The sequence below is a fragment of the Callospermophilus lateralis genome, chromosome 20 (genome assembly GCF_048772815.1).
Source record: "Callospermophilus lateralis isolate mCalLat2 chromosome 20, mCalLat2.hap1, whole genome shotgun sequence".
Classification (NCBI taxonomy): Eukaryota; Metazoa; Chordata; class Mammalia; order Rodentia; family Sciuridae; genus Callospermophilus; species Callospermophilus lateralis.
In genome coordinates this window covers 10375652-10447740 of record NC_135324.1, presented here as the reverse complement: position 1 = coordinate 10447740, position 72089 = coordinate 10375652, and positions in this window count along the sequence as shown.

The window sequence follows — 72089 nt, the reverse complement described above, 5'->3', positions numbered from 1 at the left end:
AATCTCCTAAGGCAGTTCATTTGGCAGAAAAGTTAATGGATAAAACCTTTAAGAGAAAGTTGATTATTAACTTCACAATTCTTTATCCAGAACTCTTAGGGCCAGATGTATTTTGGAGCTTAGAAACATTTGCATTTTAGAAAGGAAATAAATTTACTTACACCATTATACCCAGAGGCAACTGGAGTTGTAAAATATATGAATTTTCACATTAAATGGGATAGGATCTAAAATCATTTTTAATATTTATGCATTTAATAAAAATTGTACAGTGAAGTATAATACACAGGCTAGACATTGATAAATATGGGCTTATTTTTAAGAAAACCTTTCAGGAAAATTTTAAACGTATATAGATTTGAAAATGTCAGTCAAATACTTCTACTTTATACATTGAGTAAATGCTGCTTAATTCTACTTATTTGAAAAAGATATTACTAAAATTGACTTTGCTGGACATTTGATGATGAACTAGAGACAGGATTCTCAAGTCATAAACTACCACAATACCTGACATCTCCACCCATTTATTTTTGGTGCTGGGGATTGAATCCTCCCCCCGGGTTCAGTGCTTTACCACTGAGCCATGTCCCCACCTTTTATTTATTTATTTATTTTATTTTGAGACCCGGTCTTGCCAAGTTGCTTAGGGCCTCTATAAGTTGCTGAAGCTGGCCTTGAATTTGTGATCCTCCTGCCTCAGCCTCTTGAGTAACTGGCATTATAGGAATACACCGCACAGCTCTAAAAGTCTTTTCCCAGTGTTATCAGTTTCATCGTAAGCTTTCTCCAGGAAGTATTGTTAATTGAGTGAATTGCCTTGTTATCTTCTTTTTTTTAAAAATTTTTTTTAAAGTATTTTTTTTAAAGAGATAGAGAGAGAGAGAATATTAATATTTATTTTTTAGTTTTCGGAGGACACAACATCTTTGTTTGTATGTGGTGCTGAGGATCGAACCCGGGCCGCACGCATGCCAGGCAAGCGCTCTACGGCTTGAACCACATCCCCAGCCCCTTGTTATCTTCTTATTCAGTGATAAATACAAGTGTTTCAAGACCAGTTATCCATGATTCTTTTGGCAAGCCAGATAATTTGGTTCCTTCTTCTTATCAGAGACATGAAGTCCCTCTGAGTCTTCACATGCAAGTTATTTTTCAAAATCTGTACCAAATGTTTGTTACTGTTGACTTATCAACATTGTTCCAACTTTAACAACTGTGTAAATGATAAGGCTGTATGGAAATTTTGAATTTCTTAGTTCAAGCAAGCATAGAATTAAAATTTAAAGGACATATACTTGCCCCTCATGTAGCATAGAATTTACTTGGTGATGGGGCTATGTTATGTGTCACATTTTGGGGAACTAAGCATCAACAATTTCATTTTTTTATTTATTTTGAAGAAGTTTGGAAAAGAGGATATAAAACACATTCAGAAACAATAATATTTTACAATTTTCTTCCAGTCTGATTTATGCCATCAACACAAAGTATTATTGAATATCTCAGAAAAAATTACTGATTATTTTCTGTTATTTTTTTCTATCTGTGAATAGCTTTAATGAGATATGCTTCATACAACAATTTAAACTCTTCAGTGGTTTTAGGACATGCAGAAAGTTGTATAACAATCATTACTAATTTGTGAACATTTTCATTACCCCTCATTCCTTGATCAAATGGAATATACCCTTAAAGTATCATTTCCCATTCCCTCTACCCCATCCACTGACAACCACTGATATTTCTGGTTCTGTATATTTTCCTATTTTGGGTATTTCCTATATATGGAATCATTCAAAGTGTGGCTTTTGTGATTGGCTTCTTTCTGGGAGTGTCATGTTTCAGGGTTCATCTGTGTGGTATCTTGAATGCTGTCTTTTTGGTTATTGCCATTTTCCCCTCACAGCTGTGTGTGACTTTGGACTCAACAAGCATAGACAGCCTGTTTCTTAGAACCCTGAAGGACCTCTTGGTGCTCTTGGTTGGTACTGCTTGTCTGATACAGTGCCAATTCAGAGCTCTTTTATTGGCTCCGGGATTTGGTTCAGGACTACAGTTTCCATAGATGTGATCCTGGCCAGTGTATCAGGGTGACTTGCATAATCCACAGAACCCTCTGCACCGTGGATTTTTTAGGTGTCTTTCACTCTTCCACATGTGATTTTTCTGCCATTGACATTCTAAATATTCACTTTTCCTGTGTCTGTCCAGATCTTCAAAGTATATTCTGACATGTTTCAAGACCAAAAAACCTAGTCAATGGCATGTGTCCACTCTCTGATGAGCAAAAATCTGGTCCAACACACTGTCAAGATCTTCATATTTTTTCCTCACATTTTTTGTTGGTGCATTTCAGTTGTACATATTGATGGGATTTGTTATTACATATTTGCACACACACAATATAATAATATAATTTGGCCAATTTCACAGTTTTGCTTTACTGTTTTTCCTGTTGTTACTTGTGCCTGGTCATTATTACCACTGTGAAATTCCCACACCTCTCTTTTTTAAAAGTCATGTGAATTCTTCTGTGTCCTTCATTGGTAGGTGTCTTACCTACAGACCTTGATCAGGTTTTTGCAGTGACGACACTTTGTGTGCTATTGGGCACGATGATGTCTGTCCTTCTTGCTGCTCTCCCTTGGCATATATTTTGTCCTTTGTCATATTGTCATGGTGTAAATAACCCCACAGTTAACCAGCATAGTGGAGAGGTATTAATGATGGGCAGGATCATTGCTGTTGACATCTCACTTCAGTTCAAGTTGGGTTTTGCCACAAGTGATTTCAGTGCTACATTTCGAGGGAAAGAAATCTTTCTGTTTTTAAAACTTCCTTTCAGTTTATAGAAGCATTCAGGTTTTAAGGGGGTTAAAGGCCTGTGTTTCCTGAGTTATTTGTTCCTTGCTTATGTTCTCAAAGCCCTTTGCCTGTATTTTTATCATAGCTCTTGACAGGTGGTCTTGAAACTTAATATTTATATCTTTTTTTTTGTAGGAGATTGTGAGGAATCATATCTTAATCCACTTTTTTTTGTATCGATGCCTACTAAATAGGATGCTGTCAGCAAATGTTTGTTGTGTTAATGAATAGAAACGTTCTGCAGTGATTTGGATGTCTAGGAGGGAGGGAATTGTGTAGACTAGAGCCTACATGGAAAAACTGAGTATCAGAATCAGGTTACATGCTCACACCAGTGTTTTCCAATGGCTACGCTATTGACATTTGGAGTCAGATGATTCTTTGATGGGGAGGCTCTTGTGTATATCTTAGGATGTTCAGCTGCATCTCTGACTCTACCCCCTTGGGTGTTAGTAACATCCTTCTTTCACTGCTCCCTCCTCTCCCCATAAAACTTATCTTTAAACATTGCCAAGTGTTCCCTGGAACACAACATCACTACCAGGTGAGACCTGCTTTGCACACAGTCACAGACTTGGGAGTTGCATAGCCTGTATTAAAGATTCCATTTATGAGCAGGAAAGTCAATATTTAAAAGCCTCTGATACCTCTTTTATAAAATGGAGATGATAATAGTATATATCAAAGATGATTGTGAAGATTATATGAGAACACAAAAAACTCTTGGAAGACTTATGTTTATGTGTGTCTCTCTCTCTCTGTCTTGGTCTGATGTATGCTGCCGTGTCTGCCTCTATCCCTATGCCTCTGTTCTTTGCTTGTGCCTCTGTGTCTGTTATGTCTAAGACTCTGTTATGGTTTAGAGATGTGGTGTCCCTCAAAAAAACTCGTGTGAAAAAATGCAAGAAAGTTTAGAGGTGATGTGATTGGTTTATGAGAGCCTTAACCTGATTGGTGAATTAATCCTCTGGTAGGGATTAACTGGGTGGTGATTGGAGGTAGGTTGGGGGGGTGGCTGGAGGAGATGCCTTCCTGGGGGCGTACTTTGGGGTCTCTCTCTGTTTCCTGGTGCCACGTTCTTGGCTGATTTCCTTCACCACACACTTCCACCATGATGTTCTGCCTCCCCTTGGGCCCAGAGAAATACAGTTGGTCATCTATAGGGGGAGAACTCTGAAACTGTGAACCCCCAATAAACTTTTCCTCCCCTAAAATTGTTCTTGTCAGATTTTTGGTCACAGTGATGAAAAAACTGCCTAAAACAGTCTCTTTCTCTGCCTTTCTCTTGATCTATCTCTGTTTTCTTTCTATGCTTTCCTAGTGCTCATCTCTCCCTTTTCTCTCTGTCTACCTAGCTGTCTGCCTTCCTCTTTTTCTGTACTCCTTTCTGTCTCTTCCTCTCTTTTAGCTCCTCTCAGAACCCCTCTTTCTCACTTGTCCCTTCTATCTCTGCCCCCTCTTTACACTTCTTCCTTTATGTCCCCTTTCTCTATTTATCGTTCTCCTGCCCTCTGTCTTGGGTAGAGACAGTAGGCATTGTCCTCTGAGGCTGGCAGAGCCAGACCAGACAGCTTTGCCCCTAGAGGTTAAAGGCGAAGGAAGTTTGGTTCAAGGGCTGACTAGCAGAAATACCTCTATGTACCTGATCTGATAAGAATTGGAGAGAGATTTAAGGCTCCTGATATGAGGATAATAGTGAGTCAGGAGACTTTGGGGAGTTGGAAGAAACCAGGCTTATGGGAATGAATCAGGATGTGGTTGCAGCGATTTAGATATGAGGTAATGAATGTTGGAGCTATGGTTTGAATGTCCCCCTCTAAGCTCATGTTGACATTGAACAGTGCCATTGTGACAGTGTAAGAAGGGGGCCTGTGAAGGGAAGTTAGGCCAGGAGCGCTCCTCTGTCATGAATGTTAATTGTCATGGGAGAAGGTTTTCCTGTTTAGCCCTCTTTTCTCTCCACATACCTTGCATGCACACTTGCTCTTCCATGATATTGTGACGTAGCATGAAAGCCCTTCACAAGATGCCTTGGACTTCCCAGCCTCCAGAACCATGAACCACATAAACTTGTATTGTTTATAAATTACCCAGACTGTGTTACTGTGTTATAGTGGCAGAAAATGGATTAAGACAGTTGGAATAAAAATGGACCAGTCATAATGCCCAATCCAAGAAATACCTGAAAGAAGTAATGGCGGACACGATTGAGCTGAAAGTGGGAGTTTTTGAATCAGAGCAGAGTTGAATTTTTGATTCTGCTAAATAATAATTTTGAGACATTGGGCAGCCAATTCAGTAATACTGAGCCTGGGTTTGTTCCCAAAATGATGACGGTAAGGCCCTCTTGAGGGACTGTCATGAAGATTTGAGACATTGTATAGAGTTTAGCAGGAAATATAAGGCACTCAATAAAAGTCAGCTACATTATATAGGGCCAAAGAAGGAGGGAGGTCAGAGCTGAGATGTCTTGGACCATGGAAGAACAGTGCAGGTGATGAGTAGGAGCAATGGGATTTTGTATGGAGGGAGGGTTTCTGTGAGCAGCCTAATTTAAATCTGATTGTAGGGATAAGTAAATTTTCTCAAGCAAGGGAGGCTTCCAGCAAACCAGCCTCACATTTTACAGCACTGCTGGGCATCCATGCAGGCCATTTATAGTTTTTATGAGCCTAGATTGATTCGGAACACTTTGGTTTTCACTTGAATACAAAAATCCACCCCCCTCAGAAGCACTGTGAAATACGACTGCAGAAATCCCTGATATTGTTTATACTGCCGCGCGGATGTGGAACATGACGAATGAGAGTAATAGCTAGTAACCGATATTAGATCACGATGACAAGGAAATTCATTGTTGGGAACTTTCCTATAAAGAACGGATGGTACTATCAATCCATTCTCACAGTCAGAAAGTTACTTTTTGAGAAATTATCCTTTCCACTTCTCCTTTGCCTTTTCATGGTGCCTCGGGTTTGATTTAATGCCTTTCTCTGACACCTGTTTTCGCCCAAAATGCCTTTCACTTTTCTAATGTCATTGATGATCATTAATTGGAGTGCTGGGACTCGGTGTAGTTTTTTTAGGCATTGTGATAAAATTTGCGTGTGTGTGTGTGTGTGTGTGTGTGTGTGTTTAAACAGGCCCGAATGTCACAGTGGTTTTTAGCAGTGGACCTTTGCTAGTAAAATATAATGGTTTAAAAAATTTGCTCCATTAGCTCTGACCTTCCCTGTCATTTATTTTTAGGGCTCTACGTGAGATTGGGATAAGTGTGATCTGATGGACCCTTATTCTGTCTATACTACACCCCCTCCCTTTATTTCTGGTAAAGGTGGTCCTTAGTTCTCCTGTGGGAGGTCAACGCTATTCTAATTAATATTTCCATTGTCCTGTTAATCTCGACCACCCCCACCCCCTGAAAGGGCATGCCTTTGTTTTGGTCAGAACATTTCTTCCTGATCACAGTGATTGACATTTTTATTCACTCATTTAAGATTGTTCACAGGGAATCAACTCTGTTAGGCACAGAGTTGATTTTTTTTTTATTGTGGATGATACAACAGAGAACAAAAGGATCTCTGTGCTTCTAGAATTTACTTTCTAGTTGGAGGAGACATGCAGCAAGCCAGTAAACAGAAATGCCAGATAACATTAGTACTGCTAAAAAAAGAAACAGAAAAGTGTGGAAGAGGATTGAGAGTGAAGGGGATAGTGGGCTGATTTCCAAAGGTGAGTTCATGGAACATCTCCAGGATGAAGTGACATTTGGTCTGAATGACGTGAAGGAATAATCGAAAAGATATTCCTAGGGAAAAGCATTCTGAGCGGGGCAGCTGCAAGCCTGAAGGCTCTGAGGTTGTAGCAAGGATGGTTATGTGATGAGAATAGCAAGGGCCAGGGCAGAGGGATGGGAAATGAGAACAGAGGGGTAGTCAGAGGCCGGGAAACACAGGGGCTTATAGACTACAGCAAGCTTTGAATGCTTTGGATGTATGGTGGGAAGACACTGTTGGGTTCAAATATGGCTGAGGAGGTTATTAGAAAGTTCCCTAAACTGTAAAATGTGGATGCTAGGAGAAAAAAGGGTGATTATAAGCTTTGAGGGTGATGTGAGATGGTGCTGCTCTAGTCATCTTCCTGGTCACATGAAAAAGTCAGTTACATCACTGAGACAAAGAACCCAGTGAAGAAAGGGAAGTAGGAAATAGAAAGGAAAAAAGCTCTACTAATGTAAGACCCTTGATCCAGCCATTCCTGAAGCATTTCTGATTATTTGAATGAATGTGTTCAATTTTTGACTTAATTTGTGTTGAATATAATTTGAGTGAAGCCCTTTGTTACCTAGACAGTCCTGAGGAATTATTGTTTTGGTGGTAGCTGTTAATAATACTCCATATTTATTTATTATTCTACTAGTTATGATGGGAAAATCACCTTATTACATGATCTCATTTGAATCCCATAGTAATTCCATGAGTTAAGCAGACAGCAACAATATCAGGCTTAGGAAAGAAGAAAGAGACCAAGGACATTGCGCCAAGTGATCAGGGTGCTCAACATTAGATAGATAATAATTGGCAGAGCCAGGATTTGAGAGAGATTCTATGTGACTATAAAATACATACTTTTCCTGTTATTTTTTGACAGTTTAGCAGTTACTGTGATGGTTTTAACATATGTCTTCAAATTCTTTTCTATTTTCAAGAGGTGGAGCTTAAGTCTGCTCTCCTTAAATGTGGGCTAGACTTAGTAACTTGTTTCTAATAAGTAGAAAAAAAAAAAAACCCAAGAGAGTTCAGAATCTAGGTGATAAGAGGCACTGTGATTTGGGTTCTCTCCTAGATCATGCATTCTGAGGGGAGGCTGCTGTCATGTCATGAGGGTACTCAGCCAGCCCTCTGGAGGTCCCTGCTGTGAAGAACTGAGGCCTCCAGCCAACACTCACGGGAATGAGAAGCCGATCCTCCAGCCCTGGTCAAGCAACCTTCAGTTACCTGAAGCCCCATCTGACATCTTAACTGCAGCAGCACCAGAGGCCCTGACTCAGAACCACTCAGCTAATCCACCCTGGATTCCTGAGCCTCAGAAATTGTGAGGTAATACATGTTTGCTTTAAACTATTATGTTTTGATGAAATTGATTATGAATCAATAGAAAACTAAGGTAGTCATCTTCTCAGATTTCTCCTGAGCCCTCATTCCTTTGCTGGTAAGATCAGTTTCAAGACTCATTATTGTATTTTTCAAGAGCTTTGTCCTCTCCCCTTCAGTTACCTGTTGGTGTGATTTCTAACAAAAGATAATGTCGAAGGCTTGGAAACACATGCATGTGCACACACAACACACACACACACACACACACACACACGTGATTTCATGGAAGATGCTGTTTCATAATTGATCTTTGCTTTTCTAAAGAGAAATGCCATGACTATGATGATACACTTGGATGCCAGTAAAATAGACCCAACAGTTGAGTTTTTAAAATTGAAACTCCAAGGAAATGAGCAAATAGTCATGTCTTGGGTGTGGTGAAGTGTTTTATGGAAATGTTATTAGATTCAAAGATTAGAAGAAAAACAGCTTGTAATTTCAGTAAATGTGTGACAATCAGTTAATCAAACTAGTATAAATAATATAAAGAAATAAGAAATGATTTAAATATTTAACACAAGTAGGTGGTATAATGGTATATCATGGAATACCTTGATGGGTTATTTTTTTTAAAAAAATTTCTTAGTTGTATGTAAACACAATGCTTTTATTTTTATGTGGATGGAACCCAGTGCCTTACATGTGCTAGGCAAGTGCTCTACCACTGAGCTACACCCCCAGCCCCACCTTGATGGGTGATTATGTCATTATGTCATTGTTAAAATTTCTGTGAAAACTTTAAAATTTGTGTGAAAATAGTAGCCACACTATGGAACTAGCCTAGATGTCTACCAAGGGATGAATGGATAAAGAAACTATGGTATATATACACAATGGAGTTTTATTCAGCCACAAAAAGAGTGAAATCATATAATTTTCGGGAAAATGGATGGAACTGGAGATCATCATGTTAAGCAATGTAAGCCAAACTCAGAAAGTCAAGGGTCCTGTATTTTCTCTGGTATGTGGAAGCTAGAGAGGAAAAAGGAGAAGAAAGATGGCAGGGGTAGGGTGGATCTCAGGAAAATCAAAGGGAGACCAGTGGAGGAAAGGGACCAGGAGGAGGGAGGAGTAAAGAGAAAGGGGACAGAGTGGGAATGATATTGGCTGAATGTACAAATATGTAACAACAAATCCCATCATTGTGTAGAATTGCAATCCATCAGTAAAATATGTAAAATTATGTGACAAAAGTGTAGCCACATGAGAAAATGTGTAAAAATCATGTCATAAGAATAAGCTGAAAATAAAATTATGACTATATTAAGATTGTATTTAGGTAACTATAATACACAGATATGAATATGGATAGAAAAGTACAGCTATACGATATGATTTATTTTAGTAGTAGAATTCCGGGTCTCTCTGGGTCTCTGTACTTACATGTCACTCTTTCAATTTTATAATGTTGTGTCCAAACTGAACTTAGTTTTTCAGATGTTCCTCATTTGTCATCTGTGTTAATCTTGAATCTATAGTTTTATTAATGCAATGTGAGTTTTGAATTCCTTAGTTACAAATTGCAGCTATACTATAAATCATCTCCTTCAGGCATAATTTCCTTAGGTTAGATTCCTGAGAGTTAATAGCTGAGTTAATGGGGTCTGAGAATCTCATAAATGTGAAATATATTGCTTTGGTGAAAGTGTTGGGCCCAGTATTTTTAGAATTTCTTGAGTTTTACAAATTTGATTTATACTCAAGATTATAGCCACAATCACAGAGCTTCAGTGCTATTATTATTTTTTCTTTATAATTTTTATTTGTTGTAATTAGTTATACATGACAGCAGAATACATTTATGCACTTTGATATATCATACGTAAATGGGGTATAATTTCTCATTTTTCTGATTGTACATGTTATATGATCACATGAGTCATTCAGTCATATATGTATATAAGGTAATAATGTGTTTCATTCTATTATCTTTTCTATCCCTATATCCCCTCTCCTCCCTTCATTCCCCTCTGCCTAATCTGAAGAAACTCTATTCTTCCAGAGTGCCACCTCCCTTATTGTGAATTAGCATCTACATATCAGAGAAAATATTCAGCCTTTGGTTTTTTGGGATTGGCTTACTTAGCATGATATTCTCCAGCTCCATCCATTTACCAGCAAATGCCATAATTTCATTCTTTTAAAAAACAGTATATTCCATTGATATATATTCCATATTCTCTTTATCCATTCATCTATTGAAGGACACCTAGGTTGGTTCCATAGTTTAGCTATTGTGAATCACTTTAGAATGCTGATTTTAAGTCCTTTGGATATAAACCTCGGAATGGGATAGCTGAGTCAAATGCTTGTTCCATTACAAATTTTCTGAGGAATCTCTATACTGCCTCCCATAATGGTTGCACCAATTTGCAGTCCCACTAGCAATGTATGAGTGGGTGTTTTTCCTCACATCCTCGCCAACATTTATTGTTGTTTATGTTCTTGATGATTGCCATTCTGACTGGAGTGAGATGAAATTTTAGTTTTGATTTGCATTTCTCTAATTATTAGAGATGTTGGACATTTTTTCATATATTTGTTGATTAATTGTATTTCTTCTATGAAGTGTTTGTTCAGTTTCTTGGGTCATTTATTGATTGGGTTATTTGTTTTTTTGGTGTTAAGTTTTTTGAGTTCTTTATATATCCTGGAGATTTATGTTTTATCTGAGGTGTATGTGGTAAAGATTTTTTCTCCCAATCTGTTGGCTCTCTCTTCACATTATTGATTATTTCTTTTTTTGAGGAGAAGCTTTTTAGTTTGGCTCCGCCCCACTTACCGATTCTTGATTTATACTTCTTGAGCTTTAGGGGTCTTGTTAAGGAAGTTAGATCCTAGGCTTATATGGTGAAGATTTGGGCCTACTTTTTCTTCTATTAGGCACAGGGTCTCTGATCTAATTCCTAGGTCCTTGATCTACTTTGAATTGAGTTTTGTGCAGGGCGAGAAAGAGAGAGGTTTAATTTCATTTTGTTACATGTGGTTTTCTAGTTTTCCCAGCAACATTTGTTGAATATGACTATCTTTAATCTAGTGAATATTTTTGGCACCTTTGTCTGGTATGAGATAACTGTATTTGTGTGGATCTGATCAGTGTCCTCTATTCTGTACCATCTATTCTGTACATGTCTACATGTCTGTTTTGGTGCCAATACCATGCTGTTTTTGTTACTATTGCTCTGTAGTATATCTTAAAGTCTGATATTGTGACACCACCTGCTTCACTCTTCTTGCTTGCTAAGGATTGCTTTGGCTATTCTTGGTCTCTCATTTTTCCACATGAATTTCATGATTGCTTTTTCTAGTTCTATGAAGAATGTCACTGGGATTTTAATAGGAATCACACTAACTCTGTATAATGCTTTTGGTAGTATGGCCATTTTGACAATATTAATTCTGCCCATCCAGGAGCACGGGAGGCCTTTTCATCTTCTAAGGTCTTCTTCAATTTCTTTCTTTAGTGTTCTGTAGTTTTCATTGTAGAGATCTTTCACCTCTTTTGTTATATTGATTTCCAAGTATTTTGCTTTCTTTTTGAGGCTATTATGAATGGGGTAGGTTTCCTAATTTCTCTTTCAGTGGATTCATTGCTGATGTATAGGAACATGCCTGATTTATGGGTGTTGATTTTATATCCTACTACTTTGCAGAATTCATTTATTAGTCTTAGAAGTTTTCTGGTGGAACGTTTTGGATCTTCTAAATATAGAATTATGTCATTGGCAAATGGTAATAGTTTGAGTTCTTTTTTGTTTCCCTTTAATTTCTTTCTTCCATCTAATTGTTCTGGCTAGACTTTCAAGGATGATGTTGAATAGAAGTGGTGAAAGAGGGCCTCCTTGTCTTGTCTCCTGTGCTATTATTCCTGTGAAGGTTTTTACTTTAAATTGATCCATATGTTTATATTTGCGTCATCTCTCCTAACTTCAGACATCTCTGGTAAGTTGTGAAAAGCTTTTCTAGTGAATCCAGATGTAGCCCTGGAATTGGCATTGTCTCGGGGCCCTAAGGAAACACATCTTCTATTGTCCTTTCTAAACAAAGCCAGGCAATCAGATCTTACCAGTGAAATGTGAATGGGTTGAGATACATAAACTATCTTGTTATCTTCACTCTCAGGATGATCTGATATTAACTGACTTATCAGATGTAAATGCACGTTATTGGTGGAAAGTAAAAAATCTGTCTTTTTTTTTTATGTGAGGCTATAGGTTGGCTTTATAGCAAGTTCTCAAAGATCTCCCCCTTTTATTTCCTTGTTCTTTGAGTGAAGATGGTTACCTGTGTATATAAGGTTTCCTTCGGGTTAAGACTAATTTCTAAATTAAGACTAATTTCTCTGGGAATCAGGTTAGGTTATTTTTTTTCTGGTTCTTAACATTTTCCCAATGAAGGAATGATATTTCTGCACTCTTTACTATGTGACTTTGGTACCTCCATAGAGAAGGAGGAATATATCCCCACCCTTCCGTTAACATTGAGTTTGGCCATATGTCTTACTACCATAAGTAGGACATAAGAGGATGTGACAGCAAACAGAGTTCTAAAGGTTGTGTTGTTGCTTTGGCCTTTTGCATTAGAAGAACGTATTCCAGGTGGCTGGTTGAATGAGAAATAACTGACGTGTGGAATTGACCAGAGTCTAATCTGCAGCTTGGAGCCACCACACCCAGCCTGTCCCAGCCATTCTCAGTAGGCAGACACTATTTATGGACGTAGAAGTAAATGCTTATTTTTGTGAGTTACAGGATTTAGAGTACATTTAGCTACATGGCAGCAAAAACTGGCAGATATCTTCAGTAAATACAGTTGTCTGGCAAATGCAATTTCTGTGCAGGATTCTTAGGGAAAGGCAAAAGAAATAGCCCTCAAACTGCAAATTTCAGAGGCAAAGAGTTAGAAAAAGACATATTAACAAAGACAACAAAGACAAATGCCCTTGATAAAGGAGAAACCAATAATAAATTCTTATGTGATAAATAAATGTTTGTAAAAAGAAAAAAAAATCAAGCGTAATATAAGATCATTCTTATGAATGCTCCCGGCTCTGGACTTGACATGAAGATAATCTGTGCCAGTGTTGGCTTTTCACTGGCTTCAATATCCAGGGAAGTACTTTATTTGAGAGAGAGAAAGAGAGTACTGTTGCTGATAGGCCCAGTGGCTAAGTGTTCCTCCGAAAATTTATCTGAACTGATGTTCTCAAATATATCATTTAAAAAAAACAGTTGTTCTAGGGAGGTTCGAAGACTTGAAAGTTCATATTTGTAAGTTTTGCACAGTCTCTAATCTTGCATTTTGTAGACTTTATTTCCTCTCAAGACTGTACTATTATTTATACATATCTTTAAATTGACTCATTTCTTACTTATGTTTCATACATTTAAAAGTAAATTTATTTTATGCTCATGGAAATGGAAACCCAGCATCACTGAGTGTGGCTGGGGCAGCTCACTGCTCATGATTAGATTATTTCTCTCTCTCTTTCCATGGTACAGAACTGTTTCCTAGGGAGTTCCTCAGTAAGGGACCACATTACCCTTTCCTATCTAGATGTGGTCCAAAGAATAGAACTCAGCACTGAGTGTGGTGTCAGTTTGGGGCCCTGAACTTGTAAGAAGCTTGTGTTTCTTATGCATAATTTCACTCCTTTGCCAGCTGGAAGTCAATTCCAAGTCCCTGAAGGACAATAGAGCCACCGAAGGAAGTGGCCTTGTTCCCTTATCCACAAGGTGGATTAACACAGGCCACAGACTGGAAATGCCCTCCCCAGATGGTACAGAGAACAAAATGTGAACTTCACTTGTGTTCAAGCTGTATACACTGCCAAACTCATTTATTACAGCAGTCAGCATCAAAATATTTAAATGAGTGAAAGTGAAAAAAAAAAAACCCTCATTTTTATGCCACCTTTGCAGCCTATAAACCTCTTGTACCCCCTCTGGAAATCCTGTAGGACAGGTGAATGGGTAGGTGGGTTGAAGCAATCATGCTTTTCTTTCACAGTGATTTTGTGGTGAGCATTTTGTAAAACCATCTCTACCAGCAAATGCAGGCAGACAACCAAAAGGCCTGTGGACTGCCTCATGAGCCCTTCCTCCAGTTTTCTGTTTGCTGGAGCAGGATTTGTGGCACTGCCAATATCCTGTGGGGACCTTTCCCTAGTAGCTCTGTCGTTGAAGAGGCCTCTCCAGGACTTTTAGGGTTATGTGTAAAAGTTCGTTACACATTTTTGGAAACATTGTAGTGCTTGGATGGCTGATAAATGTCATGTTAATAATATTTCTTACTCCTAGACTCTTGCTGATCTGTTTTAGGCATCCCCTAATAGCTCATGTGTATTAATGCAGAAATGTTCAGAGGTGAAATGATTAGATTATGAGGCTGGAACCTAATTAGTGAATTAACTCATTTGATGGATTAATAATTTGAATGGATTACTGGGTGGTAACTGTGGGTAGGTGTGGTGTGGCTGGAGGAACTAGGGCCATGCCTTTGGGGTTTATAGTTTATCCCACATCTCCAGTGTTCTGTCTGCTTCCTGGCTGCCAGGAACTGAGCATCTTTCTTACACTGTACCTTCCACAATAATGTTCTGTCTGACATTGGAACAGATAAGGCTGGCCAACCATGGACTGAGACCTGTGAAACTGTGAGCCAAAATGAACTTTTCCTCCTCTAAATTGTTCTCGTCAGGTATTTCTGTCACAAGAGATGAAAAGCTCGCTAACATGCAGTCCATTGGAGTTTTCTTTTTTAATTTTTGTAAGCTGCTGTTGAGATGTCGCTGACCCTGAAATGCTACCCAATCATGTCAGCATTCATTCCGATCCTCAAGAGAGGAACAGTCAAAGCACGTTCCATTATTAATGTAAGGGAATGACTGACAGGTTAAGTGGGACACGTACCTCCTCAGTGCGCTTTCAAAGTGGCAAGTTATTTAATTGAATGTGTCCATCTCTCTGTCATCCTAAAGAGCTCATTTTTTTTTTTTTTTTATTGCCAAGCTGTGGTCACTGTCGATGATGAACCAGTACAACCCAAGGGAGGCTCCAGAAGGAGTTTCCCAGATTCACCTGCTGTTCCCTTTGTGTTGCTCTCACTACTTTCAGAAAGGTACCTGAGGAGAAGAGTTAAGGGTTGAGCATTTCTTTGTTAGGGATGTATGGTGTATTAGTTAGGGTCAGTAACCCTAAAAGTCCTTTTCATTGCTCTTAATTGGGGGTCACATTTGCTCTTGCACTTCCTCTTGAAATGCTCTAGGACCTTGAAGTCCTTTTTACTAAACAGGTGAATGGGTAAATGGGTTGAGGCAATCATGTGTGGGAGTTTTCTTTCATTGTGATTCTGTGGTGAGCATTTTGTAAAACCATCTCTGCCAGCAAATGCAGGCAGATGACCAAAAAGCCTTTAGACTGCCTCATGAGCCCTTCCTTCAGTTTCCTATTTGCTGGAGCAGGATTTGTGGCACTGCCTGTGTCCTGTGGGGACCTTTCCCCAGTGGCTTTGTCATTGAAGAGGCCTCTTCAATTTTCCATTCTCATTACAAAGTTGCTGATCGACCCCGCTGGAGAGAGACCATTATGATATAGGAAGTTTTTATTTTATGAGCAATGACCAATGCTTTTCTGTAGGTGTAGACTAAGAGGGTATTTCTAACATGAATGTGCTGAGCCCAGGGATTGATGTGAGCCCCTTGCAATGTGCTCTTCCATACAGATGGCACTGTGCTGTGGATACCATCCTGGAAAAAAAAGTTGTAGAACTCATAAAAGTGTTCTTTGTCTCTTGAAAACTGTTTTACTTTTTCACATTCTTGACTTGCAGTGTACAACACCGACCATATAAAGTCAGGAAGCCAAAACCATCGCTGAGGTTTTCTTTGTACATAAGACCCAGCATCTGCTTTTATTACTGGAGTTAGTTATTGGTGGATTTTGTGGAATTGGCTATTGAGTACCTGATGGGGAGAATCTCATGGGAGCCAGCTTTCCCAGTGGGCTTTCTTAATGTTAGAATTCTTCAAAATTCAAGAGTCTGAGAGCGCCTGAGGGGGTGAAAGTCATTTGAGTGGGTTGTATCTAAGCTAGTTGATATTTGCTGAGGCTTCAGTGCTGCCTGGTCTCAAATGTTGCCTTTGTCCTGAGATGCACAAAGAAAGGAATGTATATATGTTTTCTTCCTGTTTGCCGTCTGTGTTTCTGGAATGGTGCATCCACATAATTCCCTCTTGGTTCAGTCACTTCATTCTCATATCTTTCAGCATGACTGATCCTTCTACTCGGCAGCATAATGGTTAAGATGTGTGCACTAGAGCTGCTCAGCCAGAGGGGCCCCAGGATTAGCTGACTGCTTACTCCTGTGATTGGGGTGGGTTTTGTTTTGTTTTTCTTTCTCTTCCTCCCTTCCTTCGTCTTCTGTTACTCCTCCTCTTGCTCCTCCTCCTCCTCCTCTTCCTGCTTCTCTTTCTGTTCTTCCTCCTCCTGTTCCTCTTGCTTCTCCTTCTCCTCCTGCTCTTGCTCTTCCTCCTTCTTCCTGTTCCTCCTCCTGCCCTTCTTCCTCCTTCTTTTCCTCCTACTGCTCCTCCTTCTCTTCCTCCTCTTCGTTTTTTTTCCCCATATTCTCTAGCCTTGGTTTCCTTACCTATTTAATGGACAATAAATACCTACCTCACAAGTTGGTTGTCCAAATTAAATGAGTCAAACATATACAGCATTTAGTATATTGGGCAGTGACTGGATGTAGATGTTATAGTTAATCAGGTCGTTGCCTCATCCACTTAAGCTTTATTGATGGAGACTTGTCTAGGTTGGAATTTTACCTCTCTTTTATGGCCTCAAGAATTTACAAAGCATTCAGTGTAGAAAATCCCTAGAATTTTCCTTCTCAATGATTCTGTGGTGAATTTTCTGCTGCTATAACAGAATACCTGAGACTGGATAGCTTACAATGTACAGAAATTTATTTCTTATCATTCTAGAGGGTGGGAAGTTTAAGGTTGAGGGGTCTGAAATCTCAAGTGCCTTTTTACTGTGTGATGCATGATGGAAGGTGGTAGGGCAGAAGAGCCTATGAGAGAGAGAGACAGAGAGAGAGAGAGAGAGAGAGAGAGAGAGAGAGAGAGAGAGAGAGAGAGAGAGAGAATATGAACATGCCCATGCACACGCGCGTGCGTGCACACACACACACACACACACGAGAAGACTGGACCTGCTTTCCTAAAGAGCCCACTCTCCCAATACTGAGCTGTTCCTCAATAACATCCCCTGGGCATTAAGAATTTTGGGGGGATTGAAACCATGATGATGATGATGATGATACAGATAATTATCAAACCAATAATGAATGTCCATTACTGAATGATATTGTGTCAGGCTTCATACTTTGTGTATCATTTGATCCCTATATGTTTGGACAAATTAGGCATTATGATTATCCCCATGTTACAGATAAGAATACCCAGGCCAGGAGCTAGGGTTATGGCTCAGTGGTAGAGCACTTGCCTTGCACGTGCGAGACCCTGGGTTTGATCCTCAGCACCACATAAAAATAAATAAGTGAAGTAAAGGTGTGGTGTCCAACTACAACTATAAAATAAATATTAAAAAAAAGGAACACCCGGGTCATAGTGCTTATGTAACTTGTCTCAGTCTCTACAAATAGTAGCATAGCTAGGATTTAAACCCTTATCTGACCTCGCAACTGCTTTCTCTTAATTGCTGTGGATACCATCCTGGAAAAAAAAGTTGTAGAACTCATAAAAGTGTTCTTTGTCTCTTGAAAACTCTTTTACTTTTTCACATTCTTGACTTGCAGTGTACAACACCGACCATATAAAGTCAGGAAGCCAAAACCATCTCTGAAATGCCAAATTGAGGGGATAAGACCAAGGGAATTGATTATACAGTACTGGCAATATTTTAGTCAGCTTTTTCGCTGCTGTGGCCAAAAGACCTGACAAGAACAATTTTAAGGAGATAAAGTTTATTTGGGGTTCTTGGTTTTAGAGTGTCTGTCCACAGATGGCCAACTCCATTGTTCTATGCCCAAGATGAGGCAGAACATCATGGTGGAAGAGTGAGGTGGAAGAAAGTAGCTGAGGACCTGGGACGAGGAAGTAGAGAGAGACTAAGCTCAGCTCACAAAATATAAACCCCAAAGACATGCCCCCAATCACCCACCTTCTTCATCCACACCCTACCTGCCTACAGTTACAACCCAGTTAATCCATTCAACTGGATTAATGCATTGGTTAGGTTAAGGTTCTCATAAGCCAATCATTTTACCTCTAAACTTTCTTGCATTGTCTCAAACATGAGGTTTGGGTGAGGAGACCTCATATTTAAACTATAACAGGAAAGAGATGAAGAGTAGAAGCTGAAACAGCATGGGAGGAGGAACTGCCAAAAGCAGCTACCACCCTAGGTTATGTTACAGAAGAGTAATGTTACAGAAGTCCAGGTACTAGGTGAGGCAGTATGGGCTGCTGCAGTGCTCTTACCTAGACTCTGGGACTCATCACGTGAGTACTCAGCCCACTTGGGGTTTTGCAGAGTGGGGATCTCATGGGGTGGATGCCCTGAATGCTAATAAACATAGAAGCTGTCACTGTTGGAGCAAGGCCGAGATGAGCTGATGAGTCGGTTCCTCTTGTGTCTCCCACTGCATGGCCTACCTGGAGGCAGGTTAACAAGGAAAGCAAACACAGCAGATTCTTAGTCTTAGCACTGTGCATCGAAATGTAGCAGGGAGGCCTGGGCTGTGAGGGATGAGAAAATAACAAGCACAGTTACTGTTTCCGTGGCTGGGGTGGAGGTCCAATCTGATGCTTTGGAGGTGTACGTGGACAGCTCCCTGAGAAGAGATTGAACCTGGTTAGGGAAACTGAAGACATGTACCCTTTCCTCTCAGAAAGTGCCGAGCATTCAGATAACACTTTTTGTAACGATCGGTATGATTTTAGGGCTGGAAGCTAGGTGCAGTCTTTTAACAGTTCTTCTGTGTGATCTTAAGACACATCAGCTTTCAGGGTCACTTCCAGGAGTCATTAGCTCTATTGAGTTTTTTTTTTTTTTTCCCCCTTTAGCTACAAATCATCCTAGTCAAAGTGTAAGAAAATCTGTGGCTGGTCCGGAACCGTGTCTAATTTCCTGGGAGACTTTCCTTCTCCTTGAATTACCCATTTATTCTTGTGAGAAAATGCTTTAGGGTGGAGGAAGAGCCTGGTATCCGGTACCGGAGAGGAGAGAGCCTGCAATTTGAAATGCTGAGTGGCAATTTCGCCTTAGCTAGGGCTGTCACAGGGCTGATGAATGGTCCCCTCTAGCATGCTAGTGATGTTAAAATCTCCCTCAGGTCCCAGCCCAGGAGTTCTTAACCCATATGCATCCGGAGACAGTAGGTGGCACTGTGGTGTTAGAAGATTAAAGGAGGGTGAGAGAAAATGCTATGGACAAGAAAATTTATGGAAAAGGCAGGCAATGGGGGGGAGGCAGGTGGCTTAGAGAGGAAGGGCAAGATGAATATGCATTCTCATTCAATGCCTTTCCAATTCAGGTGAGCATTTTCCCTTTCAGATCTGGGCATGCATAGGAAAATCCAATTACAGATGCAAGCTACATTGGGCTCTTTCAAATCAAATTGCAGACGTGCATTAGAAGCATCCGGCTGAAGGCTGTGCTGGGTGTACCTCCAGCAGTAGAAATTTGGTTTCTCCATTCCTCTCATACCTCTTTTTTCATCTCTCATTTCTTCTTTCCCTCCTCACTACCCCACTACCATCTCATTTTAATTTTGCAATTTCTCCCTTTCTAATATCCAGGTTTAGTTCAATGCAGTCATTTTGTATCTAGTTCTGTTTTCTGAGAAACTGGAGTATCTTGAGGGAAAAGAGAACAAAAATATCATTCTTTTAATGAGAGCTGTACTGCCACTAACTAAGCACTTACTAGGTACTAAGAGCCAAACTAGGTACTTTAGTTTATTCACTTGCACAACCAATTTTTCTTGAGCCCTTACTATGTTCTGTGGAGTTGATGAGCCATGGGTAATGGGGGAATAAAAACTTGAGAAAGCTTCTGTTGTAAGTGAAGAGAGAGCCTACAGCATGGGAGAAAAATCTTTACCAGCTGCTCCTCTGACAAGGGATTAATGTCCAGAATATATAAAGAACTCAAAAAAGATTAACACAAAACAAAAACAAAATAAAAAACAAACCCCAAGAAACACAAATGGACAATAAATACATGAAAAAAAGATGTTTAGCATCTCTAGCAATTAGGGAATGCAGATTTCATCTCACTCCAGCCATAATGGTAGTTATCAAGAATATAAATAATGAGAAATGCTGGGAGGATGTGAAGAAAAAGGTACACTTATACATTGTTGTTTGAACTGAAAATTAGTAAAACCATTCTGGAAAGCAGTATGGAGGTTCCTCAAAAAACTAGGTGTGGAATCACCATATGACCCACCTATCCCACTCCTCAGTATTTACCCAAAAGGACTAAAATCAGCATATTATAACAATACAGTCACGTCAAGGTTTCTAGCAGGACTATTCACAATAGCCAAATTATGGATGCTGCCCAGCTACCCATCAATAGATGAATGGATCAAGAAAACATGGTGTATGTGTACAATGGAGTTTTACTCAGCCATAAAGAAGAATGACATTAGGGCATTTGCTGGTAAATGGATGGAATTGGAGAACATCATGCTTAGTGAAATAAGCCAGACTCAGAAAGTCAAGGGTCAAAAGTTTTCTCTCCCATGTGGAAGTTAGAGGAAAATAAAGGAAAGAAGGCAGTTGGGGAAGGGGTAGGTTATTGTAAAGATATTATCATAAAGATAGAAAATCAGTAGAGTAGAAGGAGGAGAATGAGACAGAGGAGGAAGGAAGGAAAAAGGGAAGATACAAGGAATGAATTTGGCAAAATCATGACATATGCATATATAAAGATACCAAGGGGAATTCACCTTTAATGTAGATGTAGTAAGTACCAATCAAAAATAAATAAAGGAGTGAAAGGCAGATGGGGAGGGAGGAGGAGCAGGAAAGGAGGGTGATGGGAATTGAGATCAAATTCCTTGCACGTATGACTTTGTCAAAATGGATCCAAATACTAAGTATAATTATAATGCTCTAATAAAAAGAAAGAAAGAAAGCCTCTGTTGCTTTGTGTCTTCTCTCCTGCTTTCCTCTGAACTGTGTGCTTGAGCCACAGATTTTACATGGCTCATACATTTTGATTCTACTACCTGCTTGTGGAAATTGGCCATTTTAATCAATTTCTCAAGTGTTCTGTGTTTCTCATGTGAGAAAATGGGGGAAACCATTGCTGTTTGGAAGGGTAGTCTTAGAAACTAAATGAGATACTGGTATCTCGAAGTTTAAACTTCAGCCATTGTCCTCACCATCTTCTAGTTATTCAAAAAGTCACTCCCTGTGGAAAAGGGGAAGTGGTATCTTGTCTACCTCCCTTGCCCACGGAAATTACCTCTGAGGTACATACCAGCTAAAGAGGGGCTATTCCCTTTTACTAGGGGTTGTCAGGGGAGACTTCATGGGAGAGGCCACAACGGAGCTGTCTTTCCTCTGAGGAAATTTGGAGGTGACCTTCAGAACCCAAGAGAGTCAACTACTGTACAAAAATCATAAAACCTGTTTTTCTTATCAATTTCCTATGTGTCCATTTTGCAGAACATTTCAGTGGGGTCATATAATCCCTAAAATCAAGCCAGGTTATTATGGGGGTCCTAAACCCAGGTTCAGGACCCCTGATCTGAGATCCATTGTAGACTTAATATTCTTTGTCAAAACACCATTAAGACAATTTAAGAGAGTTTAGCAGGTGTGGTTAGGGCCCCATTCAGATCCCTTCGCCTTAGTGGGGCACCCCCTCTTGTCCTCTACCCCCTCTCCCAGCTGTGGTCAACCCTTCTTTCCTGAAGATTGGTCATAGCTCATAACAGTGCCAGATCAGGAGACTCTCCTGCCCGCCCCCAAACACAGGGGTGGCCCTGAGTGATGACCCATGCAGGGTATACCAGTCCACAGCCCTGGATTCTAGGTGGTCCAAGTCCTTGACTCAAGTTTTGCTTCTCAGCTTCTCCTATCATCAGGTTGAGACCTGTCTTGAATGTACAGGTCTTCCTCTGCCCTCCCCCACCTCCCTGTCATCCCGACAGGTTTCTGCTGAGAGCACTTCTTCAGTCAAATCACTTGTGCAGGAATCCCCATCTCCGTTTCTGATGGCGGGGACCCAGCCCTGGGTAGAGAGGAACTTGAGCTAGCTCTACCAGGGTGGTAAGCCAGGCTGCAGAGCCCAAGCACAGTGGACTGACTCCCCCTAGTAAAAGTGAACGGCTCCCTCTTCAGCAAAGGAAGGCACCAAGGTCAAGCTTCTCCCTTCCATTCATCTCTACTACCTCCTTCCTTTTTTTTTCTTCACTGTTCCTATTGTTCTGTGATACTTTGGTTACTTCTAGACATTTGGCACAGATTTTGGGAGGAGATTACCAATGACAAGCCATATAAGGGGTCACCTTGGGGCCCACTGATTTCACCCCAGTGCTTTCCTCTTGAGCTGTAGAATGACTCCCATGTTGAAATGATCCCTTAACAAGGCTACTGGAGATTGGTGATTAATGTATTAGGGCTGGGAAGCTCTTGTACGAGCAAACAGTTTCTTTCAACAGAGAACAGACTAAGGCAGATAAGAGAGAAAGTGCAGAGTCATGTTTTGGTGTTTAATTTGGCAGCCTGTAGCTCATTTTAATTACTCTGAAATAATTATCTCTGGCATACAGCTGGGTTTGTCTTCCTGTGACTTGTGAGTCATTCTTCCACATATGAATAAATTAAGCAGGTTGAAAGGAAGGACTGGAGCCAAATGACATGTCAAAGAGGTTTAATGGTAAAGGTTCAGAAAATGGTAAACTTTGGACCTGAAAAAGAAGATTGATTTGGGACATCATGTCTTTGTGTCTGAGGCAAACTGTACTCGCTATTGAAATCAGAGTGAATGAACCTCAAGGCTATTTTAGGATAAGAGCTGTCAGAGCTAAATGGGGGGGGGAATGCTTTTTGGGGACTAATGGAAAAGTGACAGCCATCAAGGGTGACCCCTATAGCATAGTGGTCAAAAGCATAGGTTTTGGGGGCAGACAGACATGCATTACAATCTGTATTCAGGCACTTACCTTTACATTCCTTAGAGCCAATCAATTTATGTTTGAAATATCATTTTCCTGTATGTATTATAAAGTTAGAAAATGTGTCTTTGGTGTCATGTTACCTTCCTTCCATGTGTGTGCCAGATTGTCCTCCTGCTGCTAAGGGCTGAAGGAGAAGATGGCATGTGGGCCACCTGTGCTGTCCTTTGCCTGTGGCAGACATTACTAATCAACCACAGCTTTTTCTATAATAGCTTGATTATGGCATCAGAGCTCTTATTAAAGAATGCTTCTAGCACTGACCCCCTAATCTGCTTTCTAACTGAAAGTTATCTGAAAGCAGATAACTACCCCTCGTTCCTTTGTTGCTTTAGCTTTTTTTTTTTTTTTCTACCATGACCAGAAGACCTGAAAAGAACAATTTTTGAGGAAGAAAAGTTTATTTGGGGCTCATGGTTTCAGAGGTTCAGTTCATAGCCAGCTGGCTCCATTGCTCTGGGCCCAAGATGATTCAGAACTTCATGGCAGAAAGATATGGAGGAGCAAAGCAGCTCAGGACATGGCACCAGAAAGGAGAGAGAGAGAGAGAGAGAGAGAGAGAGAGAGAGAGAGAGAGAGAGAGAGAGAACGAACTCTGCTCACCAGGGACAAAATATAAATCCCACTGATTCACCTCCTGCAGCCAGCCACACCATCCCTGCCTATAGTGACCAACCACGTGGTCAATCCATATATGAGGATTAATGCACTGATCAGGTTAAAACTCTCATAACCCAATTATTTTACCTCTAAACTTTCTTGCATTGACTGACATGAGCTTTTGGGGGATACCTCACACCTAAACCATAACACCATTTATAAACCTTCCTCTTCTTTGATGTTTGATATTATCACTTGTAAAATGAGATGCTGGAAAGTGAGGATCAATACAGATATTTCAAATCTAATGTTCCTGTGTTTTAAGGGACAGAGAAATGGATCATCGAGCATTGGGTTATTTTGACTCCCACTCTGTTTATCTAATGCTCTGCAGATAACCAAGAACTGTTTGTAAAGTCGGGAAGCTTGTGGGAAGGATGAGAGCAAGGCCAGGAAACAGTGGGGATCCAGACTCTCATCTCTACTCCGTCACCCACAGTGGTTCTGCTCTGGTTCTCTTGCTACCCACTCAGTCTCACCTACCATTCCCCATGTGGTCCCAGGTGGTCCCTCTCCAAGAATCAGGTCACAAGCTCCTGCCCTTGTAGGCTGAAGTGATGGCTAAAAGATCCTATGAGAGGAAGGAGCTGCCTCCATTTCAGTTATTTCATATGTGGATCCTCCCCCAATGGCCTCCATGTCTAGCCTGAAAATCTTCCATTTAGAACTAGCCTGACTCTGGCTTTTCAATGAAGCTCTCATTGTTCTTAAAGATGTATTTAACCTTTATATTACATAGTTAATATACTCTCCTGGCAGCAAATTAGAAAATATGAATAAACCCACAGACAAAATTCACAGTAAAATCTTTTCATATGTTATCTGACCAACTTTTTCTGTGTATGTGTGAAGATTTATTTAAGTCATTATTTTATGAGCACTTTCTAATGCACATTTTTATGTGCTTATGAATATGCTCTACCTTATTGTTTAAAATGCTATCATTTTTGAATTGATTTTTTATTAGTTCTTTTTAGATATACATGACAGTAGAATCGATTTTGATATAATTATAGAAGGATGGAATATATCTTATTTTAATCAGGACCCTATTCCTTTGTATGTACATGACGGTGAGATTCATTGAAGTGTATTCATATATGCATGTAGGAAAGTTGCGTCCAATTCATTCCACTATCTTTCCTTTTCCTAGGCCCTTCCCTTCCCTTCATTCCTTTTTTTCTAATCCACTGAACTTCTATTCCTCCCTGACCCCCTTATTGTGGGTTAGCATTCACATATCAGAGAAAATATTTGATCTTTGGTTTTTTGAGGATTGGCTTATTTCACTTGGCATGATAATCTCCTGATGCATCCATTTACTGGTAAATGTCATAATGTAATTCTTCTTTGTGGCTGAGTAGTATTCCATTATATATATATATATATATATATATATATATATATATATATATCACAATTGCTTTACCCATTTATCTGTTGAAGGGTACCTAGGTTGGTTCCATAGCATAGCTTTAAAATGCTGTCATTTTGATTTGATTTGTTCTACAGCTTGGGCTCTTGATTTGTTCAGTTCAACTTAACATTTATTGAACATTTACTCTGTGCTTAGTCTCAGTGGTCCTATGGAGCCCTGAGCCTGGTAGGGACAAACAGACATGAAATAACTAGTTATGATCTACCTTTTAGTAGAAATAGATACACAGTTTTTCAGGGATACAAGTTGCTGTGTGCCAAGTGGAGACTAAGAGTCTTTCAGGGGGAGAATGACATTCAGAACCTGTGGGGGACTCCCGCAGTGAAGGAACATGGCCAGCTTGAGGTTAGGTGTGTAGAAGGACTACAATGGTCTGATGGTTTTTTTCACATGTCAGTTGGACTGGGTCATGGAGTTTCCAGATTAAACACTATTTCTGGTGTGTCCATGAGGGTGTTTCTGGATGAGTTTAGCATTTTAGTGCATGGACTCAGCAGGGTAGATAGCTCGCCCCAGTGTAAGCAGGCATCATCCAATCTGTTGAAGACCTGAAGAGAACATAAATGGGGGAAGGAGGTATGCAGTCCTTTCATTTTTCTGCCTCACTGATTTGGTACCTAGTCATCTTCTCCTTCCCTTAAACTGGTATTTATACCATCAGTTCCCCCAGTTCTCAGGCCTTCAATCTTGGACCAAGTTATAACACTGTATTTCCTGGGTTTCTGACTTGCTTATGGCAGGAATTCCCGTCTTTAATAATTGCACAAGTCAATTCCTCATGGTAAGTATCTATCTATCTATCTATCTATCTATCTATCTATTTTATCCCCTGTCCCCAGTTCTATTTCTCTGGAGAACTCTGACTAATACAAGGGCAAAAGAAAAGCAGGGAATGTACACATTTTTTTTTTTTTTTTTGGTGATATGTTCTCTGTCATGGAGTAGGCAAGTAATTAGTTGCTATTTGATGAGTGAACCAATTTGTCCAACACTGTCTCCTCTCCCCTTTCTGAACTTGGTCCTCGGAATTGCAGCTAGAATAGGGGTTTCATTTACCCAGCCAGGTTTGGTGTGGCTGATACCCACTGTGTTCCTCTTGGAGCCTTTTGGACATACATGTGGGTCAGACTTCCACTGGCAGCTTTTGCTGCTATTTTCCCGTGGTTAGAGCACATTCTGCCCAGTGTCCAAGAATTAATGCACCCTGGGAACAGCCATTATCCAGTGATTTATAGGACTCAGTTTGTAAATATCCTGGTTCCTTTATTCCTGTGGTGATAGATAACGTGGAGGTATCCTGAATCCCAGAATTTTTCTGGGGATGTTAAGCTCCACTTACCCACAATAGTAATTTGCCTTTTATTGGCTACTTTTGTTCTCATCTTATTCTTCACTCCCCAACTGGTGTTTTCTTGGATTTGATTCCCAGTGAACTTTTTGCTCTTCTTAAGTGACCGCTCTGTGCAACCCTGTGGGATAAGCCAAAGACATGGGTCTTTCTGTAATCTAGAGTTACAACAACCTGAACCAGAGCAAAGTTCACAGATATGAACTCTCTTTTTGGTGCCTATATCCTAACTAATGAAACAGAATGTGCTAAACCAATGTGCACCCCTAGATGGGAACTGGTTTGTTTGTATCATAAAGGAACGTAGATATCATCAAAAGACATTTGCTTCAATCCAAAGCAATAGTAAATCCTCTTTTGGCTTCATTACTGCACCTGTTAATAAACTTCCTTCTATTAAAGAAAAACGATTTCCAGTAATGAAAATTTTAGTTGTAACGGTCTCTTGACTGGTTGAAAAGAGGAACTTGTATTTGATTTCCACAAAGAATGCAAATTCTAGGGATGGATGCAAATAGTTCAGCTACAAGATAAAAAAAGAATGTCTTAATGAAATTTGCTTTTGAGGCAGAGTGTATTTCTGTTTGTTTTTGCAGCATAGCAAATTCTAATATTGAGGACTTGTGTGAACAGAATTCAGAAGTGAAGGGCATTCCGTTTAGTCTAGGAAGGGGTGTGATTGAAGTTTGTAAAATAGTGTGCCAGTGTGTTTACCTAAATTATCTAATTTAATCCTCTCTGGTACTCCCCTGAGATAAATAGCATTATTTCAGGTTGGCAGATGGTAAATGGAATTATAGCTAGTAAGTGTTGAAGCTGGCAATGAAACCCTTGTAAACCAGTGCTTGTGATAATCCACCTCATTGAAGAAATTCCACTGATACCTTAAGAATAGGGTCTTAGGGACTGGGGTTGTGGCTCAGTGGTGGAACACTTGCCTAGTACATGTGAGGCACTGAGTTCGATCCTTAGCACCACATAAAAATAAATAAATAAAATGAATGTACTCTGTCCTTCTACAACCAAAAATATTTTTAAACAACAACAACAAAAATGGGGTTTTAGATAGATAATCCTCATTTTTCAAATGTGGCACCCTTGATATAGAGAAGAAACCATAGTGGACAAACCAGTGTCTTTTATCCCCATTAATTTAATGTATTTAGGAGAAACTAAAACGCATGCTTTGTTAGACCCTGAGGATGCTGTTGTAAAAAGATCAGACATGCTCACAGGCTTGATGGAGTTCACTTTCTGTAATAAGGCACAAGCGCATCAGTAGTGGTACCCAGTGGGATTTCAGCAAAGCCGTGACCGGAGAGTAGCATGTGGGTTGGGCATTTAGGGGCCACAGGCTATTAAAGCGCAATCCTGACTGGTAAAACTTTGAGGGGAAGCATCCCAGGTAGAGGGAGCAGTGTGTCCTCCACAGATTCCAAACTAGGAACAGAGGCAAGTGTGGCCACAGCAGCACGCACAGGGGGAAGAGTCAGGCAGGAGATGTGGTGGGGTGGGACACAGGAGGTGGCCTAATCTGATGCATGTTTTAAAAGTTAAAACTTTTTAAGGGGTTAGTACACTCTATTAAGTGTAGGCAGTGAATATTGTAGGCTCATCTCTCAATTGTGCTGTAGTGTGAAAATGGCTATAGAGGATACTAAATGGGAGACTGTGTTCCAACAAAACTTTATTTAAGAAAAGACCACAACAGTTGGCTAATTCAGGTTTTAATAGGTTGCTTTGACTCCTGTGTAAAATTGTAGAGGGAAAAGGATTGAAGCCCGAGACCAGCAAGAAAGCTGTTGAGTGATTCTGGTAAAAGGTGATGGTAGTTTGGTGGTAATAGATGAGGTAGGCAGAGAAGGGTGGATCTGGGAGGCATTTTGGAGGAAGAGTGGAAGGCTTGCTGAAGGATTAGGTATGAGAGTTGAAGGAAAAAAGGTACAAGGATGACCCTTGATTTTGGATGACAGAGTGTTTGGTTCTCCTTCTTGAGATGGTGAATTCTGAGGCAGAGGCAGCAGGTTCTTTACTCCCAGGTCAAGTCCAGGTTGCTTTTAGCATTTGGAGTTAGGGTTTTGGTAAAATGGGAAGTCTTCGAGGAATTCCAACTTTTATGTGAATAGACTTTGAACAGGACTGTATAGAAAATGTTTTTGGATTTATTTCACGGGAAGTAGAAATATGGGTGCTTACCACTGTATGCTCTGATTCAGATTTGTGTAGGTATGGGTAACTGTTAGCCCTGACCAACTGGAGACCACTGGAGTGAAGGGATCTCAGAAATTTAGTGGTGTGTGTCCCACAGGGAGGCAGCACACTGTTCTGTTTAAAATAAATGCACCTTGTATGTTACAAAATTGAATTGCTGAATATATTCTTAAACATTATTAGAGATCATGTAGTTCAGATTTATACACAGTGAATTTGGGATTGACCTTTGACTTTCTTTGTCCAATGTAAATGTAATTACAACACCTCAAAGGAAATTAGAAGGAAATGATTTCCTTTTCTCTTTCCCTGATTTGCGTGTGTGTGTGTGTGGATGTGTATGTATATACACTAAGCTGGCAAAAATGATTTGTGTGCAGAGACCCTAGGAAAATGTGCATCCCTGAGTTATATGATCTAGGAGATAATGTGTGGTGGGGATCTTTTTATCCATATTTTAGAAACAAAAACTTTGGGGTAAATAAACAAGCAAACCAGCTAACCAACCAACCAATTAATACTTTGGTGAAAAGTATACATGCTTTAATAATGCCTGGGATATCAAGACCCAGATAGCTAAAGATAGAGCAATTCAGTATCATGGTAAAATCTTGTGAATTTATCGTAAAATTCTTTTGAGTAGCAAGTACTCTCCCACTAGCTTATGAAGCCACTAAGATATTTAGGAAGATGTTATAGCATCAAATAAGGTATGTCTTTCTCCTCAAACCATTCCCATAGCACTCATAACATTTGAGATATTCTGAGTTCTGAAGGTAGCCTAAGCTATGCAGAGACCTTTTAAAATCTTTTTTTGAGTGTATTATAAATAGCTATGTTGGGGCTGGGGATGTGGCTCAAGCAGTAGTGCACTCGCCTGGCATGCGTGCGGCCTGGGTTCGATCTTCAGCACCACATACAAACAAAGATGTTGTGTCCACCAATAACTAAAATAAATATTTAAAAATTCTCTCTCTCTCTCTCTCTAAAAAAATAGCTATATTTGTATATATATAAAAAACTATATATACATAATTTTGGGCGGGCACTGGGGGTTGAACTCAGGGGCACTCAACTACTCAGCCCTATTTTGCATTTTATTTAGAGATAGGGTCTCACTGAGTTGCTTAGCACCTTGCTTTTTGCTGAGGCTGGCTTTGAACTCACGATCCTCCTGCCTCACCTTCCAGAGCCACTGGGATTATAGGTGTGTGTCACTATACCCGGCTTATAGTTATATATTATAGTATGGTTCATTTTGACACAATCATACGTGCATGGAATAATTTGCTCCATTGTAGTTCCCAGAGCTGCTTCTTTCTTTCATCCCTCCCCCTATTCCCCTTCTTCTACTCAACTCATCTTCCTTCTATTTATTTATTATGCTTTTAAAATTTATTAATATTTTACAGTTACACATAATATTGGGATTCATTTTGACATAATTAAACAGGTGTGGAATTTAGTTTTTCCAGTCCTCAGAACTTCTCCTCCCCTACCTCTTTCCTGCTGTTCCCTTTTGTCTGTTTTACTTGTCTTACATTTATTTGTAGTTTTTTAAATTAGCATATTATAGATGTACATAGAGGTGAAATTCAGTGTGGTATATTCATATAGGTACATAGGATAGTTTGGTCAGTTTCATTTCAGTGCTTCTCCCTTTTCCTGGCCCTCTCCTTCCCCCGCAACCCTTTCCCTCTCTTCTACCAGTCTCCTTGCTATTTGACAGATCTTTCTTGAGGCTGAATCTTAGAAGACTGCATGACACCCCATTTCCCAGGGAAATCAAGGAATAAGTGCTCTGGTCTATGTCTGATTCAGAAAGAGAGGCCTCCATGAGGATTTTCTAAAAAAACTTTCCCAGTGTTCTCTCCTGTGCTCTGTTTTCCCCAAGCACAATAATTCACAAAGAAAAGGGACGGTGAGAAGTTTAAGTACAAGCTTATGTAAGGGCCTTGTCCATGCAATTTTTCTCTTTTTCTAAAAAGAAAAAATGTGTAATTGGTCCATGATGGGTCTTGCAGCACTTCCTGCTGCATACTGCAAACATTAAAATTTCTAGATTTTACATTCCTGTACATTCCAGATACCTGGGATTGACCCAAGGATGCTTAACCGCTGAGCTACATCCCCAGCCCATTTTATTTTTTAATTTTGAGACAGGGTCTCTCTACGTTGCTGAGGGCCTTGCTAAGTTGCTAAGTCTGGCTTTGAACTTGTGATCCTCCTTCCTCAGCCTCCCAAATCCTTGCAATAACAGGTGTGTACCATCACACCCAGCAAGTTCATATGCTTTTGTTTTTTATAACACTAAACTGCTTTGCTGGGTCAGTTAATAAGCCTAAATCTTACAAGCATGTCTACTTCATAGATCTATTCTGATATGATTAACTGGAAATGGAAAACAGCAACAACAACAATAACAACAAAACAAAGTGCAGATTTTCTGCAGCAAGTTATTGCAGAATGGAAACAGGAAAGCATGTGAAAGCTGAACTATGAAACCTTCATCTATTTATTATCAAGCTGCTTTATGATTAATAATGCTGTTTTGCTACACGTCTAAATGAGGTTCAGTGAGTTACATGTTCATAATCATCAGATGGTTTTAAAGCTGCCAACTTAAAAAAAATCACTGGCACCAGCTCTGAGTACCATTTTCTTAGCAATATTCTCATCTTTTGGCTTATATGAGTAGGCTCAACGTTTTATGTATTTTGTGACTCTTATAATTATTAAATTGCTCTCATACTTTCTTTTAGACTTGGATAAATTTTTAGCTCATTTTGGATCTGGTCACTTGTGTTAATCCATATGGTTGTGTTCTGTTCTCATTCTACATTCAGACTGAAGATCTCCCTGGGATTTGGAGGCTGAACTTTTTTTTTTCTTGGACCATCAAGGGAGGTACTAAGCTGAAGTAGGGTTCCTAGTTGGTTAAGCCAAATCCAGTTGTGTAAACATATATGTGTATGTACATTTTTGTATTTATTTTTAATGGGCAATACATTCACATGATGTTTAAAGTTGAAGAAGTTTAAACATAATATAGCACAAATATATTCTTATACTTCCTTTCCCTCTTTTGCACTTTTCCCACAGGTAGTGCATTCTTTTATGTCTTTCCAGAGATATTTGTACATCTACAAGCAAATAGTACATGAACTCCCCTTGTCTAAACCTGTCAGTGATATTATATTCACTGTTTTAACCTTGTTTTTTTCCCCACAATCTTTCAGATCTTTCCATATCAGAACATAGGAGACCTCCCTTTTAAAAAAAATCACTGTAGGTAGTTCTGTTCTTAATTAGCCTGCGTTCCTTCAGGTTAGGGAGAACTTGACCATGCTGGGTTGTAAAGTAGCTGACTGAGATCCAGACCTGTCTAAACTATTTCTCTAATCTCTGGATAAGTAAGTGTTGAGTGCATAAATGAAATGGAGCACAGTGGTATGTCTGCTTTATCACAGAGGCAGGGAGGTAAAGTTCAGCTGGGTTTGATTTTAAAGGAGCCGGTGGTCTAGGGTTGTAGCTCAGTGGTAGAGCACTTGCCTGGCACTTGTGGGGCACTGGGTTTGATCCTCAGCACTACATAAAAACAAATAAATAAAATAAGGTTAAATTATTGAAAAAAAAAACAGGATCCATGTCATAGGGAGGGACACTTGTGTTTTTTGATGCCTTGAAACTATGGAATTTTACAACTAGGCTGTAGTCTCTTTCTTTAAGTCTTCTTTCCATTCATCTCTCTGGAAGCTCCCATTCCCTGGGAATGCAGAGAGACTCCTAATGTTGCACCTGCATCTCTATTATGAACTCTCTGCAGAAGCCAGAGTGTGGGAATGTGTAGCTGGGATCTTTTTTGTCCCATATTTTAGAAACAAAAATTTGGGGGCAATCCAAATCTATTAATATCTTAGATTGGACAGTAGTACTATGCTTATGTAGATTGTTAGCATGAGGAGAAGTTGGGTGAGGAAGAGATGGGAACTATGTCCTATCAGTCTAAAATAATGTCACAAAAAAGTTAAAAAGTTAGTGGTACATGTCTAATCAATCCCAAAGTTTCATTTAGCTTTCTTCCCTCCCTCCCTCTTTTCTTTGTTTCTTCATTGACTGAGCATACCAGGAATACCATATAATCAAGAAGTCAAAAGTTCATTTGAACTAGGGAGAAATTGCATCTTTATCAGTACCTGCTGAAATAAATCTGCAGATTTTCTTTACTTATAGGAGGGTAAGATCCATGTGTCTATGGCATTAGTCAGGGCCACCATAACATAATACCACAAGCTGGGTGGCTTAAACAGGAAAAGTGTATATTATCAAGAGTTTGGAGGTGGAAGCCTAAGACAAAGGTGCTAGTGGGAATATACTAGACAGGTTCTGGTCAGATCAAAGAAAGCCTCCTGTGAGTGAGGCTTTACATAGAATTTAAGGAGCTTTCAGGTTACAGAGGGACAATTGCTTGCGAATGGGGTTTTGTGGGGAGCTTCAAAACTTGTCTACTTTCTCTAGTGCTAGGCTGCTGGTTTTCAGAGTTGTGTGTATGAGACAGGAAAGCTGTGGAGAAGGAAATAAGGATAAGACAATTTCAGGTACCCAAGAGAGAATACTTCAAAAACCGAGATTTGCTATTTTTGCTTGAATCAATCCTCCTCACTTTGTTACAGGCCTTTGGTTAACGCCTGGAGATATGCAAAAATCGATTATTAATTCTCACAGTTTTCTCATTGCTTTCATCCAAGAGTGGGTCTGGGGCAAGTCCTTACCTAGCTATTCCAGAAGTCCCCTCCTCCAAAATTAACCGGGTTTGGAGAAGAGGTGGGAAGTATGTTCCAGGCCGGAGCAAGAGTGAGTACAGAAGTGATGATGGGAGGGAAATTCTTTTTTGATATTCCATCTTGTCTTTGGCCATCTTGGTGTTCCCTTGAAAAACTAAGACTGACATCCTGGAGACTTCATTTCCCTGACCTTCTGGCCAGCAGGCTTCTCCTCTGGATTTCAGTAAGGAGAGATGCTGTGTGGGATTTGGATCCCAGACGAGGAGGAGAAGCCATTGCTCTCTGCTTGTTGCCGTGGACAGGACACAGGGTAAGCAGAGGACAGCTGAGGAGTTTGCCAGAAGGTTCTGCCTGTTCTCCTGAGAATCACCCATTTTTATTGAAGACAGCTGATAGCAGGTGTGCTGATTTCTTATGATCCTCCCACTTTCTGATTTCTCAAAGTCTGCCAGGAGTTTCTCTCAACTTTGCTCCATAATTCTTCAAATGCTTGTTTTAAATCCCTTTAATATTGAAATCCCTGTATTAAATACCCTTCTGATTGAAATACCTAGACTGGCTTCTGTTTTTTTTTTTTTTTGAGGGAAAAAAAAAACATTGACTAACAATGATTGGAAGAAACTCAATGAGTTCATTGAGCAGAAAGGAAGCTAGTCTGGCTGGATTGTTGAGAATATGGGAAGAGAACTGTGATACCAGACAAGAGGGTGCCAACATCAAATTAGACATGATACAACCAAATTTATAAATGAGTGAAATCTGGAAAGAAGAGGGAGTAGGCAGTAGGGAATGAGATAAATTGGAGAGCATGTATTCCATCTAAAGATGACTCAGGATTTCTCAAGGAAAGTAAGAAATCTTCATTCTAGTGTGAAATCAGCCATGTGTAAACTTGTATTTTTTATTTTTAAAACAAAATGTACTAGCCCAAATCATTAGTGTCCATTCTTTTGTTTGCCAATTTTTGAACTCTGGCATATCAGACAAGATTTTTGGGACGTCTCGCTTATTTTAAACGTTCTGTTCTCCATCTCTTTTCTTTCTACCAATAATTTTCTCCAATCCTGTTATGTCTTCTTGTTTCTCTATTTGCCACACCAGGTTCCAAATACTACCAAAAATAACAGAGATTGAGAGGAGAGGGAGAGTATGTATCATAACAGGATTTCAAGTAAAATACCCCTATTCATTTCCGCTGGTAGCCTTGCTTTGAGGCATATTTAGTAACTGATTTTAATACCTATTTAACTATTCCTGCATTAAAAAAGGATTTAAGAAGATGCTTCAAGAAAATCTGTAGCATAAATGTGGCTTGTACCACAGCTAATTCTTGCCCTATGACTGTAGGCTGTAACATCATGGAATTTTATTTTGTAGGTGAAAAAATGTTAATATTTTACAATGCTGCTTTTACTGCTAAAATATTGCGTTAAATTCAGCATCCTTAAATGACAGCTGAAATATTATAGCCCTTAAAAAGAAGAATTTCATGTAATTAAAAAAAAAGACATTTATACCTTTCTGGAGGGACAGTGAAAACATAATGGAAGGAGCAGGAACTGTAGAGTTAGTCTGCCAGGTTTCCACATTGCTTTGCCATGGACTAGCTATGCAAACAGCGGCAAGCTCCTTAGCCTCTCTGAGCTTCTGAAAACTACGGATAAGGAGAGAGCGGATTAATAGATTGATTAAGAATTTCCTGAGAGTCCATTGTATGTCAGCAGTTTCTCCAGATGTTCTTAATCTGCTCACCTAGAATTTACAGTCTAGCAGGGAAGACAGATGAGAAGTGAATTGTAAACAATTATTTTATTATAGTTGGATGGAAAATGACAGCATATGATGAGATTAAAACTCATCGAGAGTGGTTGTGCATGGGAGGCTTCAAAAATGTGTGTATGAGTGTGTGTGTGTGTGTACGTGTGTGTGAGATAGTTAATGAAAGCTTTATTGGTTAGGTTTGGGAAAACGTGTCAAAACAGCAGAAAATCTTGAGTGCAAGATTGGTGAGGGTTTATGATATTTAGTATTGCTGCTATGCTAATATCTTTTAAGATTAATTTAGAGTTATTGCTAAGATAATGATTTGGGTGTGATAAGTACTATGAACAAATAGACATGACTTCCTATATTTGTTCATATTTTGGTGGTTGCTGCTGACCAATGTGGTCCTTACCTCTTTCTACTTGCCCTGGTGATTAATGGGACATGTTAATAGGACTGATTAAGATACTCTCATTAAATTCTTAGATGAATTCGAGTCAGTACTAATGAATATACTTAAGTGGAAGCAGTAGAGCTCTTCCCCAGAAAGCCTAAGCTCTATTGTTAGCTCTATGCAGCCTGAGCATAAGGACGGTGGTCCAGCCTCAAGACAGCCTGGAAATGGTATTGGCAAAGTATCAGTGATCAAAGGGCTTCTCTTTGTCTTCTCTGCACACTCTCCCATCTCTGCTCTGTTCCGCTTTCCTAGCAGAGACCCTTTCTCTGCTCCTCTGCCCCAGGTTACAAGAGGTTCCAGCTAACTGCAAGCAGTAATGAACTCATCTCTCCCAGGAGGCGAATCTGATCAGTCCTGCTTAGAGCAGGTATTTTCCCAGATCCAATCTGTAAGGGCTAAAAGGGTGAGATCACATAGTACCACCTGACTCCCGCCACCTGGAGCATACTCCTAGAGTTTATTCTGTATAGCAGAAATAGCAACAGTGCATACTTACCAGCAAGGTTGTGAGGTTGAGGTGAAATAATGTTTCAGCATTTTGGTGTAGTGCCTGGCACATAGTAAGCATCAATGAAAGTGCGCTATTATTACTGCTGTTGCTCTTCCTCATAGTATTTCCATCTTTGTAAGAGATGTTTTTGCTCAGAATCACTGGCACCATTTTAGAAAGTTAAAAAGGATGAAAGAGGCTTATTCTGAAACCAGCTCTTAAGCAAATTTGGGGGTATGAGCCTGAATGTGTCCTTGTTAGTACAGTATCTGTCAGTCTTAGAAACATGGCTCATATAATTAAATTTGTTAGACTCTTTTCTTTATCATTCTCCTGAAGCAAACCAGATGGGAAGAAACCAAATAAGAAAACTTATCATTACCAAGGATTAAAAAAAAAGTATTCTTTCTAGCTTCTTAGATGTTTCTCAACTTCTAATGAACAAAATAGGCATTAATAGTAATATAATTGTTGGTACCAGTTGAAGTTTGCAGTTATTAAAGCAGTAATAAAAGGAAAGTCATAATAGCCATTGCACGATTTTCATACATTTTAATAGGCATTTGCCTCTCCGAGTAATTAAGGCCTTCCCATTAAATTCTCAGATGAATAAGTTAATGCAAATGAACATTTTTAAGTCAATGCACACTGTGGCTGAAAATGTTTTTGTTTTTTATTTCTCCTATTTTTTAAAGTTTTGAGTTGATTGGGAAAACCATTTGAGTTACAAAATCAATCTTTTATGTCTAAAAATTCTGGAAAAAATCGAAATCTATGGTACTTCTGTGTTACAAATTAGAAATAGGAAAAATGATCTTGGGCAATTAGACAAAAGTAGTTTTTGTTGTTTTTAGTAACAAAATAGTTGTGATTTGGGTCATTTCAGCAAATAGGTATTAATTTCCATGTGCTTTCTTTTCAGGGCTCTTTCTCTGTCTGTTGCTCTGCTGGGGGGCATCTTTTCCCTAGAGATTTGCATGGCATCCCCTTTGCCTCCCTCAGTTTTTTTTTTTTTTTCTCAAATGCTACCTTCTCGATGATACTGCAACCACCCTCCTATAAAAACTGCATTCCACCAGGGCAGTGTTCTTGATCTCCTTCTTTTGTTCAGTTTTTTTTCTGTAGAACTTATTAAATTCTAACCTTAGTCAACTTAGTCTATTGTCTGTCCTTATGGTATTTTTTTTAAATCTGTTTTCACTGATGTATCTGCAGAGCCTTGAACCATGCCTGGTACAGAGTAGAACTTCAGTTTATCACATTACATATTTACATATAAATATTAGACATAGTCAAGCAAAAATATTTGAATGTATGTTTTCATAGTACTAGTTTTTTTTTTTTTTTTTAATCCGTACAGCCATCCATTGAGCCACCATTCATTCAACAAGTATTTTCTCAGCACCTGACACTTCCCCCTAGAGCTTTCTTTGCCTCCAGGGAAAAAAGAGGGTTGGGGAAGGAGGCATCATTCCTGTCTTTACTGAGCTTATAATTGTGGCAAGGGAGGAACATTTCCTATAAATGGGATCCAGGCTATTAAAGGAGGAATATTGGATTTTATGGAGAAAGTAGCCAAAAGTGCCACAGACTAAGCTTCTGTGATGGGTAAGTGTCACCCTAGCAGAGGGTCAGGCAACAGAATGGTGGCAGATGTGTGCACAGGCCTAGAGGTAGGAGACATCAGACTGAAGAGTGGGAAGGAGGGAGTGAGGAGAGGGACAGGGCCATGTCCTCCATGCTGAGGAGTTTGCACTTGTCCTGAGCTTCTCCTGGGCTTCCATTGAGGGTCATTGCTCCTCTCTTTATGGTTCATCTTTCATCTCCAAGCCCCGATATAATGCACCGGGGTGATTGTTGATGTCACACTTGCCTCCAGGAGCTGTCCCTGGGTCCCATCTTAGTGTGTATTTGCTGTCTTTTCCTGCCCAGAGTCCATTTATCCCTTCCCTGGCCCTAGAATCCGGGGTTTCCCGTAGGGGATTCTTTTTGTTTATGCTCTCAGGCCTTATTTCTTTATTTTAATTTTTTATTTATTTTTTAATTTCTTACATACATGACAATGTATGTAAGAAATAAATGCATTACAATCATAATTATCCATTTACAGCACAATTTTCATAATTCTGTATATATATATGTTCACGCCAAATTATGCTATTATACATGAGCTCTCTTATTATTATTATTTTTGCATTACAATTCTTAATACACCTTTATACCACAATTTATCATATCTCTATTTGTATATAAGGTATGTTGACACCAAATTCACATCTTCATACATGTATTTTGTATAATGATGAGGGTCTCCTTCCACCATCCATACTATTCCCCTTCTCCCTCCCTTTCCCTCCCACCCCTATTCCCTATCTAGAGGTAATCTTCCTCCCAAGCTGTCTCTCCCTACCCCATTTTGAGTCACCCCCTTAATGGAATATTACTCAACATTAAAAAGAATAAGATCATGGCATTTGCAGAGAAATGGATGGCATTAGAGCAGCCAATCCCCCCCAAAACAAATGCCAAATGTCTTCTCAGTCCTTGTTTCTTAAAAAGGGCTGTCTTAAGAATGGAGGTGGAGCAGGTGTGCCTGACCTGTTGGAGGGCAGACTCTTTGCTTTAGTCAGCTTTTTTGCTGCTGTAATGAAAAGACCCGCCCCAAACAGTAATGGGGGGGGGAAGTTTATTTTGAGACTCACTGTTTCAGAGGTGTTAGTCATAGCCGGCTGGCTCCATTCCTCAGAGTTTGAGGTGAGGCAGAACATCATGGTGGAAGATTGTGGCAGAGGAAAGTGGCTCACATAATGATCAGATAGTAGAGAGAGAGAGACTCCACTTGCTAGATACAAAATATATACCCCAAATGTACAACCCAATGTTCACCTCCTCCAGCCATACCCTTCCTGCCTTCAGTTAGCAATCAGTTAATTCCATCAGGGGATTAATTCACTGATTGGGTTAAGACTCTCATAACTCAGTCATTTCTCCTCTAAAGTTTCTTTCATTGTCTCACACAGGAGCTTTTGGGGGACACCTCACGTCTGAACCATAGCAGTCTTCATAATCATAAGGATTGGTTCGGTGTATGCCCACCACCCAGGCGCAGCCCACCAGGGTGACTTCATGCTTCTCTAGCCTCATTGGTTAGTTTAATATGGACAACTTGGTTTATCATGAACTCTGCATTTATGAGGAGGCGAAGCTCCTTATTTCTGGTTGACTTGAACCTCGGAAGATGGTGAACTGAAGCTATTGGTAGCCACCCTTGTACCCCATGGAGCCCGAGAGTAAAGCTGAGATGAAGAAGAGCAGAATAGCAGCATGGAAATGCTGTGTTTGATAACGTTGTCTGAGACTTAAATCATGCTTTTTGTAGAGCCAGAAAAAAAAAATAGCTGCAGTTTTCAGTAATACGACTAGTATTTTGGTTTTGCTTTTCATTTTGCCTAAGCAATTCAAGTTGGAATTTTTTTCTGTCTTTTCAGTGTTAAACATCCTTACATAAACTGTAAGAGATTTCCTGGCTATAGGTTCCCATGCTGCAATTTGCTTAAATGGGGTGGTGACACTGCCTGTTGTCTATTATCAACACTTAAAGCATTCTGTTTCAGTGCAGTGACTTGAATTCCCTCTTGTTCTATGCAATTCATCATTGACAACACAATGAAACACTCCCTTTTTCAATGCTTTTTCTAACACATTTCAAATCCTTTGAATTTTCACTTGCTTTGTAATTATTTTGTGAGATGATGATTAGAGAAAATTCCAGATAACATCCAAAATTCTATGCTTTTTCCTTGAACCAATATGTAACAATACTGTCTCATCAAGAGTAGAAAGGAGTAGAAAGTTCAATCTTTTTTTTTTTTTTTTTTTTTTTTTTGGTCACTGGGGATGGAACTCATAGGCAATTAACCACTGAGCTACATCCCCAGCCCTTTTTTTTTTTTTTGTATTTTATTTAGAAAAAGGGTCTCACTGAGTTGCTTAGCACCTTGCTGTTGCTGAGGCTGGCTTTGAACTCATGAACCTCCTGCCTCAGCCTCCAGAGCTGCTGGGATTAAAGGTGTATGCCACCGAGCCCAGCTGAAAGATTCAATCTGAACAAGTTTTAATTGGCTGGATATTGGTCAAATTCATACCAGTTTTTTTTTTCAAGAGAAGCTAATTACAAGCAATTTTTGAGTTTTATTCTATCCAAAAATGAGTACAGTTTATTACTCATTCCTTTGGTATAAAAATGTGGCTGTCATGTGTATATGTCATTTAAGAGTTATTCTGAAATCATTTTCTTAGTCATCAGATCATTTATATGTTTATTCACTCATTGAACAAATGTTTGTTGATTGCCTACCCACGAATCTTGGCACTGGGAACACAGGAAATTGTTTATGGTCCCACATTCTTAAGGAATGCATAAGGATGATTCCTAGTGCACATTTTACATTAGGAAATAGAATCCTAAGTAAACTCTGAATCTGTTTAAAACATTGGGACTATCATAAGGACACATTGGTCCCCAAACTGTCAATTTCAGGATCTACCTTTAGATGACCTGAATCAGTGGTTGGGGAGTGGGGACAGGAATCTATATTTACACCCAACTCCCCGGGGCTTCTGTTCCAGGTGCTAGACTGCTCACACTTTAAGTATAGTGATTGATACAGTATTGTTGCTCTATTGGAAATTTAGGAGAAAATGTATAATTCATTACATCAAAGGAAGGATAAGGACAAACCCTCCTTGTGTAGAATCAAAGACCATGGATATTATGATCCCGGTGTAGAAGTCCAACTTAGTCTTTCACTGTACTTCCAAATAACTCTTTGCTTCAGACATGGAAACTACCAAGTATCTAAGGCTTACCAACTCCTCTTCTCCCCCTAGACTATGAAATGCCCAATCACTTTCATCTTTTCCCAGAGTATCTGAATTTTAGCCATCACCAAGAATCTGTCTAGCCAACTGCTTCTCTGACCTTAATCGTTATTCAGGCATAGTGTTAAAATGCGGATTCTGATTCTGTGAGTTTGGACGTGGCTTGAGGTTCTGCAGTCCTAACAAGTTCCCAGGTGATGGGCCCCACTTGCAGCAGCAAGGCTCCAGCCCACAGTAAGTAGTGGCCAAGTCAGGATAGAAAGGGATGGACATCTGGCACACATAGGGGCAGTCACACACACGCATAGGGGGTCAGCTCCCAAGGGGGCATCTGACTTCTAGTTTCTGTTTTAAAGCTCAGGAATGATATTTGTTATCTTGTAAAAATTATTTTCATTCAGGTATAACACACATACTGAAAAGTTTATGTAGCATAACTGTGCTATTAAATGGATTATAATAAAACTGAGCATATCCATATGTCAAGAATTGGAACATGATCAGGTCAGAACCCCTTCCCAGAATCCTTCTGCCCTGGTCGGTGTCCAGTTCTGTTTCCTGGGATTGGTCATGGTTTTCATGTACATCCCTTTCTTCTTTACAGGAATTCACATTTACTGCCTACCTATAAAATGCTAGGTATTTCACAGGCACTGTCTCAGTTAATCCTGTACCACCCCTGGTTAGATGATATTATCACCCACATTTAAAAAAATATTTATTTTTTAGTTGTAGTTGGACACAAACCTTTATTTTATTTATTTGTTTTTATGTGGTGCTGAGGATCAAACCCGGGGCCTTGCACATGCTAGGTGAGGGCTCTACCGCTGAGCCACAACCCCAGCCCCATCACCCACATTTTATAGATTAGGAAACAGATTTGGAGAGATTAAGGATAGTTTAATGAAGATCACACACCATCTTCTTAAAAGCTCTTGAAAGCATGAGCTTAGTTTTCTAAGTCTTTAACTCCAAAACAATGCTAGATGCAGGTGCCTATAAACCATGGGAGTTCAATGGACTCTTAATGAACAATTGATACATATTGAATCCTCCAAATATAATCCCAGGTCTTTGTGATGAATCAGAAAATGCTCAGAATATCATATTAAGCAGAACAGTTTAGGACAGAAAATTATCATTAGACCATTCAAATTGTGTAAAAAGTATATATTGGACAGAATGATTTAAAAGGATATAAAGCTAACACTGTATACAGTGATTATTGTGATCAGAAAGAGCTGGTAGTAAAGGGTTTCTTTTCTATGCTTGGTTGCATATTCTCATTTATTTTGGGAGGGGGAAATGAGCAGATATTGCTTTTATAACCAGCAAAAACAGTAATATAATTAAGTGTATTAAATTTTAGCAGTGGATTCATGCATGCAAGACTTGACCAGGAAATAATAAAGGCGACCAAGTCAGGATAGAAAATGACGGACAGCTGTCACATGGAAGGGCAGTCACTCAAATGCATATGGGGTCAGCTCCTAAGGGGGTATCTCCTGTAGAATCTGACTTCTAGTTTCTGTTTTAAAATTCAGAAATAATATTTGTTATCTTGTTAAAATTATTTCTATTCAGGTATAACACACATACTGAAAAGTTTATGTAGCATAACTATACCGTTAAATGGATTTTAATAAAACTGAACATATCCATACGTCAAGAATTGGAACATGTCAGGGCACTCAGAATCACTCCCCTGACCCCATTTGCCTAGCACCACCAAGGTAAACTGACTCCTACCAGTGTGGATTAAATTTGTGTTTTTACTGTACCAACCTGTACTCATATGGTCTGCAGTATTTTATGTGTGATCTGTTTTATGCAGTGTTATGTTTGTGGATTTGTCAATTTTATACGTTCTTGTAGAACTTCCATTTTCATGGCTCAGTGGTATTCCACTGTGTGAATATAAGACTGTTTGTCTTTTTAACTCTTGATGGGCATTTGGGTAGTTCCTAGATTTTGGTTATTATATACAATGCTGTTGTAAATATTCTAGTATAGATTTTGGTCAATGATATTTATTTTTATACGTTCTGATAATTGTTTGAAATAACTTCTTGGGAAGGATTTTCGTGATTAGCAGTATCCTAAAAGTTTAAGGATGCCCTAAGAATTAAGAATTCCTAAGATTTGTAAGACAGTAGCTCTGGGAAAGACCTGGAATCAGTTTTTTATTTTATTTATTTTGAATATTTATTTATTTGTTCCAGGGATTGAATCCAGGGGCACTTAAACAATGAGCCACATCCCCAGCCCTTTATAAAAAATATATATTTTTAAAATTTAGAGACAGGGTCTCACTGAGTTGCTTAGGGCTTCACTAAGTTGCTGAGGCTGGCTTTGAACTCATGATCCTCCTGCCTCAGCCTCCCAAGCTGCTGAGATGACAGGCGTGCACCACTGTGCCTGGCTGGAATCAGTATTTCAACCAAGCTTTTGTTCTGTGTATCATACCTTGAGACATACCTTTATTTTTCCCCATATTTAAAAAATTAGACACACCTTTATAAAGAGGAAGAATCTGAGTTTGAGAGAAGCCATGTTTCTAATCTTGGTTTTGCACTTACTAATCTGATGTTGGAGAAGTTTCCTGACCTTGCTGGATTTGTCCCCTCTCCCCATATTAAATGCCTTCCCAGGTTGAACCTCTGGTTTAAAGGAAAGAAAATAACAGGAAATGCAAACAAAAGGCCTTATTGTTTTCTCCTGGAGCCCAACTATGTGGCTAAGAAGAGGTAATATGGAAATACTAATAATGCCATATGTTGAGGTGATGGACTTCAAGGGGGCTGCTTTGTTTTTATGGAAATTGTAAATGCACAGAGAGTCGCTATGTGTTTATTCCAGGCTAGCCGTGCCTTTTGAAAAGTACACAGTGCTCAATGACTGGCCACCGTGCACTTCATGGGCAGGTGGTCATTTGTAGGTTGGACAGGAGTTAAGGAAGAAAGCCCAAAGGTGGACTGAATCAATTTCCTTTCACATTCTCTAACTCCATAACAAGGATAGAACAGGGATTTACTTATTATAGTAGCTTAATAAATTCTTACTGATCAGTCAATAAATAATGGACCCTTGCATTCCCAGTATGCTCTCGTCTTGTTCCCTCTGTCTATGCTCCATTCTTGTTGACCTTCTCTTAGGGTTCTGAGTACTCCATGATCTTTCCATCCCCAGAACTTTTGTCCATGCTGCAGCCATTGCCTGAGATTGTTCTCTTCTGTGGCCAGCAAATACCTACTTTGGCCTTACGTATACTTTGGGCTCTTAATGGAGGGTTTCTTTGGCCTTTTAGATTCTGTGGGATCTTTGGTCATATAATCTCCTTTTGACCTGAGTGTACTCACTAAAGTACCCATCACACTGCTGACTTTTCATAGTTGATTTATCCTGAGACTATAAACTCCATAAAAGCAAAGACGAGACTTGTCTTTATTGACTGCAGTACCCTTAACTCCTAATAATAGGGGCTCAGTGTGTGGGTTTGGTTGTGCTTCCTCTCTTTTAAATGCAAAGCCAACATAAAACAAAAACCAGAACCAGACCCTTAGGAATTCTTGCTGAAGATACCCCAGAGCATTGGTACTTCAAGATTGCGGCAGGCTCTACTCTAACATGCCAAGCTAAAAGGACATGTGATCTGTGTCCTAAAACTTTAAAGATGCCCTAAGAATTATTTAACAGCTCTCAAGTATCTGGGAGATTTTGCTGTTTGCTTTTGACACTTCACAGTCTCTCTGTTTTCTTTTTGCAATCAGAAGAGAGGAGGCGCCTGTTTATGTTGATTGCAAGTGTTTGGGAAGGCTTCAGAAGGCGTTCTTACAAGAAAATCTTTCCTTGCATCAAAGTTTCAGAACTCTTCCTCTGAAGGAAGAGGATTAGCACTGGCTTTCCACTCAAGGCAGAGTGACTCATTTTAGGTTAGGAGCTCCCTGACAGATCCAAGAATACATACAGTTTTTGTGTTTGAGTTCACAGTAACCATTGAGATCACAGCTCGAGTGAAAATGATGTTTTGGAAGGTTATTGCTGTTTGGAGTGAGAGTTAAAGCTAGTTTTCTTCATTTCTTTTGTACCATTTCTATTTCCACCCAGCCTTGTGCTAGACCTTGAATGTTTGTGTTGAAAGGGCGTATAAAATCACCCAGTCTGGCCCTGTATTATATTCATCTGCCTCTTCCTTCTTCATTGCCCTAGTGACCAACTGCTCAGACTCTGGAGTTAGTTTGCTTGAGTTTCAGTCTGATAACACTTGCTGCTGAATTTGAGCAACAGGTCAAGTTGTTGAACAGCTCATTTGGCTCATCTGTAAGAAGGCAATAGTAATGCAAAATATCTTAGATGTTTGTGAGGATTAAATGTGATAATGGATGTAAATGACTTAAAGGCCACAGGTCATGGTCTGGCACAAACTGTAGCAAAGAGAAAATAAAACAGTAACCCACTTAAGAATGGACAAAGGATGTGAATAGATTTTTTTTTTTTCAAGAAGATATACAAATGACCCACAGGTGTATCCAAATGTGCCTAGTATCACTAATTGTCAGGGAAATGCAAATCAAAACCATAATAATATATCTCTTCACACCAGTTAAGATCACTTTCATTAAAAATCAAAACATGATGAGCACAGCTGTGCACACCTGCAATCCCAGTGACACTGGAGGCTGAGGCAGGAGGATCACCAGGTCAAAGCCAGCCTCAGCAATTTAGCAAGGCCCTAAGCAACTTAGCAAGACTCTGTCTGAAAATGAAACATAAAAAGACCTGGGGATGTGGCCCAGTGATTAACTGCCTTCGATTCATTCTCTGGCACTAGAGAAGGAAAAAAAAAAGTGTTGGTAAAGCCAGGTACCCCCCAAAAAGAAAAAAAAAGTGTTGGTAAGGATATGCAGAAAAGGGAACCCTGTTGTTTTGGGGAATGCAAATTAGTGCAGCTCCTATGGAAAACAATATGGATGATCCTTAAATTTTTAAAAATGGTATTACCATATGATCCAGTCATCCCATTATTGGGCATATGTCCAAAGGAATTGGCATCAGTATTTTAATAATACATCTGCATTCCTCTGTTTATTGCAGCACAGTCACAAAAATAAGATATGGAAACAACCTAAGTGTTTATGAATTAATAGACAAAGAAAACTGTGTGTGTGTGTGTGTGTGTGTGTGTGTGTATGTGTGTGTGTGTGTGTGTGAGAGAGAGAGAGAGAGAGAGAGAGAGAGAGAAAGGTGGGAGAGGTGGGGGATTGATTGATTCAGACTTAAGAAAGAAAGCAATTCTGATATTTATGGCAACATGGGCGAATCTGCAAGGTAAGTTAGATAAGGCATAGACAAATATTGTATAATTTCATTTATATATTGGAGAAAAATAGAGCCCACAGCAAAGGAGAATAGAATGGTGGCTACCAGGTATTGGTGGGGGTCAGGGGGATGGTGAGCTGTTGGCCACAAGGTAAAGTCTTGCTGATATAAGATGAATAAATTCTGGACACCTAATGCACAGCATGGTGAAGACAATAGTAATGAATCATGTTGTTGAAATTTGCTAACCAAGAGCATCTGCAGGAGCCTCACTGTGCACACACCCAAAGGTACCCCTGTGAAGGGAGAGATGTGTCGTTAGCTCTCATGGGAACCATTTTACAGTGTATGTATATGTCTGAACATACACGCTTTATTGTCAGTCACACCTAAGTGGTGCTGAAAAAATATGTTGGAGTAGCGACATCTGGAGAAACAAGATTTCTTTGAAGCACAGTGATGAGGGCGATGGAGGACATTTCTGGGAAGAAGAATGAACTCAGGAAAGCCATTCTATAATTTGGCAATTAAGAAAACAAGGGATAAAGGGAAGCACTAACAGGGGCCATCTGGGTTTTTGGATTTGAATTGGAGACCTCTTGATTTAAAAAAAAAAACAAAAACAAACACAACAATATGTATAAGCAATTGAGATAGTTGGCATTAAGAACACTGACTTTTTTTTTAGAAATTGAAGTTCTTTTTTTTTTTTTTTTAACCATTTTTCACTGGTTTTCCTTTTAAATTTCCCCTTATTTTGAGTGTTTTGTATTCTTTCTTCCTCTGCCCCTGCACAGCTTTCCTCTGGCGTTGGTTGGGACGGTAACCCCATGCCTGCCTTCTCAGGTTCTGTGGAGTCACGTCTACCCCAGTGCTGCTAGGACTCTAAATCTCACAGCTTCCACACTACTTCTCTGCATTGCTTTAAATATTGAGTTTCTAAATCAGATTTTGTTTGGAAAAATAGTGTTAGGATTACAGAAAGGTTAATATTATGTCCTTAAGGTATTAAATCATTCTTCTTTAAAAAAATCATTTCATAAATGGTAAAACAGATTTGAGTAGGGCTTTTTCAAATTAATTTCTATCTGTGGATTTCAAACTTTTTTCCCCCCACAATGGCTTTCTTATCTTTCTTTTTCATCATGCTGCTTACCAGTGGTTCTATTTGATTTTTTTTTTTTTTTCTTGTGAGGGAATGTGGTGGATTGTTGACTTCTGATCTTTCTCCAAACTGGATAAGTCAGAGGGCACTCTTGAATCTCACTTTTTTTTTTTTTGCTACTGGGGGTTGAATTCAGGGATACTCTACCCACTGAACTACATACCCAAAACTTTTTTTTTTAATTTTTATTTATTTATTTTGAGAATCTTTATTCTTTTATTGATATTCTTTTATTGATATGAAGTTTAGGAAATAAAAATGAGAAAATCTTTGAGTATTTTTTGATAATAAGGAGTCGAGAGGTACATATTCTAAGTTTTGGTATGTCAACTCAGTTTTTTTAAAATAATTTTTTTAAAGAGAGAGAGAGACAGAGAGAATTTTTTTAATATTTATTTTTTAGTTTTCGGCGGACACAACATCTTTGTTTGTATGTGGTTCTGAGGATCGAACCCGGGCAGCACGCATACCAGGCAAGCGCGCTACCCCTTGAGCCACATCCCCAGTCCTAAATTAATTTTTAAAAATTTATATATGACAGTGGAATGCATTACAATTCATATTATACATATAGAGCACACATTTTTCATATCTTTGGTTGTATACAAAGTATACCAATTCATGTCTTCATACATGTACTTTGGATAATGATGTCCATCACATTCCACCATCATTTCTAATGCCATGCCCCCTCCCTTTCCCTCCCACCTCTCTGCCCTATCTAGAGTCCGTCTATTCCTCCCATGCTCCCCCTCCCTACCCCACTATGAATCAGCCTCTTTATATCAGAGAAAACATTTGGCATTTGGTTTTTTGGAATTGGCTAACTTCACTTAGCATTATCTTCTCTAACTCTATCCAATTCACAATAGCTAAACTGTGGAACCAACCTATAGCCCTTCAATAGATGAATAGATAAACAAATGTTGCACATATATACAATGGAATATTACTCAGCAATCAAAAGAATAAAATCAGGACCTTTTTAAATTTTTAAATTGAAAAAGGCTTTTAATAAATTGCTGAGGCTGTCCTTGAACTTGAACTTGAACTTGTGATCCTCCTGCCTCAGCCTCCTGAGTAGCTGGGATCACAGATATGCACCACCATGCCCGGCTTGAGTCTCATGTTACACAGATATAACTGACTAGAGTAATGAAGCATTATATGCCTATGGCATACAAAGTTGAAACAAAATGGTGTGTGTGTGGGGGTCATGATGTTCACACATTGCATAAAATATGCCTTCCATAAGGCAGGTGTATTAGTGTTTCCTTCCTCTGCTGGGAGGAGGTGAATCAACTTGTCCACATCAGAGAGGAATTAGAGTTATAAAGAGGAGGAGGCAGCAGTGATTCAGTATTTATTAGATTGTCCAATTCCTTAGTTAAAGGATGACTCTGCATCATTCTCTTGCCTGCTTCATGGGTTCTGATGGTTTGGCGGGGGAAGAAGGGGACCCAATACAAAGAGCATGATTCATATTTCAGAAGATGACTCCTCCTCCTCCTCCTCCTCCTCCTCGTCATTCTTCTCCTCCTCCTCCCCCAGTGATGTCAAATATGTCTAATATTAGTAGAGTGGGACTGGGAGAGTAGAGGGACATGTATCACAGAATCTTTTAAAAAGTTTTTGTGAAGCAAACTGACAGTGCAGAATATGGAAACCAATGTCGCCTTTCTACTCTCAGGCTTAAGGCTGTTTGAGTTTCCTTCCTAATTGTAACTAAACCACACTAGACCTATGTGTTCACTTTAGATCTTTCCCTGTAAATCCAATCCCCAGACACTGTTCCTTCTCTAAGCCCTATTGCATTTATTTGTCTTCATCAAACTTGCCTTTAACATTAAGTTCTCAAATTTTGTGTAGGCCCTGTTCTTCCCATGTGTTTAAACATTTCTCTAAAAATATATTTGATCTAAATATATTCTGTCATTGTCTCAAAAAGGTTTGCATCTTATTTATTTTGGCATATATTCTGAATTTGAATTTGATAAACCCATTGTATATGAGTCTGTGGTGACTTAAGTATTTCTTACAGTGAAATATAATTTCAGAAAGTTCTTAATATTCACAAACCCCCACATGATTACTTTGGGGAATTCGGCTGAAATAACTGACTCAAAATGTAGACTAAACTAAGTGCATGAAGAAGTTTGTTACAGTAAAATTTCTAAAAGCAGAAAATGGGAAGCCAACTAGTGATGGGGTAATGGCGTTTTCAGTCAGAGTAAAATGTACTTAGGGAAATACAATAAATCCATTAAAACAAGGAGGATTGTATAGCAACATGAATAAACCAACATACAAGAAAACCTGTAAACTAAATTGGGAGCAATCAATATATACTATGGGTAGAAATACTGGGAGGGTCTATTCTAAGGTATGAATAATGGCTATGTGGCAGGAACCTACAGCAACAGTATCTTTGCTCCTCTCCCATTTGCTGAAGGCCTCTTCCAAGCCAGGAATGACATGAAGTGTTCCCTGGTCTAACTTGCGTCTCCCAAACATAGCTGTTATTATTCCCATTTGCACAGGTGGAAACCTGAGGCTCAGAGAGGTAAGATGACTTTCCTAAGGTCATGTTTTTTAGTAAGTGGCAGAGTGGACTTCAAAGAGAAGTTCATTTGCATCTTAACAAGGGAAGTAGTAGAAGTAGAAGGGACTGGCTTAGTGGATAAGCATCCTGTATTTAAATGTCATTCCCTCCACAAATAGATGGTGTGACCCTGACCACCATTTCCTGTTTATTAAATGATAGGGACTGAGACTGCACATCCATCCACCAGGTCTTGTAGTGTTGAGATTCTATCACACTTAGATTTCCTGTTTGCTCTTCTGCCTCTCCAAAATGTAAGATCATTCCCTGCCATTTGGATTAATGCTTTTTTTTTTTTTTGCTGTTTTTTTCCCCCAGAATTTCTCATTTTAGCCATTGTACATTCCAAAAAGAAATTGTGTATCTTGTAGAAAGGGGAGTATTATTACCAAGAGGTAATGTGTTGGTGTACAAATTGGAGGTGAAAGGAATCAGTGACATTTGGATTCCTTTGCATTCGTTTGTTTAAGTCAGGGGAAAGAAATGTGTGAGAGGTGACATGATTGATATGGAGCTTCAGAGCTCTGCCTGCTGGTTGAATATGGCTCATCAATCCCAGCAAAGATTTCCCATTTAGCTAGGTGCAGAGCCTTGTGGCAGACAGCTGCCTGCACAGCTGGGGCACCAACCCTCAGTCATCCTGTCGTGTGCAGTAGAAATGGCTCTTAGATGATAATATGCAGGCCCATCTGTTGGGATAATACAGTGCCCTCATGCACACTGGTCAGTTCCATCTTCCCATGTCTCTTCACGGCCACATCCCACCTCCCATCTATTCTCATTCTCTAGCATATCCATGTTCTTTTCAGATGTCCTTTTTATCAGGGTGACTAGAGATTGTCCTGGTCTCTACACAGTATGAAGAAGTTGCTGAATGTGCATCACAATGAAAACATACAGTCCAAAAGCCAGGAAACAGCTGAAGACAGCATGTCATCCAGTCTAATCATTGCAGAGACTAGAAGGGTTAGAGAGGTCAAATCATTTTCCAGTGTTCACACACCTTGTCTGCAATAGAAAAACAACTGGCATTTCTGTCTTAACACCTTTCTCCCATATACTTCTGGAATTTTCTAGCAGCGACCCTGATACTCCTCTCAGGATACTTGTAGACTTTTATCCATGGGACTTGAAGCTAGTGTTAGTTGTGAAAATTGACTGTTATCCTCCTGGGCATTTTCTAAAAAACTCTTGCAAATGAACAAGGCAGGCAATATCCTTGAACAGAACTGATAAGGAAACAGAACTGAGTATGAAAAAACACTTGAAGAGAGGAATGGTCTTAAGTGTCACTAGATCCTCCTCTAAGTACCTAGAAAAAAAAAAAAAGGCACTCATTGGATAAAAAGAGAGCAAGTCCATTCTTGGGGACCAGCAGGCCAGAATCTGATTTTTTCCTCCATCCCTTATCTTTTTCTTTCTTGTTTTTCTCACTTTTCTTTTGTACTTTCCACTCATTCTTCTCACTGCCTTGTTCTTCCATTTCTCATTTGTGTTCCTTCTCACAGTACACTCTTTTTGGGGTGGAGTCACTTCCTGCTTATAGTTTGGACTGAAAATAGATCCCACCTTGTAAAATGTCGTGAGACTTCTTATGTAACACCAGAGAACATCCCCTCTAAGCAGTATAGGCCTGGGAGTATCATCACTATTGCCTTATGTCCGTTACCATGTAGGTGACACTTGTAATTTTGACATCTTATTCAATTTCCAGGACACATTTGAAATAGAAATATTTATCATTAATTGACAGGTGGAGAGGGTGAGTTTCAGAGAGATGAAGTTGTCATCTGTGATTACGATATTTGTCAATGTCAGAGGGCTTTGAGTCTCCATCTCAAGCCTGAATATACACACACACATCACAGAAGGATGTTTTAACATATAGGTCACTTTTCACTAGGTCTGGAGTTGGGGTGAGGTTTCTGTACTTCTTACAAGTTCTGAGATGATGTTGGTATTGTGGAGCTGCAGACCACGCTATGTGCAAGTGTTTTTACACAACACCATGCAGTGTCCTGTCTTGGAACCTAAAATTCTTGGGAGGCAATTGGGTTTTCATGTAGCTCCAGATGTTGAATGCTGCCTTTCTGTTGAATGAGTTGGTCAAGGCCTGTATTTCTACTTGATGGCATGAAAGGAATTCATAGGGTACAATCAAAGCATGATTTGGTTTGCTATTTCATGATAATTTAAGGAATAAATTGGTTCTTATTACTTGAAGACTCCTGTAAATGGTAGATGGGGAGAGGTAATGTTGGGACAGGAAAGGGTAGGTCTATTCCTTGTCTCTATTAAGACAGCTGATTTCAAATAAAAGCTTCCCAAACTCATTCTCTTAGATTCAGTTCTATCCACAGAGGAACTGTTGCAGAAGTGGCTACATGACAAATGCCAATGCTACAGTACTCCCTGGAATCCTTGCCTGCAAGATAAAATAGAAAACTCTGGAGGAAGAGGCAATGATTTGTATGTGGTGCTCATATGTATAAAAGAGAAGATGGGAGAGAAGGTGATATCCTACCAGATTCTGAGAAGCTGAGCAAACCAGTCTAAAGGAAGTTCAACCACAGAGAATCATAAAAATAGAAACTAACACTTAGCAACATGAGTTCAGCTTATAAAGCAGCATGGGGACAGGTATTTTCCTTGCAAACAGAGGACATTTTGACATTCCAGAGATTGGGCCCATAATACAAAGACCCAGGAGCCCTGGGAAGTGCTTTTAGAGGAAGGAAAAATATTTTGAGTTTTCTCCTATTTTGAATCATATTTACAAAGGAAATGTGGATTTGTAAGAATAGGCATTGGTTTTGGGTTTATGTTTCCTTGATCATCAAAAGCTGGGTCGGGATGTGTTGTTCCTGCATTCTCTTGGCTGGACCTTTGAGGGTACAGCTCTTTAAGGGCCCATGATGAGTAAATTCATCCTATGCTCCATAAAGATCTGTTCTAGCTAGGCACTAGATGTTAGGATGGGCATGAGGTTAGACTTTTTTCTCTGTTCTCAGAAAATTGGTGTTTTCATGTTTAATATAAGTGGTAGGGAGAAAGTGGAAATGAAAAGAAATCAGCCTACTGATTGCTGTGACTCATAAACTTTGGGCATTCTCAACCTCTGAGTAATGAGGGATTGAGGGCAGGTCAGAGATGTGCATCCGTTGTGCTTTTCCAACATTTACTCCAGTCCCTCCTCGAGGGCCAGCCTGCCTTCTATCCCTACTCAGATAGTTTTCATCCTTCAACCTATCATGTTCCTTCAGATCTCAGTGTCTTTGTTTATCTGGTGAATTCTGTGTCATTAAAAAAAAATCCAGATCATCAACTGAAACTCTCAGACACTCACTGCAGAAAAGGTTTAAGCAGGTCCTTATGAAGTTAAGCATATACTTTACCATATGACCCAGAAATTCTACTCTTAGATGTTTACCCAAGTTACAAGGAAAACATGTGTGTTCACCCACACATGGATGTTCATAGAAGCTTGGTTCATAATGGTTCCATGCTGGAAAGAATCCAGATGTTCTTTACATGTCAAATGACTAGACAGTTCATGATGCACCGAAGATACAGGTTGCTGCTGCATGTGGTAAATGTAGATGGATCTCAGAAGTGTTGTGGCAGGTGACAGAAGCTAGATACAAAAGGCTGCATGCTATAGAGTTCCATTTGTGTTGCATTCTGGAGAAGGAAAAACTATAGGAACAGAAAGGAAAGCCACGGTTGCCCGGAACTATGGTCAGGAAAGGCACCGACAGCAAAATGGCACAAAGAAGCATTTCAGAGTGATAGACCTGTTGTATGTTTTGACTGTGCTTGAAATCACGTGATTGTTTGTATTTGTCAGAACCACCACCATGTGAATTGAAAAAAGCTGCAACATTTTGCTTTAAGAAAGTTATTGCTCAATAAACCCGACTTAAAAAAAAACTAGTTAAAACTTAAATAAAAGATAAAGAAATGCTTTTATATTCCCAGGCCATATTAGATGTTAGTAATAGCATAAGGTATGAGAGAATGTTTTATACTATCTCTGTGACTTTTTTGTGTAACATTAAACTGTTTTAAAATAAAGTTTATTTAAAAAACATGGCTCCTAAATGACCTGTGTTGTTGTCTTCATCAGTCTTCTTAGACACTGTTGGTTGTCTAATATATTATGTCTACATAATATTCCAAAGTCCTCCAGTAATTCACCTTTTTGAGTTTAGATGGACACACAGCTTACCTGGGGTGTTTTTAAAATGCATATCACCATTCACTGGGTCTGCCGCAGGTGTGGAGACTGTGCACTTTTCACAAGCTCCAGGATGATGCTAGGGCTGTTGGGCTGCAGGCCACCCTTAAGGTAGATGGCTTTATACCACACTATGCAAATTCCTCCCTTGAAATCTAAAATCCTCAGGAGGTAAATGGATATCCTGTGAAGTTTCAGATGTTGAATACTGCTTTTCTGTTGAACAACTTGGTCAAGACCTATACTTGGACTTGAGGGCTTATAGGAAAATCATAGGGTCTGGCTGTGAGGATATTATGGCATTTTTCTATACCTTTCTCCTCCTGTGTTCTGGGCATCTCTCAAAAACAAAACACAGGGCTGGGGTTGTAGCTTAGTAGTAGAGCACTAGCCTAGCATGTGTGAGGCACTAGGTTTGATCCTCAGCATATAAGTAAATCCTCAGCATATATATATAAATAAGTAAAAATAAAGGTATTATGTCCAACTACAACTAAAAAATACCTTTTTTTTTTTTAAAAAAAAAAGCAAAACATATAGAGGATCTACCATTTACTTTCTTAGATTGTCAATTGGCTCCTAACTCAGAAAAGCTTTATGGAGTGGAAGTTTGGATGTAGTGACACCACAAATTAAAAACAGTGAGATAGTTCTTTGAACCATAGTATCAGGAAGAATTCCAGGCTTAGAGCAGAGTCAGAGTCCATTTAATGTAGGGACAAAGTCAAGAGACCAGACAGAATAATTAGTAGGGCATCAGAAGTTATCAGACATTGACATCTGTGGGCCTTTGTGCTCCTGGAAGTTCTGTGCTTTCTCTGACAGAAACTGCCTCCTAGCCCTCTCTTCCCCTTTCTGGCCCATTGCCTAGATCTTGTCACAATTCTCATAGGTCTGTCAATAATGGAGATCAATCTGTCTTCTTATCGTACTAATGAACCATTTGCAAGCTGGAGAGGTCTAAAGGCGAGGCTAACGTGTGTGCAGTTTTTTAATGGGTGTTCTCTGTTCAACCAACTAAGTTCTAGATGTGTTTTTTACCACTAACAATTTTTGTCATTTGTCCAAGTCATAGTAACGTCTCAAAGCCTCCATTTATTTATCTGAGAAATGGGCAATGGACCAAACCAGGTGATAGCAGAGTTGCTTTCCAACTGCAAAAGCCAGATTTGTGGCTCACAGAACCTTATCTCTGGGAAGCATGAGGGTTTAAAATATTGAAATTCTCCTTGTTTAACTGGAGAAAACCCAGGTCCAGATGCTTGGTGTCTCCAGAATGGCATCCTCACATGCAAGAACTTGGTTTTCCAAGTTACCCCATCTTACATTCATGCCCAGTGAGTTTATTTAAAAGAGAAGGGCTTATGTGAGAATTTCTCAACATGGGGCCACTTGCTGCAACTTTTCTGGCCATACTAATAATTGACTTCAACCTTGTGCGGTTTCCAGTGGACAGCTGTGTATGAATATTAATTTTTCTTTGAGGGCTTTTAAAAGAGATTTTCTTCAGTAGTTTTGTTTTCACAGTGGCAATCAAGGGAATTAGTGCTTTTGACAAAACAGCAATTAAATGTGTGCCACTTCTCAGCTTGGAACATGACATACAGTTTTTGAAAACAGGACCTCATTTTAGATGGAACTGTTTTCCTTTGGCGTATTATTGATGGAAACTGTTATGATCTCAGTTGCTTCCCTCTTTTCAAACAATTTCAATTCTGAATATTTTTTTCTCACCTTTCTTTGATGTTACTTTCCAAGAGGCCAGGCCATTCTGCCTTCCTCATGAGACTGACATTTCTTAACTGAGTAGTGTGTCTTAATTTTGATTTCTACTCAGGCTTTATTTGGATTTCTGTTCTTTACTTCTGTCTCCTCTGTGGGATTGTTTTTGACCTTTCCACTATAATTTTCCATCCCATCTCTATAGATATTGTAGAACATATCACCTGACCTCCAAAGACTCATGGCCCTCTTCCAGCTGGTACTTAGGTTCCCAGCCAGGACCACATTTCCCAGCATCCTTTGCATCTGGCCTACTCTAAGTCTGGTTCTGAGACTGTGAGTGGAAGTGGTATGTGAAACAGACTTGCCTTCTCAACTGGCTGTCTTCATTCGACCTTTGAATGGAGAAGACAAAGGATTAGTGGAGGGTGATTCCACAAAAAAGTGGAGGGAACCAGCCTTGATGCATAAAAGGTCATGATGAAGCCCCTGAGACCCCCCAGCTTTAGGCTTGCCCTGAGTAGAAATTGAATTTCTAATCTGTTTGGTCACTGAGGTTTCAGGGTTTGTCTGCTCTGGCAGCTAACATCACACAACAAGCCATTAGGTCTTAACCAATACAAAATGCCATCAGTTCTTTATCTTTTACCCCCGGACTGCCTCCTTTTTCCGACATGCTATCGTTTTAAGACTTCCAGATTTATTTGAAGAGAGAAAATATGATCCTTGTTAGCAACTTAGAATATTAGTAAATGAGACACAAGTGAATCTTGGGGTTTTGGGATTTTGCTCCAGGAAATTTGGAGGGCAAAATGGAAGCACAGTATAAAGAATTAAATAGACAAGATAATATTTTGAGTAGGTACCAGAATTTACTGGGATGGCTTGTTACCATTTTGTTTGTTGAAGAAAAGCCGGGAGGATGTTACATTAGTTACAACACTAATGTAACTTTCAGGAGTATGTTTGGATCTTGCTGTTATCACATGGGCCCTGGTTTTGCTCAGGTAGAAAGGTCTGATGGATTATTTTAAACTTGTGGGGAGTGGATAAGGGTCTACAGTCAGCTTGCTGTGTGGGTACAATAGTGTGAAACATTATTATGTAAGAGGGAGAAGACCTGGATTCTGGATGGCTCTGAACCCGTGCCTCCATGGTATAAAACTGATAAAATTGGTGTGTTAATACTTTCCTTATAGTATTGTAAAATAAACATATCAGACCCAGGAATATTGTGTCCTATGTGAGCTATTTTATCAACCTCTCCATTTTTAAACAAAATTGGTCCATTATTATAAACTTGTTCACTACAGGGTCCCCAGCATCTAAAACATTGTCCCCATTTAATAATGGTTCTCTAAAACAAAAACAAAAAACCCCCAAAAACAAAAATCCCAAATATGTATATGTGTTTCTTCTGTTTTTCTTTTCCTGTTTCATTACAGTGTGAGCATTCTTCTGCAAGTTATTTGCAAAAACATGATTTTGGAATAGATGCTGCGATCAATATTTAATAAACATATCTAGAGCTTATGTATCCAGTTGTGAGTGGCCCTTCATTGTTGTCAGCAGGTAATGACTTTTTCCAAAGATTCTGCTATGGAGTAAGAAATTTTTGCAACTTCTCTTAAACTAATATATCTAGAGCCTGCAGCACATTCTTTTGCACACTGAAAAGAGTGGCAAACTATTGACCTTTGTAGCTGAGTTAGGTTATTGATAATAGACACATGTCATTCCTGACCAAATGAATGTGATGAAGGATTTGGCTTGATGAAAAAGCAAAGAGCCTAACATTGCATAGGTTTTCAAATGACTCTCTGATCCAGAAAGAAAAACTCCAAATTACACTGAGCAGAGGTGGTCATGTCAGACCAAGTGAGAAACGACAGAAGGTGACTGCTTTGAAAAAGAATTCGTTTGAATATGTATCTTCTGCAATTTTAAATCCTGCATCAGGTTGGAGAAAAAACATTCAATTTTAAAGACGTCATTTCTTGGTTCAACTTCCACAAAGTTTGTCTCTGAAAATAAAAACCCTTGATCTGGTATCTTTTTCTTTTCCTTTTTTGAAGAGTGTGAAGGGAACTCTATTGAGAATAGAGTTTAGATATTGAGAATAGAGTTTAGAAAGTCTTCATCTATAATTTCTGGCTTACAGAAAGTTGGATGATTAAGAAACTTAGGATAAATACTACCAAGTCAAGACTCACAAGCATAAATATTTGAATTCTTGGTATTTTATCATACCATGACATCAAAGAGATGGTAAGACCTTTACTTTCTAGGAGATAAAATTTATTTTTAGGGGCTGAGATTGTGGCTCAGTGGTAGAGTGCTCACTTAGCACATGTGAGGCACTGGGTTTGATCTTCAGCACCACATAAAAATTAATAAATAAAATAAAGGTATTGTGTTCAACTACAACTACAAAAAATGTAAAAAATTTAATTTTTATAAAATCATTGTTTATGATATAATTTTTGTAAAATCATTTATTTTGTAAAAATAATTCTTGATATGTAAGGCCTCAATAAATTGTATGGATTTGGAAAAAGAGCTGGGAGCCTTCTCCCTCTTCCTGATTGTCATCATCATCTTTAGAAATAGTGAAAATTGGTTATATTCTCATAACACGTTATAATTACAAAAAAATTTTGAACACTCTATTTCACTTGAACCTCCCAATAGGCAAGTAAAGTAGGCAAGATTATCTCTAATTTTCACATAAACTGACCTGAGGCTGAAGTCCTTCACAAGTTGCCAGTCACTAGTCTAATAGGGATTGACCTAAGTCATTGAATCCTGGTCATCCTGGGATGCTAAAAGAAGTTTGTAGAGTAATTATCTTTAATATGTTTTTGAAACATTTATATTTAGATTCATTGATTCCTTTTTATATTTATATATGACAGAGAAATGTATTACAATTCTTTTACACATATAGAGCACCAATTTTTCATCTCTCTTGTTGTATACAAAGTATATTCATACCAATTCCTGTCTTCATACCTGTACTTTGGATTATAATGTCCATCACATTCCACCATCATTAATAACCCCATGCCCCCTCCCTTCCCCTCCAACCCCTCTTCCCTATCTAGAGTTCCTCTATTCCTCCCATGCTCCCTCTCCCTATTCCACTATGAATCAGCCTCCTTATATCAAAGAAAACATTCAGCATTTGGTTATTTGGGATTGGATAACTTCACTTGGCATTATCTTCTATAACTTCATCCATTTACCTGCAAATGCCATGATTTCATTTTCTTTTATTGCTGAGTAAAATCCCATTGTGTATTTATGCCACATTTTTTTCTATTCATTCATCTATTGAAGGGCATCTAGGTTGGTTCCACAGTTTAGCTATTTTTAATTGTGCTGCTCTAAACATTGATGTGGCTGTGTCCCTGTAGTATGCTGTTTTTAAGTTCTTTGGGTCTAGACCAAGGAGAGGGATAGCTGGGTCAAATGGTGGTTCCATTCCAAATTTTCCAAGAAATCTCCATACTGCTTTCCATATTGACTGTACCAAATTGCAGTCCCACCAGCAATGTATGAGTATACCTTTTTTCCCACATCTTCACCAACACTTATTGTTGTTTGTCTTCATAATAGCTGCCATTCTGACTGGAATAGATGAAATCTTAGAGTGGTTTTGATTTGCATTTCTCTAATTGCTAGTGATGATGAACATTATATATATATATATATATATATATATATATATATATATATATATATATATATATTTGTTAATTTATTATATGTCATCTTCTGAGAAGTTTCTCTTCAGGTCATTGGCCCATTTATTGATTGGGGTTTTTTTTGTGCTTAGCTTTTTGAGTTCTTTATATACCCTAGAGATTAGTGCTCTATCTGATGTGTGAGGGGTATAGATTTGCTCTCAAGATGTAGGCTCTCTATTCACCGCACAGATTGTTTCTTTTGCTGAGAAGAAACATTTTAGTTTGAGTCCATCCTATGTATTGATTCTTGATTTTGTTGTGCCACATGGGTCTTATTAAGGAAGTTGGGGCCTGATCCCACATGATGGAGATTAGGGGCTACTTTTTCTTCTATTAGACACAGGGTCTCTGGTTTTATTCCTAAGTCCTTGATCCATTGTGAATTGAGTTTTGGGCATGGTGAGAGATAGGGGTTTGATTTCATTTTGTTGCATATGGATTTCCAGTTTTCCCAGCACTATTTGTTGATGAGGCTATCTTTTCTCCAGTGCATGTTTTTGGCACCTTTATCTAATATAAGATAATTGTAATTTTGTGGGTTAGTCTCTGTGTCCTCTATTCTGTACTTTGGTCTTCCACTCTGTTTTGATGCCAATACCATGCTGTTTTTGTTACTATTGCTCTGTGGTATAGTTTAAGTTCTGACATAGTGATGCCACCTGCTTCACTCTTCCTGCTAAGGATTTCTTTAGCTATTCTGGATCTCTTATTTTTCCAGATGAATTTCATGATTGCTTTTTCTATTTCTAGGAGAAATGTCATTGGAATTTTGATCAGAATTGCATTAAATCTGTATAGTGCTTTTGGAAGTATGGTCATTTTGATAATATTAATTCTGCCTAACCAAGAGCAAGGTAGATTTTTTTATCTTCTAAGCTCTTCTTTGATTTCTTTTTTTTAAGGGTTCTATAGTTTTCATTATATAGATCTTTCACCTCGTTTGTTGATTCTCAAGTATTTTATTTTTTATTTTTTGAGGCTATTGTAAATGAGGGTAGTTTTCCTTGTTTTCCTTTCTGAGGATTTGTCACTAATACAGAGAAATACCTTTGATTTATGGGTATTGATTTTACACCCTACTACTTTGCTGAATTCATTTACTAGTTTTAGAAGTTTTCTGGTGGAACTTTTAGGGTCTTCTAGGTATAGAATCATACCATCAGCAAATAGTGCCAATTTGAGTTTTTCTTTTCCTATGTGTATCCCTTTAATTTCTTCCATCTGTCTAATTGCTCTGGCCAATGTTTCAAGAACTATGTTGAATAGAAGTGGTGAAAGAGGGCATCCCTGTCTTGTTCCAGTTTTTAGAGGGAATGCCTTCAATTTTTCTCCATTTAGAATGATGTTGGCCTGGGGCTTAGCATAGATAGCCTTTATGATGTTGAGATATGTTCCTATTATCCCTAGTTTTTCTAGTGTTTTGAACATGAAGGGGTGCTATGTTTTGTCAAATGCTTTTTCTGCATCTATTGAGATGATCATATGATTCTTATCTTTAGGTCTATTGATGTGATGAAATACATTTGTTGATTTTCTTATTTTGAACCTACCTTGCATCCCTGGGATAGGATTCATTGATTTTATGGAAGTGGCTTTAAAATGTACATAATCACAAAACAGTTGCTTAAATAATGTTTGGAAAAATAAGTAAAAACAATGCATTGTTTTACTTGAATGCAAATTTATCAAAACCATAGTTCTTAGATTTGGGAATCCAAGAAAGGGACTCACGGGACCTTTTCATTTTATGATTGAAAGCTAATAGTTTTGTTGAGGTGACACTTAAAATCCAGTTCCCCTTCAGCCTAAATAGATGTATCTTATTGTTTTACTAGGTGAGACTGATTTACCTTGCCAATGCCATTTTTGGGGGATCAAATTTAGAGAAGAGGATACTTTGAAAATGACACTCATCTGCCATGTTTTTGTTTTTGTTTTTGTTTTTTAACCAAAGTGCAATGAAAATTTCCCCAGACCACAACTATATGTTTTAGTTTGCAAGACTGCTGGTTAACACTTGGGTTTATGAGCCATGGTGTCTTTTCAGCCTAATTCTAAATCTTTTTATTAGTTACTGCTGCTGCTTCTAAGAATATACACACAGCTCATCATTTTGTGGGCCTGCAACACAGTTTAAAATGTTGAAAATGGAATAGTCTATGATGTTTCTTGTGGTAGAGTGAATGCTTTTTATTCCAGGAGTGAATAGTTTTCCTTGTCAAGAGATGATTTCAATTGCAGTGGGAACTTCCCCTCTGTTTCATAAATCTGAGAGCAACTGCATTCACTTCACAAGACTGTGTTGTCTTAAGAATGGCATGTGAGATTTTTCTTGCCTGCATGCTTGATTTTAAACATCACCTTTATAAGGGAAACTTCAATTGTATCTATAACTTTTTCTGCTTGGGCTATAAACCTGGAGCAGATATAGAAAGGCATTGGGATTAGGTATGTAGGTGATTTTTCCCCCCTAGCACTTTATAACTTTTTGAAATCCAACTTTTTTCTACAAAATTATTTTTCATCATAAAAGTGTTATTGACCCAAGCATCCAGAAATTTGAGAAGGGTAAAACACACACACACACACACACACACACACACACACACAATCTGCCTACCTTAACAACACAATGATTTAATAGGATGGCAATTTTGACAGCCTAATTGACTGACAGAAATGTGTGTATATATTTGCATGATTTTTAAAATTTACATTTTTACATAATTTCAAAAATATCTGAAAGTGTGTCCCACTTTTTCATCTAGCATATTATGAGCATTTCTCACTTTTTCTTCATTGTTTTCATAAAAGTCAATTTAGATGTCTATAGAATGGATGTATTTTGGTTCCCATTCCCTGACTGTGGTTCCTGTGAATTTCTGATTAACCATTGCATGTAATGCTACTGTAGAGCCCTGTGAACACAGGTGTCCTTGTGTTCATGATCATTTTATTGTCACTTTTTTTTTGTACCAGGGATTGAAACCAGGGGCATTTAAACACTGAGCCACATCCCCAGACCTTTTTATATTTTATTTAGAGACAGGGTCTTTCTAAATTGCTTAGGGCCTTGCTAAGCTGTGAAGGCTGATACTTGGAAGGCTGAGGCAGGAAGATCACAAGTTCAAGACCAGCCTTCACAGCTACATAATCCCCTTTATATTTTAAATCATCTCTCAATTATTTATAATAATGGATACAATATAAGTACTATGTAGCTATTATAGTATATTTTTATTATAGTATATTATATTGTTTAGTATGTGTAGTATATTATATAGTATAGTATACTAACATCACAAGGAAAAAATGTCTGTACATATTTGTTGCAGATATAGTTTTTCCCCCCAAATAATTTTAATTCATAGTTGATTGGATCTGTAGGTGAGGAACTGGTGGATCTGGAATCTGGAAAGCTGGCTGAACTCACTTTTTTCTGAAGTAGTATTCATAATCCCTTTTTCCCACCACTAAAGTATTGTGTGTGGTGTGTGTGTGTGTCTGTGTCTGTGTGTGTATAGTACTAGGGATGTACAGGTCCTTCCACATGCTGGTCCAGCACTCTAGCCTTCCACCCTTCGGGTATCTATACATTATTTTACTTTTTTGTACAGCAGTTTATGAAATGCCTATGTTCTTTCATTTTTTTCATATTTCATTCTTGGACTCTATATTTTAATTACCCCCTCTGGAATGTCAGTTTCTGGAGACCAGGAACCTTGTCTGTCATTCTCTACTGTGTCTGTACAACATGTTTGTAATAAATAATGAGTTCCTTGTGAGAAGAGGTGTCAAACACAGTGGCATTCCAGTGCAGCTTGGCTCTCTCCATGATCAACTGTCTGGATGGCTGGTAGACCTGCCTTTGAGCTGAGAGCAGCATTGAGTTTTAAGTGGTGTCAGTGGTTACCTGAAAGGTGGACTCTGAAAACCTTTTATTTAGTGCAGGGCATCATAGAGGCTGATGCCTCACAACTAGGAGTCAGAAGTGGCAAGAACAGGAATTAAATTATATCCAGGAAAGCTATTGACAAATGCTTATCTTTTGTTTATTAGATCTCCTGTGACACAAAAATACAGATGATTGAGACTGGCACAGAGGCCCTTAAACCGTTATTGCTGTACTTGATTGTGATTTTCGTCTGAAGGGGTATTAATTGCGGTGCCTTCCTGCTAATCCAGTCCTCTCTGGATTTCTTAATTTTTATGCAGAGAAACTCTTAGGGGTGTGCTTTACAGATAGAACTGAATCAAATTCTGTATAAACAGAAACAGAAGTGCACAGTAGGTATGGCCATCATGCTTAAAAAAATAATATGCACATTTTGACCCAGGAATTTAGGTAAATGCCTTTTTTTTAATAAACAAGATTTTTTTAGTTGTAGATGGATAGAATACCTTTATTTTACTTATTTATTTTTACATGGTGCTAAGGATTGAACCCAGTGCCTCACAGGTGCTAGGCAAGTGCTCTACCACTGAGCTACAACTCCAGCTCCTTGAGTACATTTTTTAAGCAAATTTTTCTATCCTCGAAGATATAGTATCTGGATGGGGGAAGTAATGAGAGGATGAGAGAATGGGACCATTGTGCAGAGCCATTGAACAACCCTCCTTCCCCAACATGAGCTCAGAAGTTCCAAAATTAATACCAAGAGGCTACATGGAAGTTTGAGTTCTCTTTCTTTAAAAATCTTCCATCATTAATTGCCAAGCTTCCATTGTCCAGTTGAAAATGAATCTTTTATGTTCAGAGTCAGCGCAGTTTCCCATCTAGTGCATTCTGATTTAATCCCCTTTCTGAGGTTTGTAGGAGTGAGGACAGCATGAAGAGAAAACCTTGCTGATCAGGGTGAGCATATACAGAAATAACAACCTCAAGCCATTAGTCGAAACCACCATTGTTATTATCAGCATTAACCTGTGTTATTGCCTTAATAAAATCTACAGAATAAGACCATTGCTTTAGTAAGAGCTTCTTACTTATTAAGGTAATAAGATCTATATGTACAAGTAGGTGTAATTCCCTTAATAGTACCGGTAGCTGGCTTATAATAAGTATACTGTACAGAGTTTTCAGATGCATGAATGGGTGGAGTCTGGATCATTTATTCTTGGATGCTCTAAAAACAATGATGGATTTTGTACTAATGCAGCCCTATTTTGGATCTCATTCCATTTGGTAACCAATGTTGCATATTTATAAAACAGCTTCACAGAAAAGAGAGGGGTCTGGGGAGTCCCACAAAGAATGAATTTTTTTTTTTTTTTTGTGCCAGGGATTGAACTCAGGGGCACTTAACGACTGAGCCACCATATCCCCAGCCCTTTTTTATATTTTATTTAGAGACAGGGTCTTGCTGAGTTGTTAGGGCCTTCCTAAGTTGCTGAAGCTGTCTTTGAACTAGTGATCCTCCTACCTCAGCCTCCTGAGCCATTGGGAGCTCAGGAATGAATCTTAAATGTGGTTAAATGTCTGGCACATTCCTACAAGCTATTGTCTATAGGGAAGCTCAAGCTGCACTTTAAAAATGCATATCAGATTTTGTTCATTCCTTGAATAAAACCACCCAGTGTGTTTTAATCGGATTGCTTTTTATTGCTGTGACCAAAAAGACCTGACACGAACAATTAGAGGAGGAAAAGTTTATCTGGGGCTCATGGTTTTAGAGGTCTCAGTCTTTACATTGAATCGGTAGCTTTGCGCTTCAAGGTGAGGAGAACATCATGGTGGAAGAGGATGGCAGAGGAAAGCCACTTGGAACATGCCAACAAGGAAACAGAGAGACAGAGAGAGCACACGCTCTACTCAACAGGGACAAAATATAAACCCCAAAGACATGCCCCCAGTGGCTGATCTTCTCCAGCTACCTGCCTAGTGTTACCACCTAATTAATCCACTGATTAATCCACTGATTAGGTTACAACTCTTATCATCTAATCATTTCACCTCTGAACCTTCTTGCATTGTCTCACACTGGAGCTTTTAGGGGATAGCTCATATTAAGCCATAACATTCTACCCCTGGTCCCCAAAAGCTCATGCCCATCTCTCAATGCAAAATATATCTAGTCCATTTTCAGGAGTCCCGATGGTTTTAACACAGTGGTTTACTAGCTCACTTACAATAAAACCAGTACCCTCACTATGTTCTGTAAGTCTGTGTGATTCTGTCTCCTGTAAAGTTCCCCATTCTCACTTCTGCCTGTCCATCCTTTCCTTTTCTCTATACCAGCCACTCCAGCTTTTCTTTCTGTTTCTTACACCAAAAGTTCATCCTCATCTTATCGATCTTATCACCGCTGTTCTTTCTGCATGCCATTGGAGTGCCATTGGGAGGCTTTGAGCCAGGCAATGTCATGTTTTGTTTGATGAATGAGTTTTCAGTACCTAGTGGTGGCTGGAAGTAATCGGGCAGCCCAGTCCTTCTTACCTTTGTGTTATTATACCATTTCACTTAAAATACACAAGCGTTATCATTTAAGCCAGTACTTCCAGAGGTGCTTGAGTATTATATCTAAGAGATCACCCCAGAAATATTGTACTTATGAGGTTCCAATTGAGGGCTCTTTGGTGGTTATTTGAGTAGGCTTGAATCATTGTGATTTTGAATGGAATTTTGAAAACTATTGCTCAGAAAACATGCCGGTGCTGAAGTAGTTTTTTTTTTCCTTTTTGCAGATATTATCTCCCTCTAATACCTAATACTTCTATAGGTAGACGCACCAGCATTTAAAAATGGTAAGGAGGTAAGACATTTGAGGACCCCCCCCCCCAAGGAGTCAAGTGGGAGGTCACACTGTGTGGGTGCATTTAGAGTTGTCTCTACTCAACAGCTAATTCTGTGTTATGATGTGTGGGATTTGACATGAGTAGCTGATATGAGCTGTGCCTTAGGAAACAATGAATAGTCCCACCATTTATCTGGGGATATTGAATTGCTGTGGCACTGATTGTTGATCAGAAGTAACTGTTCATAATGATGACTGTAGAAGGCTTCGTATTTACTGGGCCCATAGTCAGAGGTAGCTTTATGTGAAGTGAAATCTGGTAAGTAACTTTACACCATGATTTTAGGTATTGAGAAGGGCTTTCTCTTCCTGACCCAGCAAAATACTTTGCCTGTGTGCTCAGTGGTTTAGAAAATTGGTTTTAGAGTAGACATCTTTATGATAAGCCCATCCAATGAAGTTCTCTAGATTGAATATCGTCAAGATTTATATTTAATGGCATGAACATATATCCAAAATATATTAACTGAAAAACAATAAAAACTAATTTATAGAGTATGCTTCAAATTTTCTCAAAAAATAATAGATAATTCTCTATATTTTTGAAAGACTACAAAGGAAATAAGCTTGACTATTATAGAAAATGTTAGCACAGGTAATTTCTGGGTCACAGGAGTACCTTCTCTTCCCTCCACAGGTTAGTCCTGGTGAGCAGTAATACTCAGAGATGGTTATCTCTTAAGGTAATTGTTTTCAAATAGAAAATTGTATTCATGGTGCTCTTTCTGCAAATCAAGTACTCTGTGAAATGCTACCATGGAAGATGGTGAGAGAACTGCTGTCACTGAATAGAAGTAGAAAGGCACTTTTACATCCCACCCTTGCAAGTTCCCCTGCAGTTGTTCCCAGATACCCCTGCACCCCCAGAAGCAGTGGGGCTCTAGGGGACACAGTTTAGATACCATTGCCCTGGAGTGGGAGATAAAAACAGTGTTCAAGTTGAGTCTTATTCAAAATGAGCTTCAACCAGCCACCTGTGCAATGAAAATCCAGGTAGCCTAGTTTGCATTCCCATGAGTATGTATGGCCACAGTGATAGTATGAAATACCAATATTTTTTTAGAAGTCCAAAGAATCTTTTACGAGTTAAGCCTTAACATCCTTGCCAGTGTACTGATCCATTCCTTAGGCGCCATGAACCTTTAAGGTGAGAGTGGACAGATTTGGAGAAGCTATGATCACAAACCCAGCAGGACACCATGTAGCTCTTAAGAACAAACTCAAAACCTGTCACTCAGAGCAGCTCACCATTTTTCTTCACCACTGGGCTAGCAAAAACTCTGCTTTGAGCTTTGAGAAATTGTAGAAACTGTTTTCAGTTGCAGAGTTTCCTGTATGGTGGCTTCTGGTCACCTCAAATATCCTAGTGGAGAGAGAAGGAGCCTGGTGGCTTTGATACTCTGAGTGCTGCCCCCAACTTTGAATGGCTCAATTATGTGTCCATTTTATATATTGCTATTCTATTTAAGCCTTCATGTGAAAAAGAAAATCTATTGTAGAGAAGTGCAAGTTTGAAAACTGCTTATCATATCAATTGGTGTGCTAAAATTGGAAGTGTTTTGTTATTGGGTCAAGTGCATATTTCTGTGAGCTCAGAATTAATAAACTTTAAATAGAATTTTTTTTTGCCCATGAAAAAGAAAGAGCAAATTTTATGAATTAGTCTTTTGTTTTGGTTGATATCATTTATTACAAGTGAATCAAGATAAAATTATAAGTCTCATTTTTTTCTTCTTTTAAAAATAGTAAAAGGATGAATTTTTTTTGGAGGGTACCTAGGATTGAACCCAGGGATGCTTAACCACCGAGCCATATCCCTAGCCCTTTTTAAATATTTTATTTAGAGAGAAGGTCTGGTTTTTTAAGGCCTCCTTAAGTTACTGAGGCTGACTTTGAACTTGGATTCCTGTTGCCTCAGCCTCCCAAGCTGCTGGGATTACAGGTGTGGGCCACTATGCCAGGCAGGGATGACTTGTTTAAATTGTAGTAGAAAGGTTGAAAAATTATCAATATGCATAAAAACAAAAATCCACATCACTACCGGCATAGAAGGTGCCATAAACATAAGGGTACATTTTCTGCTGGTCTCTGTTCTGTACCTACATGTGTGTGCTTGTATATTTGGTATCTTGGTATATATAAAGTTTTATTTCCAGCTCCTTTTGTTTATGACATGAGTCTTCTCCCCTGTCATTAAAAGTTCCATTGTGTGGATACCATAATTTATTTCTCTGTTCTACTGCTTTTGGACACTGCGGTTGTTTTAAATCTTTTACTCTTATGAATAATGCAGGGTACATCTTTGTAAGTGAAAATTTAATAGTATCTTGCATTTTCTTGGGAGAACAGCCTAGAAATGTGACTATTGAATAAGGGAGAAGAAGGAGGTTGTTAAGCTCCTCACATAGAGAGTCAAACTGCACGCCAACACACGCACTCTCCCAGGGCTAGCAGTTGCTACAACCTCTCTTTCCCAGCAGTGAGCATTATCATCATTTTTAATAATTAGGTAATTTGATCTATTCACATAAGAAACTTTTATTAAACTGTTATATTCCAGGATGAGAGAACTCATGGTTTGTTGAGATTTTTGCATATGCCATTTTTGTGTGTGTTTGTTGTCATAGTTTATTTTCCATAGAATTTAGTCATGAAAAAGGATCACTTGTACTTCATTGTCATCTTCTGTGGCTGTTGTCATGTGATTGAATAAGAAAAATGACATTTCTTAAAATACTGCATGCTTCGAATATTCGGAGTATGTATTTAACACAATAGTATGTCATTCAAGATCTTTCTCTGTAATTCCCTAATGGTAATGAGACATATGTTTAATGATTTTCAAGGTAGTAGCTTGTTTCTAAAGATGCCCTTATGGAAGGTAGAGAGGGACGCAGAGGTGTCTGATGGCATTTAGGAGTAGGCACAGTTGCAACAGGCTGCTGGCTGCAAATCATGTCTCCTTCAAGGCTCTGTGACTTGGGGCAAGTTACTTAAAGACTCTGGGCCTTGGAGGGTTCCCATTCTACAGATTGTAGAATTTTACTGTCCTCTCTTATCTTTCCTGCAATCTTCACCCAGAAGCCTTCTTCCTGCCTCTTCCAACACGGATAAGCACACATTCAGACAAACACAGATTTTACCCTGTCCCACAATCCTGTTTCAAAACCCACCTGGCAACCTTGGTTAGTGTGAAAACAGTGGCCCTCTCCACATGCATGTAAGATCTTTTGCAGTGGTCTTCTCTGCTGCATCTCACAGGAGGATAATATTTTGTGCACTCTGTCAGCATTAGTACCTACTTTACCTGCTCTCCAGGAATTGGAAACATTTTTGAAGCCTGCATTTTTATTTTGGGTTAGTGAAGTGAGGACATTTTTGAGAACTTCTCCTCACTTTATGCTTACAAACCAATGTCCTCAATTTTTTTTTTAAATGGGTCTCACTGTGTTGCCCAGGGTAGTCTCCAGCTTCTGAGCTCAAGTGATTCTCCTGCCTCAACCTCTCAAGGGCTGAGATTATAGGTGTGTACCACCAGATTAATACATCCAGCCAGATTTCCTAGATGTTTCTGTGTATTTCCCTTTTCTGTGTTCTCACACTTTACATCTGGAGGAATCTCCTTGGACCTGGGCCAGGTTGAATTGGCCCATGGACTAGTGATTCTTACCTTGGCTTCATGGTGGAATCACCTGTGAAGTGTAAAAAAATACTGTTGGTGGGGCTCCAGCTCTATAGATTCTAATTCTGGGGCAGTGGTTTTCCTCCTCCCTCCCTCCTTCTCTCCCTTTTTTCTTCCTTCCTACCTTTTTTCTTCCTTCTTTCCCTCTCTCCTGCTCGCCATCCATCCCATTCTTCCCCTTCTTCCTTTTTCCTCCCTCCCTCCCTCTTTCCCTCTTTTCTTTCTCCTTCCCTCCCTCCCCCCACTTTCTTTCTTTCTCCAGTGCTTTAAACCCAGGGGCATTCAACCACTGAGCCACATCACAATCCTTTTTAATATTTTATTTAGAGACAAGGTCTCACTGAGTTGCTTAGGGCCTCGATAAGTTCCTGAGGCTGGCTTTGAACTTTCCATCCTCCTGTCTCAGCCTCCCAAGCAGTTGGGATTATAGGTGTGCAACTACTGTGCCCAGCAAGGAGCAGTGGTTTTCAAGGTGTGATTCTCTGTGCTTTAACAAACCTTCTCATTGATTCCCATGCATGCTGAAATTTAAGAACCATATAACTTGCTCAGCCTGATCATGGGATCTTTGAACAGTTCCCTGCAGCGTTTTAGTATATAGCCCATGTTGAGAACTGCTGCAGTCATTTTCTTTTAATGACATAATCTTAAGAAGAGTAAGCTCTTAAAGTTTAGCTTTTAAAATCAAGATTTTAATTGATGTATAATAACTGCATATTTATGAAATATAACATGATGTTTTCATACTTCTATACAGTATGTAGTGACAAAGTAGGATAATCAGCATATCCATCAAGTCACATGTTTATCATTTCTTTCTGTTGGGAACAAAGTCCCCCCCCCTCTTTTGGGGGGGTCTTAATTTTATTGAAATTTTATTAAAAATTTTATTTAAAAAATCTTATGGACAACAAAACAAAATATAGAAAGCTAATACTTCATTTATTCACATTGAAAATATACAAGTGGCTTTTTTTCAATTATAGTTTGCCACCAACATAGCCTCAAACAATATCAACATTATTTATTTTATTTTTTTGAATTAGGGAAGAGCTTGTGTTTTGTTTGTTTGTTCATTTTTTGAGAAAAAGCTAAAAGTTTTATTGCTTTGCTAGCAAAGGAGAAGCACAGGGAACTCTTGTCCCAGAGACTGGGATTCTGCCCATCAAGGAGAACAGGGGGCTTTTAAAGAGAAGATTTAAAGGCTACATTCCAAAAGTTCTCTGTTGGAGTTGTAATTAATTTTTTAAAAATAAATATTTTTTTAGTTGTAGTTGTACACAATACCTTTATTTTTTTAATTTATTTTTTATGTGGTGCTGAGGGCCAAACCCAGTGCCTCCCACGTGCTAGGTGAACGCTCTACTGCTGAGCCACAACCCCAGCTCCATAATTCATTTTTTAATTTGGGAGACAGTTATTTCTAAGATCTTCAGGTGCCATCCCCAAAGTCTAGATTGCTTTGTTCCTGTATTGTGTGTGTGCTCCAGGACAGATAACTCTGCTTAGGCTGAGGAAAAAAGGTTATCCTTTTTCTCTGAGA